At 35.6% G+C, this 72089-nt stretch overlaps 1 protein-coding gene across 1 annotated transcript; it reads right to left on the reverse strand.

Moving 5' to 3' along the window:
* Nucleotides 1-31466: 31466 nt before the first annotated feature.
* Nucleotides 31467-32286, reverse strand: LOC131036784 (pathogenesis-related protein 1C). Its single transcript, XM_057968772.2, has one exon. The coding sequence runs from the start codon at nt 32253-32255 to the stop codon at nt 31779-31781; it is 477 nt and encodes a 158-aa protein (XP_057824755.1). The 5' UTR covers nt 32256-32286; the 3' UTR covers nt 31467-31778.
* Nucleotides 32287-72089: the final 39803 nt, after the last annotated feature.

The raw sequence follows: 72089 nt of genomic DNA on the forward strand, positions 1-72089 counted from the left end.
ATCATTAATCAATCAGCCTCAACATAACAGGAATAATCAGCCAATACTAACATACTCACAACACAGAAGAAACCCATCTTACTAACTATCATGACGACTTGCACCAAGACATTGACGACTCATAGTGAACAACTTAGATCTAGAGTATGTGAGCGGAAATTGTGCCAACTCTAAACCACATACCATTAGGATTTAAAGACACGCTCAGACCTATGGAGACAAGCGGAGTCGATGTCTGGTACCTGCAAATCCTGCATCCACAAAGCAACGATACGACATATGCATATATATTATAACAGACAAGGGTTAGAGAATCGCAATGACACATCCTGCTCGCAATGAGTGATTTGGAATTGTCTCTATCCCGAAGAAAGTAATACAACAATCAAACACACCATAAGATCAACTTATCATAGATAATAATTAAATATGGTTAGTACATAAAAACATCATCAAGTGTATGATTAGTATAATTCACGATTATAGTACGACATGTAAAATCCATCAACAATTATGTTCATCAAATCACATGATCAATATAATCTTTCGATAGTCAATCACATAATAAGCATATAGTGTCTAATAAAACACACAATCATTAATGATAGTATCAACATCCTATAAATCATCTGAAATAGCCTATGCCCAATAGTGTCTATCACACATGAATTAAAGGTCAACTCTAGTCAAACAAGTCAAGTCAGGGGTGGACCCTACAAAAAACCACATTATAACACTTCCATTTAAGGATATCAAGGTCTCAAATTAAACTCCACACATTCCATTTACAATCCATCTTAAACATTCTAATTATCTTATAGGTTCACCTCATCGACATAGGGGTTAGAATTAGTACTCAGTAACAATTTATTTTTTTCTATATGGTCATCTTATGATAATTGTACAACTCTTACCACTTATATTATCAAAGTTATTTTTCATTTAATTCCTGATACTAATTTAAAATTTATTCCATTGGGAAGAATTATAATCCATAATCTAAGAAAACATGACCATGAAACCCACAACACTCTCTCAAGAATCAAAATAACTAACTTCAACTATCATCATAGTTACTTACACTATGTTCAATTTCTATATAGCATAACATTATTCTCTCTGTCATGTATAGTAATTTTACACCACAAAAGAGTTATGATATCTTGTAAAAGAAAAAATAGGCAATAAATTAAACTCATCAACTAAATAGGTTTGTGTCAAATATTGAAAGTAGAACTTATTTTCAAAGCATAATAAGATGTCAAATTATCAACATGATGTCAAATTCAACATGACATATATTTTGACATTTGTAACATGAAATATATGTTTACATTTGTAACATATACCATCAAGGGTTTTAATAAGTAAATGACAGCAGAAAAATTATTAATCATTTACCCTTTATTATAATTATGGAGGTCGTTAACTTTTAACTGTACATGGGGTGGCTAAAGGAAATCCTGGGTCGGCTGGGTGTAGGGGAGTGGCTAGGAATCACTCTGGTTTGCTGGTTTCTGTGGTGGCACTCCCCCTAGACACCTAGACTAACCATTATGCGGAAGCCAGTGCTGCCCACATTGGGCTACACATGGCTAAAAGAGAGGGGTTTACTAAAGTGTGACTGGAGTCCGACTCGCTAAACACTCTCAACTACTTGAGTGGCCGCATGGATCCTACCTAGACAATTGCTCACTTGATCAAGGACTGCCGAAATATAATCAATGATCTGACAGATTTCAAAATCTCACACATATATTGGGAAGGCAATAAGGCGGCAGATCTACTAGCCAATCTTGCGGTAGGATACATGGCAGCCAACTAGTGGAGTAGAAGGGATGCTTTCCTCGAAAATCTATGCATTCTAGCATGTAATGATTATTGCATTAATTAATGATCCCTCATCATGACATGACTGAGTTGATAAAGAAATGACTCTTTCTAGTTTTCCCTAATCTCAATCCTACAAACTTCCTTGGTGATTGGTTTTCCTCTCTCATTGTGTGGCTTTTCTGCTACTATTTTAATATCCTTTGGGTGTGGCTCATTTTCTGCGTCTTGTTGGCGATAGTGATCTCCTACTATCTAGTGACCCGGAGCATAATGGGAGGGGATAAGAATAGACAAGAGCCCTCTACCTGTGAGAAGTGGAAAAAGAGCAAAGATGTTTGGCAAGAAGTGGTCGATGGTGGTCTCATCCCCTCGCTGGACCAGCTTCATGGCCCCTCTCCTCTTATTGTGGAGGCCTTTGTTAAGGGATGGCAAAAAGAGAGTCTCAGGGCCTATGGTGTCGAATATCAAATAGATGAAACTTTGGTGGCAACGGTCACTAGTCTGGCTATGATTGGTAGAAGGATTTACAGCGATAGAAAAATTGAGGAGGAGGACTTGTCGAGCTTCTTTGACAAAGACAATGAGCACTCCAGAGTCACCAAGATGGCTGATGGCGACTATAATAGAAAAGACCTCATGGCCCCGTATGCAAGTATCTTCTCCTACCATTTCACTACTTTAAATCATTTCTTCCATGGAAAAAGTATCTTTGTTGCCTACTATCTTGCCTCCTCCCTTGAGAATAGCCAAGAAAGGCACTTTGAAAACCATAGCAACCTTGTTCTTCATGAGGGACTTATTGTTCTTATCATGGAGCACACCAAATCCATTGAAATTGTGCCCCTGCTTGCCAAGATTGGTCTCTAGATAGAGGCCCATGACATCTCTGATTCAGAGATGGACCTGGATGATAGTGGGGTTCCTACTGATGACCGTGAATACAAATAGACTGAGGAAAAAGACAAGATAGTCACTCCTGAGACACTCGGCAGCAAGAACCCTCCCAGATGGGTAGCCAGTAAATACAAAACCACCAACAAGTTGATCTCCAAGGCCGAACCCCTCACCAAAAATAAAAAGCTGGCGATGAAGGATCACAACCCAAAGATTATGGACCAAGGGATTAAACTGGACATCCCTATCAATGTCCAGAAAGACAATCGGGGGAAAGATGGTAGTCTAATGAATCTTGTCATGGAAGCCACTAGAATCTAGGAGCGTTGCTGGAAGTGGGTCGAGCATGAAATCGACACCCTCAAGATGAGGGGTAAATAAATAATCAACATTTTCACCACTTCCCCTGAACCCAGCAAGCCAGAAAAACTCATCATCATGACTCAAAAACTCTCTTAGAATGTTGAGGTTATGAAATGTAACCATGAGCAAAGGATTGATAAAGTGGAACAATCCATGGCTGAGATTAAGAAAAATCTCAAGAATCTGGTCGACATTAGTAAAGAAGCCATGAACAACAACATTGAGGGGCTGGAAAAGATTAACGAGATGTTTATTGATTATAGATCCTTCCACAGTGACCTGGTGAAAGATCTTGGTGGAGATGATATGGCTGCTGGAGACACCAAAACCACGAGACCCAGTTCCAGAACTAGGAGCAAAAGCAACAACAAGGGTACCTCCAAATTCATCATTGAGGAGCTTGAGGAAATGAATAGGATTTCCATCCACAAGAATAAGGACTTGGTGCCCTCAGTTAACTAAGAGATTTTTTGCTTCGGCTTGTTTGTCTGTGTTTATTTTGTTTTTTGTCTCTGTTCGGGGTTTCTCCCCTATTTTTCTATTGTTTCTTTCCGGTTTGGCTTTTGGCCAGGTGATGTAAAACTTTAGGTTTTGGGTCCTTGTAAAACCCGTTTATCCTTATCAAAAACTTTTAACTTTATATGATTTTTCTAATAAATCTTGGAATTAAGATTTTTAAAGTTTCATTGTTTTCATATTCTATTAACAACAATGTATTACCTTTTAAGTAATATACTTTAAGCTCCTTATTTATATAACCCTATTAACTTAGCTGACTATGTGAATTACAACTTTCCTATTAAGTTAATATTGTCGAAAAAATCCTAACTATACTTCAAATTATATTTCAATTTTTATTTATTTCGGGGGTCCCTAATTATGTACTATCCCTTTATTTGATTACTTCAATCTATGTGTTGAAAACCTTGTCGAACCACTCACTTAGGATAAATTATTCTTGATTTTGGGAAAATGAAGTTGATTTATTGTTTATTGATTGCTTTTCATTACATGAGAATAGTTTACAATTATAAGGAGAAATTGTAGCTAAATGAGTGCATCCAAGCTATAGTATTAAAAAGCCTAATATTTAAAAAAAAAAAGAAAACTTATTATAGTAAATTATATTATTGAATGTGCTTTCATGAATTAAGAAATAAATAGTGCACAAGTTTATATTATTATTCTTATAGGAATTGTGAGTACTTTACAATCATAGTGCTTATTTATTGTAATAAATATATTTTGATTAGTATCTTTTTATAGATTATGTGATTAAATTTGAAATTAAAAAAACATAGACATTGAGTGCTCAAATAAGGGTCGATTTAGAATTTGAGGAAAGAAAAAATACATACATTTTATTTTCCTCTTCATGCTAATTTCCCCTATGTAAATTAAAGAACATATTGTAACTTAGTAATATACATTCAATTATTATCTACTATTGTATATGACTATATAATTTTGGAGCTCCCCTCAAACTTGTGTATTACTTTCAAATTTCTCTATTATCTTGCCAACCAAAGAGGTTGACCCTCTACATTGTATCCTTTTTAAAAAAAATTCTCATGTATTTTCTTGTATTTTTTCCTTACTATGATTCGATGAGAAATTCTACTCTCATTTTCCTCCACTCCTTCTCCCCCTCATGCAATAGTATACATTACTATTGGCAAGATAAATAAAAAGTTCTGTAAAATTATAGATGTCATGGTCATTTAAAGTCTATCTTATGTGCCATTTTCTTCTCATTACATACACTTCTCCTTAAAAAAGAAGGCACAACATACCTTCATAATAGAATTGATATCCTTCTTATACATCATGCAACCTTTCTATATATTGTGTCCCTTATTTTTATCGATGTTTGTCTCCTCACCTATATTGTTTTTATTTTTTTTCCAGTTGTCAAGGTCACTATGGCATAATTGAGTATGTAAGTTTCTATGGTACCCAAGACATAATCCGATACATATGGGAGCTAGTTATAAATTTATTATCATTATATAGTTAATTACATTCTTATTGGATGCATTTTAATGTTTTATCTCAAAGAGCCTAGCTACTATCTATTAGTATCAATTTTTTGTGACATATTTAATGCTATACATTTCCCTTGTGCAAGTTATTATATTCTAGTCCGTATTCAATGTAACATTTGATTTTATTATTTTACCAAAATTCTAAAAAAAATCTATATTTCCTATTATGTGTTTAGTACACTCCAAATCTAAAAGTTCTACCTTTATAAACTAATTTTACAACATTAGATACTAAAACATACTTGTTATTTTTCATTAGTAATGGTTGATGTTGGAATCAAATTCTTTTTTGGTTGATTAGTTTTAATCATAACCCTACCTTTTGAAATAACAAAATTAAACTTGACCTTTTCCACACATTTGTCATTGAGAATGATTTTGACTTAATCCTCTACCTCTATGTAAAATTTGTTTCTCTACCTATAAAGTTAAATCATTTCTCATATCTAACATGACTAGTGGAAAATTTTCATAGGAAAGCATTCTAAACAAATAAGTTTAGAATTCCAAATTGCGGCCTACATTGGGCTCCAAATAGTTATACTTGGAGGGTACTAAAAAGTCTAGTTGGAAAGTGATTCGCTAAACATCATTATCTGCTTGATTAAAAATACCTCCACTAGCTAGACTATTAAACATCTGATCTAGGAATGCTTTGACATGATTACCAAGCTAGACAAATTTCAAATTTCCCATATTTTTAGGGAGGGCAATATGCTGACAGACCACATGGCTAGCTCATAAGGACACTGATAACATCTCTCTGATTGAGTATTAGTTATGTCATATTTTCACATGTGTAAAGGCAATCCTAGAAAGAAGTGGAACTGTCCTTCCAAACTGTTCCTTTGGGTTTGGTTTTTTAGCTTTTGGTTCAAGCCTAGTTTTAGCTTGAATATCAAAATTTGCAGTGGTAATAGTCATATGGGGGGAGACAAGAATAGAATGGAACCATTGTCGTGTGCTTTATGGGGAAAAAACAAAGAGCTTTGGATGAAAGTTGTGGATGGTCACTAATACATTTGGACTAGATTTCTGACTGAGGTTTCTGACGGAGAAGGTATATTGTGGCTAAATTTGATTTTTTTTTTTAAAATGCCCGCATTCATCGTAATTCTGACAAAAATTTCCCATTTGGTTTCGATGAAGAAGGCATTAGCAATGAGAATTTTCTTTTTTTCCAAAATATTGCTCGAGTTCATCGTAATTCCGATGACAACGGCCATTACTTAAAAAAAAAGAAGAGGGGAATTCATTTGTATTGCAAATTTCCCGCGTAGGCATCCGTGGCAACTGAAACCCCCAAGAACATCAAACCCGCGTCGAAGGCATTTGTGGCATTGCTTGCAATCCTGCGCAGGAGGTAGATTCAAATTGCCCTAGTTTTTAATTTCATGTTGCAAAAAATATACATGTGGTGGTTAATTGCCCTAATTTAATCTCGTAAAACCATAGAACTGTGATTGAGGAGTGAGCGTTCAATTTTGTAGCAGCAATCCCTTCCTCCTGTATACGCGTGTGTTGATTGTTCACACGAGATCACATCTCTTTGTGGCGTCGTATCAAACAATTCATGAGCCTTGTCCATGTTTCCACATTTTGCATTCATGTCAAGAAGGGCATTTGCAAGTACAACACCTAACAAAATTCCTCTATCTGTTATGCTTTGATGGATGTCCATACCCTGTTCCAAAGCTCCCATTTTTGCACATGTAGGGAGGATGCTGGCAAAGGTTGTGGAATTTGTCTTTATGCCTTCCAATTTCATTTTCTTGAAAGTGTCTAAATCCTTTTTGACAAATCCATTTTGTGCATATCCAGCAATCGTTGCAGTCCACGGGACAACATTTCTTTCAGGCATTCTATCAAACAGTTCACTTGCCTTGTCTATGCTTCCACATTTTGCATACATGTCTACCAGGGCAGTTGCAACTACAACATCTGACAAAATTCCTCTATCCTTTATGCTTCAATGAATGTCCATACCCTATTCCAAATCTCTCGTTTTGGCACAGGAAGGAAGGATAGTAGCAATAGTCATGGAATTTGGCTTTACACTTGCCGATTGCATTTGATTGAAAGTTTATAAAGCCTTCTCAAAAAATCTATTTTGTGCATTTCTGGCAATCATTACAGTCTAGGAAACCACATTTCTTTGAGACAATCCGTCAAAAAGTTCCCATGCCTTGTCTATGCTTCCACATTTTGAATACATGCTAACAGAGCAGTTGCAACTACATCTGACAAAATTCCTCTATCTTTTATGCTTTGATGGATGTCCATACCCTGTTCCAAAGCTCCCATTTTGGCACAGGCTAGGAGTACGCTAGCAAACGTAACTAAAGAAATGCAATGATCAGCTCCAAAGACATCAAACCACTACTAACAAAACCAAGAGTCTAAAATATGATAGGGAATAGTGTGAGCTATCCTGAAATAAAATATTTTGTTTTCAATTTCAACTAAAACATAGTTAGTCAGCCATTTAATGTTATTAATAAGTGTTTAATTTATGAAAGAGATAATTGGTTGGCCACAAGTACATGAGTTACTAAATGCACACAAATAAGTGAATTTGATATTCAAAACTATCTACAATGAATTCAATTCTTGTCCATTAGTCATTTATGTTTGCAATAAGCATCTTTCTTTGTTTTTCTTAATCTTTATTCATAGTTATGTGCATACTTCACATTCTATAATTAGGATATCAATTGCCATGGCTGAACACTAGCATGATGTTTGTGTTGTGGTATAGATGCGTGGAAACATAATTATGGGATTGTTATATTATAGAGATCATAAATCTAGATATCGCATATTAGTTCTAGCTCTTCTTGGATTGATTCTAAAGTTGACATACAGTCATAAAGCCATTATTAGTAGATCTATCCATTTCTAGTAAAGACAATTGAGAAAGTCATTTTGATATTGAGAGTTTCTTATCTGTTTACCCATTGATTATTATTAAGCCATAATATTTAGGTCTATTTATCTCTCTTGAAAAACCTCTGTAAGTGTCCTAGATTGTCCCTACTACTCACTCTTCAATGAAATAGTGGAGTTCTAAATATTTGTGGAACAAGATGGTGTTGAACGTATCAACAAGGCTAGCATGGAGGGCATGTTCAAGCTTCCACTTGTACAACTTACAACAAATGATTTGTTGATAGAAGAAATTCTTGAAATACGAATACAATCGAAAGACAAGTAAGTACATACAAACCTCCTCAGTTGAAAGTAAAATATGTGTATAAAAAGAGTACATTGAATCCCAATCCATAAACACAATAGAGATACCGATGGAGACTTAATTGGATTTATCATGTCGCACCAAAGTTGTTAGAGTATGCTAAGCTAGTACATAATGTTTCCTAAAGCCACATTAGTATTTTACCCAGATCATTAACTACCAAAACTAACTATAGTAATCCTTTTGAGGATTCATTTCATGGTGCTAGATCTTCATTTAGTTCCACTTCTTGTTGGAGAAAAGAACAGTTATTTCTTGAGGTAGATGAATATCCCATCAACAAAGGACAAGACCCTTTCTAGAATATAACAAATTCTACTCCAGCAAAAGATCATGGGGGTTTCACTAGAGATATTGAATAAGAGATAGACTTCTATTGCTGCATTAAAAGCATTGGCATGTTCTTCATTTATTGATGTAAACTCTCTGCAATGCCACCACAACCAACAAAGGTGTAAAAAGTTGTTTGCCAATGCATGGATTTTTAGGATTGTCCTTTGAGAAAATAGAATTAAAGTATGGAAGCAGGATCTGCCAACTCCTGAGGGAATCTTGATGAAAAATAAGTGAAAATTATTTTGGTGAGCTTATATCCAAAAACTCATGCTTCCTAATGGATTTATGTTCAGGAATAAGCACAAATTAAGTGGTAAAGGGGATTTTGGAAAAAAGAGGGACAAAGAGGTAGTGGAAGTGAAAACTTCTGGTGTTGTGTCTACTCCATCTCAGAATGGGAATGGCAAAGGTGCTGTAAGAGGAGCTGAGAAGGGTGTTGGAAGAAGCGGGGGTGTTTACATTCCCCCATTTAAGGTGGCTCAAATGATGAAAGATGTGGAAGAAAAGAGCAGTGTGGAATACCAACGCATTACATGGGATGCCCTTCAGAAGAGTATCAATGGGTTAGTAAACAAGGTAAATGCATCTAACATCAAGAACATCATTCTAGAGTTGTTTACAGAGAATCTCATCCATGGGAGGGGTCTATTTTGTAGGTCTTGTATGAAAACCCAAATGGCATCCCCTGGATTTATGGATGTTATTGCTACGTTGGTTGCTGTGGTAAATACAAAATTTCCTAAAGTTGGAAATATTCTTTTGCGAAGAATTATTTTGCATCTTAAGAGGGCATACAAACGCAATGACAAGCATATGTTGATAGCAACAACCAAATTCATAGCTCATTTAGTGAATCAACAAGTTGCACATTAGATCATTTCCTTGGAACTTCTCACCTGTTTACTAGAGAACCCCACAGATGACAATGTAGAGGTTGCCATATATATCATGAAAGAATGTGGTTCTTTGTTGCAAGACCTTTCACCCAAAGGTCTCTATGGGATTTTTGAAAGATTTAGAGGTATTCTCCATGAGGGGGAAATTGACAAATCAGTACAGTTTTTTATTGAAGGCCTTTTTGCATTTCGCAAAGCTAAGTTCGAGGGTCATCCAGCTGTGCGTCCAGATCAGTTAGCACATGAAGATTCCCTAGGAGATGAACTTGATCAAGAAGCTGGTTTGGATGTTTTCAAGACAGATCCTGATTTCTTAGAGCATGAGGCAACCTATGAAAAACTAAAAAAAGATATCCTTGGAGATGCTTCTTCAAATGAAGCAGAAGGGGAGAATGATTCAGATGATGATGATGATGATGATGAAGAGGAAGGTGAGGAAGCACTGAGAATATAGGATGAGATAGAGACAAACTTGGTCAATTTAAGACATACAATTTATTTGACAATCATGTCAAGTGTTGATTTTGAGGAAGCTATTCATAAGCTACTAAAGATCAAGCTTGAACCTGGACAAGAGAGAACATACCTTCGTTATTATGGTCTTCTTGGGCGAAGATTATGTATGATCAATAAAATTTATGAGAAATTTTTTGATAAGTGTTTTGTACAACAGTATTCTATGATACACGGACTGGAAATAAATAAATTGCATAATGTTGCATAGTTTTTTGCCCACTTACTTGGCACATATGCTCTTCCATGGCATTGTCTTGCTTATATACATGAGATAGAGAAATATACTACTTCCTCTTCCCGTATTTTTATAAATATTCTCTTGCAGGAGCTGGCAGAGCAGCTTGGTATATTGTTGCTTACTGAAAGGTTGAATGATCCAACAATGCAGGAGTCTTTTGATTCCATTTCTCTATTTGCTATCAATTTCTTTACTTCTATTGGTCTTGGTGGTATCACTGAGAGTTTACGTGAGTATTTGAAGAATATGCCAAGGCTTGTAATGCAGCAACAAAAGTCTATTCCTGAGTCAGATGAATCTACCTCTAATGACAATTCTTCTAGTTCATCAGGTTCATCAGATTTTGATACATCAGACTCAGATTCTAAGAGTGAAACTGACAGTAAGAGTAGTAAGGAGTCACCAAGAAAGAAAAATAATTCAAAGCATGATAATGAGTATGAAAAAACAAGAAGAAAGAAAAGGGTGAGGGCATCTGACTCGGAGGATGGAAGTGACAGTGAAAAAGTCAGAAGGAAAAAGAAAAGGAGTTAAAAATCTTTCTAGTCAGTTATTCAAGGCTCTAGTAGAAATCATTTTCCTGGACTATGACAAACAAAAGAATCACTCCCAAGTGCTTTGGTTTTATAACAGATGATTATAAGATGCTGCAATGTTGTCTTATGTATTTTAATAGCCATGGGTTATAGAGTTTTGTACTTGTCAGGTAATGGATAAACAGTGTTAGGAGGAGAAAATATTGAAGGCCAAATGCGGATTGTGATAATACTAGATCAATGAATCATGTTATTTATTGAGTATTTCTTATTTTCCATGTTGTGTGATGTACCATAAGTAAACTAGAAATCTAAATTCAATAAGATGGTTTGTTCGATGATGATAATTTCTATTTTCTTGCCTATGAAGAAAGACCATGTCAGACAATATCAACGAACAACAAAATAAGGAGACAATGGCTAGATTGTGGTCTAACTTGAAAAGAAAAGGTGATGGAAAATTTTATTGTCCGTGCAAAATTTGTAAGGGGTTAAAGACTAGAAAACTTCTAATCAAAACAATAAAGAAACATTGTAGGTTGCATGGTCACATTGAAGGTGGACATGATATTAATCCATTGGTAAGTTTCTCATTATATCATTTTGACAATTTATATACATAATAAATCATGTGATGATGAGATCATGATCACGGTTTATTTATGTTTATCAATTTTATATAGCACAAGAACCCCAGAGCACATGGTATGGATCAACACAATTGAAGATGATGGTACAAATACATTGATCCATGACTCATTTAGTACTCGGGTAGCTGATCATGATGATGAAGATGACCTTGATGTTTTTCATGATGTCCCTCTACTTGAGAAGGCATCTGAGGCCCTTTATGAAGGCTCACAGGCAACTCTTGTCTCTGTTGTATTGTTGTTGGTGAACTTGAAGGTTATGAATGGTTTATCCAACATAACAATGTCACGTATGTTAAGGTATGTCATATATGTCATAATAAACTATGAATCGTGATGTACCATTAATATTCTTTATTATAACAAATTATATTTTTTCGCTGTAGATTGATAGGTGAGTTTTTGTTACCACCATCAAATATTCTACCTCGCTCATACCAAGAATTATCTGTTGTTATGAAAGATATTGCAATGGAGTATCAAGCAATAGATGCTTGTCCCAATGATCATATTATATATCACAAACAACATGAATTTCAAACTAAATGCCCTGAATGTCATATCAGTAGATATCGAACAAATCAAATAACAAAAAGGGTTCCTTGCAAGGTTCTTCGCTATATTCCCATTATTCCACGTATGCAACGATTATTCAAGTGCACTAGCTTGGCACAATTTATGGATTACCATGCACGCAATAGAATTTGAGATGACATTATTCGAATGCCTGTGGATGGTTCAACATTTATGGACATTGAGGAAAAGTGGCCACACTTTAAAGAAGAACCTCGTAATCTCAGGGTTTCATTCGCAGCAGACGGTGTCAATCCATTTGGAGAGATGAGATCTATTTACTCAATGTGGCCTGTTTTTGTTATCAATGCTAACATTCCTCCATGGATGTCAATAAAGAGGGAGCACATAATGTTGGCAATGATTGTTCCAGGTATTTTATCATTTAAATATAGCCATCTAAATTTAATTATAAATATTGCAGTAAAATGGTCATAATAATTATGTAATGTTTTTGTTCATTTGATTAGGTAAGTACCAAGTTAAAGATATGAATGTATATATCGAGCCTCTTATTGACGAGTTGTTGGAGTTATGGAATGGTGTCATTATGTATGACGTCTCTAGATCAATAGGACAAAGACAATTTCAATTCCATGTGATGCTTCTATGGACAATACATGATGCCATGGGGCTAACACATTTTTGTGGTATGTTATAGTGTTTAAGTTGTGCATGAACATTATAATTCAAAAAATATCATATTTAATCCAATTATACATTATCTTGTAGGTCTTCAAACAAAGGGAATATTTGCATGTCTTGTTTGTGGTCCAAAGATGAAATCTCATCATTCAAAAAGTTTACGAAAGAAGGTGTTTGATGAGTATAGGTACTTTCTCCACAAAAATCATAAGTATCGAAATACTGAAAAACATCTTTTCAATGGGAAAGAAGAGAATACATCAAAGCCACGAAGAATGACACTTCACCTGTGGAAGTTGGAATATAATAGAATTAATCATCAAGGTAATGCCATTCCATCTATTGGTTTGTCATAAAACATCTTTTCTATTTTGTTTTGTTTACTGATGATGTGATTGATGATCATGAAGGTCGTGAAGGCATAAATGACCACCTTCCTAAGGGAATAAAAAGTTATCCCTGACAATTTTGTAGGTTGCCCTACTACGAGCAATTACAAATTGTTCATTTGTTTGATAGTATGCATATTGGAAAGAATATAACAGAGACAGTATGGAAAACATTGGATGGAAGGTGTGACAAAGAAAGAATTGTCAAAATATGTAGTGACATTCAGGATTCCAATCATGCAATGATAAATGTCATTCAATCAAATAGCCATGGAGACCAAATTAATATAAGTGAGCTTCCTTGGTTATTAGCGGACCAACAAAGCAATGCTATAAAAGAAGTCATACAAAAAATTCAATTTCCCACAGGATTTGCTGCACACACAAACAATCTCATATCAAAGAAAAGTGAATTTGGGCTAGGGATGAAAATGCATGATTGGCATACCTTCATTAAGGTAATTCATGTTCTTGTGTTTTTAGTATATATTTAAGTACTGCGCGTACGTGTACTTTTCATTATGTTACAAGAAAATGAAAAGATAATCTTATAATTGCTACAGTACGTTCTACCTCTATCTCTCCTAGACAACTTTGATAATAATGTCAAGCAAGTCATATATGATCTTGGAAAATACATGAGGTAAGTAGTGATATTTGTTTAGTTTGTTGTATAGATATTATATTTGCGATTTGTTTTACTTCTTATGTAATATTATTTTTTGCGTCTTGAATACCTCATAGGTGGTTGTCATGTAAAGAAATCCATAAAGATGATATAAAATATTGGAAGAGAAAAATTCCTCATTTAATGTGTGAAATGCAAAAGTGTCTACCTCCAGCTTTTTTCAATGCACAAGAACACTACCTCATACACCAAGTTGAGGAGATTGAATTGTGTGGACCTGTACACACTAGGTCAATGTGGATGGTTGAGAGGCACTTGAAATTTTTGAAGGCTTTGGTTCAACAAAGAGAACATCCTGAGGGTTCTATGGTGGAGGGATATATGGTATACCAGACTATGGTGTACATTTATGAATATCTTCCTAAGTTTGCAGCAAAGATCCACATGGATCACATTTGGGATCCCAACACCATTAACAAATTCGAGGGGGAGTACTTGACGGGGAAAGGTAGATTGAGGAAAGTGAGAGGTAATTATAAGATGTTATTGTAGTTAATTAATTCTTAATCTTCAAAATAAATCGATTGTAAGACGTCTATTTATTTTTTGTACAGTTGGTCGAGAGTGGGATGCACTACATTTGTATATTGGAAACAATCTTGATTGGATGACGGTATGGATTAAACGTTGTCAACATTTTGGACGCACGTTAACATGGGAAGGTGTGGCTTCATTGGTTAAAGAAGCACATCGTAATGGAGATTCCAATGTTACGCAAAGGAAAATTGATTTAGCATATGGCTTAAGAGATAAACAGGTACATATAAATTTATTAATCACCCATATGCTTATCAACTGACAATGCAATAAATTTTACATCTTTGACATATCGTAAGTCAAACACCACAATGCTATGTGCTGCAATGGTCATAAATTTTGCATAAAAAAGTTGGATGACAAAAAGAAAACTTGTGATTCTGGCATCATTGCAGTCTTTGAGGTGACACATATTTCATCAAGAAATGACATTCATCCTCAATAGTCTCAAAATCGATACTATGGCATTTTGGATGATATACTTGAGTGTGACTTTAATTCCTTCAAATTAGTTTTGTTCGTCGTCAAATGGTACAGGCTACGATTGAATAAAAATGATCCTGATAGAACTGTTATTGAACATGATAATGGTTTTATAATGCTAATTACAAGGTCATTTGAACCAGTTGGGGATGAGCCCTATGTTCTTCCAAGCCAATGTGAGGAAGTATTTTACTCAGAGGCTCCACATAAACCGGGTTGGTCATTTGTTGTTAGACATGATCCAAGAGGAAGTCTGATAAAGTATAATGTGATGGAAGAAGAAGATACCGAAGAAGTAGAAGATGAAGTGGATGATGATCACGATCGAGAGTTTGTCAATGACGATGAAGAAGAACAAGAAGAAGAAGAAGATGATGATGATGATGATGATGATGATGACGGTGATGGTGATGGTGATGGTGATGGTGATGGTGATGGTGATGGTGATGGTGATGGTGATGGTGATGGTGATGGTGATGATGGTGATGATGATGGCGAAGACGTTGATGATGATGATGATGATGATGATGATGATGATGATGATGATGATGATGATGATGATGATGATGATGATGATGATGTTGGTGATGATGACCTTGATGTTCATGATGATAAAGAATGAAATGTATGAGGTATGCGATTAGTATATTATCTATTTAATATTGACTTCTTGATAGAATTTTTTTTACATAATTAATTCATTATGTTTTGAATTCTAATGCCATTACATAATTAATTCATGATGCACCTTTTAATATGGAGATGGAGATAGGGAGAGCGACTATTTATGTGACAATTTTTAAACTGTGTTTATTTATGGAAATTGGATTTTTATTAGCTATGTGATGGATGTTGATTTAAAATACATATTTGATGGATCACATGTTTATGATGATGCATGTGACATTTGTTGAACTTTGTGTTTATTTATAGAACGTGGATTGTTTATTACCTATGTGATGGATGGTGATTTATGATACATATGTGATGGATTACATGTTTATGATGACACATGATATGTGATGCTAATTGTGATGCTCAATTACATATATGATGACACATCATGTGATGCTTCTGATGCTTATGATATGTATGTATTTATTGTTTATCAACTTACAAATGTAGTAATGCTTATGATGCTCAATTGATGCTGTTGATTTTAGGTATAGTCCCTATGTGATGTTGTCACCCTTGGTGGGAACAGGTCGTTGACTACCGACATCGTCAACCATTTAGTTGAGGATCCTGCATAGTCTACATAAAGTAAAGGTAAGGAATTAAAAAATTTACAATGATTTTGATGACATCTTTTTATTATTTAATACTATTTTTGTCTACAAAGTTCATGTTGTTCATGTTGTGTACTATGTAATTTTGGTAACATTTTTTATATTTTTTCTTTTTCATAGGCCGACATGGATCCATCACATATTGAAGATAGAGATGTAGCTTGCGACACTTCTACCGAGCAAGTAAACCTCATTGTACTTGTACAAATTAGATAGAAGCAAAATGTTACCTTATTATGTTCTTTTTTTTAGTGATTTATACTAATTTTGTAATTGTTAATGATATTCTTGACACAGATGGATGTTCGAAGAAAGGGAAAGGGAGTTGTAGTACCTGAGCACCTTTCTATGGATGTGGAATCATTAGGGTTAAGCAATGATGACCCTAAAGATCCCATAGACCGTGTGAAATTCTTTAAAATGTCTCTTATACAAATTAGAAAAGAGATTATTCCTTTGGCAGCCGTGCATCCTACCACTGATGAGATACGACAAAGGGTGGAATTATTGTTTAAGATAGCAAAAAACTTGCAAGTAAGCAGTAATGAAAGCTTTAATTATAAGAAAAGTTCAATAATGGTTTATATTTTATTCTCTTTTATGTCATTAACTAAAATATGTACGTATTGTTTTTACAGCAATTTATCCGCCCTCATGAAAGTCGTTCCCATGATTAGGGTGTTGCAGGATCTTTAGGTGATGGCGATTTTCTTGTATTATCACTTGCTTGGCTTATCACTCTGAGTACCCAAAACACATAATACTTGATACTGTCAATTTTCAAAATAAAGGTTCATCCTTGTTTACAATTCTTGCACTTTTCATATATTTAATGTTTGATATATTTAATGTACTATTCTTTAGGTGTTGTCAATGTTACTGTGCAAATGCTGCTGCCACCTCATTAAAGGTCACCCTCACCTGTATTGCCAGTTGCAATATTGGCAACACGTAGCATGCAGACATCCTCTAGTGCACCTCATATTGGCCCGCCCACTGTTGGTAGATCCCTCTTTTGCTCTATCTTTTGTCATGTGTTTATTTCCCTTCAAGCGTTCTTTCTTGAATTCTAATGCCATTTTATAGTGGATTCATTTTTTGCAAGAGGAGATGCACATGAGGATGTGCCAGAGGCGACTACTACTGATAACATATCATCATTTCTTGGATCTTCTCGAATTGCTAGTATGGGAATGTTGCAGGCCACATTGGTGGTAAGCAACGAAGAAATGCTTCCCTTAAAGATACAAAAGGTTCCAGTTACTTTAAAATTATTATTATATATACTCTGATTATAATTTACTTTATGATCACTCATTTTGGACTAATGATCCCATGAACTTTTTGCAGGCAATGATATTTTCTATAAACATCTTAGTGACATTGCATTGCAGATATTTGGGCCCACCATACGTAAAAGGTGGTACATCATATATGAACTAACCCTTATCCACTTTTGATTTCATATCATTGCTAGAATAGTTTTTCTTTGATCCATTTCTTGAAGTGTAATAAATGTAGCTTCACTTCATTTCTGAATCTAACAGGTTTGTTTTTGCTTTAAAAGGTGGAATGACCAAGAAAAAAGGTTAAAAGATGAATTGACAAACCAAATGGTTGAGTGGTTTGGAAATGACACCTTTGACAAATACAAGCTCCTTCAAAAAGCTGGCACATATCTAAAGTATGTGAGGGACCAATACAAGACCCATTTGGAGAGGAACCTAAAGTACGAGCATCCCCCCATGATTCCAGAGAGGGAGTGGAAGGACCTGATTTTGGATGCCAAGGAGAGAATTGAAAGGAAAAAAAGAAATACACCACTAGATGCCAGAAGAAGGTACGGGATACTATTAAGAATGTAATTATGTACTAATTAATTACTCTTTATATTTATATAATCTAACATATTTCAAACTTTTTATAGACTTAGTGACACGTCAAAGGCAACCAAGGCAAGGCAAGAAAAGCATGGGAAACACAAACTCGGCTCTGGTGGTTACATGAAACTTGCTGCACGAATTGTAAGTATCTCATGTAAATGAAATATTGCATCAAAATATTAATAAATTACAAACATTTTTTTTTATCAAACAATGCAAGCAAAATTCACAGTACCAAGCAAAAATGCAGGGCTCTGAAATCAATAGAGCGCCCACAGAAGATGACGAGAGAATTTCCTACTAGCAAGGCTATTCAACCATGGCTGATCGGCTACGAGAATTGAGTGGGCATACACACCATTCGAGTGCATCTGTCACACAGGTAAATATGCTAAATGGAAGTTGTTTCAAATTGAATACTTTACCAATAATCTAATTGATGTTGATTTCCAACATAAAGTGACTATATTTGTTTTAAATAAGCAAGCAATGATAACAATGTGCATGTCATTGGAATGCAGCCTGCTAATTTTGAAACACCACCTACACATGAAGGTCCAGATGTGCATCCCAGTAGTGGAGGTATTTATTTTCTATTCAAATTTATTTATTTAGCTATTAATACAACTAAACATCTTAATTTGTAATTAGAGTAATAATTAATGTAACCTTTTTTGTTAATATTTTAGAGCATGTAGTTGGTGGTGAGGAAGTGGAGCATGATATGGGTACACAACCTCAAGAATGTGATGTTCCCCACTCAGGTAAAGAGGACCACTGTTATTGCTTTAAACATATATAATTGCAATTGGTGCTCAACATTAATGTAACCTTTAGTATTTCAACTCTAGATGATTTAGAGGGTGTTCAGCATGTTGAGGTTGAGGCTACACAAAATGATGTGACCCCATCAGGTAAAGAGCACAACAATTATGTTCTCTAAATTAATGAGATACTTGTAACAATAATAATAATTTTTTTTGAATTTAACCCATTTCTTGTTATTGTAGAGGACCCCCCTTCGCTTCAGTGTGCTCGTCCTCAGTATAGGACTAGGCATACATTGAGATCATGAGCAATTGGTGGAACATCTATAGAGGGGGGAAATGATGAAGAAACTGATGTTCCACTTAGTCTTTTCATAGCTTCAAAGAAGAAACAAAGAAAGAAATGATTGTAATCTAACTTATTTGATAATGACTGATTTTTATGTGTTAGTGAATGTAATTATGTGCTAATTAATGGTTATGGATGATACGTGTTAATTAATATTGATGAATGTTGCATGCTAATTAATGTTAATCAATGTTATGTGTTAATGAACATTATGTGATATTAATGAATGAATGCTATATTTTATTAATGGTGTTAAGAATTAATGAATGAATGTTATAAGATGTTAACGGGGAATTTAGAGTGATGTTAGCGGGGGGGGGGGGGGGCAAATGAGCTTCCACCTTCACGTGGTTGGCCCTGTTAAGTAGAGAATATTAAACTATTCTCGAAACCAAGCAAAGCTCAACAAGGTAACACACTTTTCAATATTTCATTATGTTGCACAATTAATCTTATTGAATAATTTATATTGAATCTTAATTGCAGGGTCCAACAGAGCCAACATGAACAACAACACCACAAGTTGTTGGGTATAATGAACTCCCATATTGTGTTGTCTATACACGAACAATATGAGTTGCTTCTAGTGTTGATATCCAAGCTAGGACTGCAAAAGTTATGAATATGCCTCATCCTTGTAAGTTTTTATATTACTTGTAAGTCATGAATATTTCTCTTTAGTTGATTAAAATTAAATGAAAATATTTAATGAATACACAAAACTATATACATATGTAGGCACACCATGGTTGAGATGGTCCAACTCCCTAGTCTCACTCTACGAGACACAATTGGGCACAATCAGCAAGAGAATGGTAAAAAGTGTGTTTGTCCTTATGACTTATGACTGTACCTATCTTTTTCCTATCTTTGTAAGCTTCCTCTTTTAATTGTGGTTGTACCTTTGATAATACCTTTTTAATGTTGCACTATTTGTAAGGAGGACAACTCCTAATGCATTTTGCAAATTGTGTTCTAGTGACTGAGACTAACCTAATGCATCTCAGAATGGCATAAATTACCAGGATGGAGATATAGCAGATGAGTTCAAGATTGTTGTTGTAGAAATTATTCAATTTTTGTGCTTGAAATTTATGTATATACACTATTTATAGTCTACTCTATATTTCCTACTCAGCTACTCCTATTGCTTTAAAATGAAATATGAATTGATGAATTGTATTCTATAGATGACCAGTGCCTTTCTTTGTTGTTTGGGCTACTGAGTCTTTATATTTCTTTACGACTTATTGTGTAAACTTATGAGACAATTTTTAAACCCACCACCTTTCGATGAGTCTGTTAGTTACTATTTCTTATGAGCTCTACTTCAATGTCTATATTGTAAACCACTTGAATGAATTTAACCCTAGCTTTTAAGAGACCATCCAAGGAAGAAATACCAGGAATAATTACAATTCGCTAGTAAATATTTTTCATCCAAATCTACAATATGAAACACAGAATTTCACTGGAAGAACACGAATAATCTTATCTCCTTTAGATAATATCATAAGCAACTGCCTGTAGGAAATGCAATAATCCACAACATAAACGCAAAGGAAAATGATTGATCCTATTATGTATATTTGCCAAAATAGTACAATGGTAAGCCCGAGGCTATAATCTATTCCTTCTCTAATTCTCTTTCAAGTTACATAAGCTCCCCCCTTTATATGAGAGTATACATTATTACTAAGTGTTGTGGCTTTTCGGCATATAACCAGTAACCAACATTTTTTGTTTAACAAACTGGAAGATAAACAAATTGAGTATTGTCGGCTCCTCACCGATATCTATCTGGTATCCATCGGTCCCTTTTTATGTCGAAGAAACCCTGGGCTTCGGTGACTTCCTTTAGTTTTCCATCAAAATGCTTTCTCCATTCATATCACTATGCTCCTTCGATGAATGGGTCTGTTGTCTCACCGAAGCCCCTTTTATCCTCTCTTTGTCATCTTCCACCAATAAAGTTGTATCGATGAAACCATGTGTATCAGACACATACCTTTTAGTCTCCTTGAAACTCATATTCTCATTGAAATCTTTTTGTTGTCCGCCAGGTTTCATGTCAAAGAGACTTTGGACTTCGGTGACTTCTTTTTTCCTCCCGTTGAAACTCATATCCTTATCGATATCATTCATCAATGTAGTTTTCTTTTATTTTATCGATATCACTTTTTCGATGAGAATGCTACTTTTGGTGAATCTTCTTTGTCTTGCATCGATGATATTGTTTCTTCAAAAGCCTTTTCTCATCGATGGGGGCCACCTCTTCTTTCTTCGATACCTTTTGTTGGTGGGACCATCTCTTTCGGTGAGTCTTTTTGCACTGATAGTTTTATATCCTCGAAGACCTTTTATTGTCGATGAGAACCATCTCCACTTTCCTCGATATCTTTTATCGATGGAGTTACTATCTTCGATGAGTCCTTTCTGGAGTTGGTTGACGTTTGCTTTCTTCGATGCTCCTTTTATATCGATGAGACATCGCTGGGTCTCATCGATACTATTTGAATCTTAGATACTTCAATAGAATGCTTTTAGACTTGTTCGATAAGTTATGGGTTATTACGGTATCAATGAAAATGATGATTTCTTACAAAGAGAGATGGCTTCTATGATTTAACTTCTCAAATCAAGATATTTTACTTTATTCAGATTTGATGCTCAACAGAATGACTACACTATCACCAATCTATCTTGAAGATTTGACTACTATTTAGATTGTGATAATGACTGTCATGATATTTCATGAGACTGCTCTATCCCCTTATGAATCCCTTTGTTCCCACAAATTAATGCTTTGAACTTAACTGCAATTTTATAGTGATCATTGTCTTTGTATGGTAAGCTTGCTACTTTCTCAACTTTTGATATATTGGAGGCTCCAGGGATGGTTTGTATCTTATAGTCACAATACCTTGCTATAATTTGTAGCTATTCTATGTTTATTTGTTTTCCACTCTTAACTCATAGTTCAACCGAATATGGTTCATCTTGGAATCAATGCACATCGGTTATAATCAGATGTATTAATTTACCTAAATAAGGGAACCAATGTTGTATTAGTTTTAATTCCATGATGATAGTTGAAGCTTGTTAGAGATAGGGGATTTGTAGCAGTTGGCTTGTTAGGTTATGTCACAATCCCATGAAGGTCCTTGTAAACCATTAATGTCAGTAGACATGAGACTGTTATGTAACGAATTGGATCAGCTAAACCTAGAAGTTCTATAACCAATGAATCAACTGACTCAAGTGTATGTTAATTATCTTATGATGGTCATTTATGACCATTATTCTTAGTAGACATTAATAAGTTCGCTAGATAGTTGGTTAGTAAACCAGTGAGTTAGTTGGCTCAAGTGTATGCTATTTATCATATGATGGTTGTTAATAACCATTATTATTAGTACACATTAAGTAGATGGCTTGTTTAGATTGTTGGTAACTAGTGAGTTTGTTGAGCTCAAGAATTGGATGTACAAGTCGATCAAGGGAGGTGAACACTAACAACGCATTGGTGCTTGCAATGTTAAAACCTTGGCCAAGATGGTGATGAAACTAGCCATTTGAATTCCTTTCTCATATTGATTAGCTTAATAATATTTGTTCATTTTTTTTTATCGTTAAAAGATTACCTTCCTTTTAGATAAATTAGTTAGATTCTTATTATGTTGAAGAACATTTAGTTAGTTTTCTCCTTCAACTGAAGTAGTTATGTTTTATTTTTAAATGCTCAATTTTTTATCTTAATATAGATCACAATTTATTTTCTTTAAGTATAGAATTAATAGAATATTACATATGGTATCAGAGCAACCAAGTTCGACATTGAACCTCAGGATTTCCACCTATAAACAAAACTATATACATATGCAGGTGCACCATGGTTGAGGCGCACTATATACAAAACTATATTCACAAGTAAATCTTTTATTAAAATCCACAATATGAAACACAGAGTTTTACTGAGAGAACACAAGTAACCTTATCTCCTTTAGATAATATCACAAGCAACTGCCTACAGAAAGATGTAGTAATCCACAAAATATACACAAAGGAAAGACGACTGATTATATTATGTATGTTCGCAAAATGGTACAATAGTAACCCTGAGGCTATATTCTACTTCTTCTCTAATGATCCTTATATTTACAAAAGTTACCTCATTTATATGAGGGTGTACATTGTCACCAAGCATCGTGGCTTTTCAACACATAACTATTAATTAGCACTTTTGTTAACAAACTGGAAGATAAACAAGTTCAACATTCCTACGTGTTGAATGTACTTATCATCTTTATACATTAGAACGTCATTGTTTAGTGTCCTCGTGTCACTTTCTATCTGGAAATGATTGGATAGAATATGGTTAACACAAAGTGACAATTCTTTGTCCCGATCCAACTCTGCTACTGCTTGATTCTTCTCATCAATGAACTCTTGTTTCCATTGTTCGAACGATACTAACTCACCATTACTATAAAAAGAGGGTACCCTAGGGGTATTCCCATCATCCAGCCTCTAAAGCTCTTTTCTTAATTGATTTGCCAATTCATCATGGGACTTCAAGTAAGCCTCGACTTCAATTTTCTCACCTGGATTAATCAGACTATTGTCATTCATCATGTCTTCCAACCGAGACCTGAGCCTTTCATGCTCTTTCAAAGCTCTAACTATTCTAGTGTATGTTTTCCAATAGATTTCTGCAACTTGCATCATACTTCTGAACCTATGTTCAATGATCTCTAGAATCAACTTATCCATCTTTTGATGTACCTTTTGTACTTGCCGAGATGTCTTTTCAGCCCTGTTCCTCCAATACATAGCGTCTGTCAAGGCATCTATGGCATCTCTGTCAACATCGTATGCCATCCCTGTTTGACTGGTACCTATATCAATCTGAAGCAATCTTGCTTGCAACCTCTATTTTTCTTCATCAGTTTTCTCATATAGGCTTTTGTATGTAGAATTTTCTTGGACCACAAACTCTATCTGATCTTGGTTCATTTTAGCGAAATCCAAATTTAGTTTGGCAGTTGTTCTAGGGTCAGTCTTTCCAACCTACTGCACCATCAAATGTCCAAAAGATTCTTCTATATCAACCAATATAGGTATTTTATCTTTGGGATAGATAGCCCACTGTAGAAGAGCCTTCTGATTTGGATCATTTCCTGATCCTCTAAAGAGTTTATCAATCTCTTTTGGCATCATTTGCTTTCTTGGGTCCTATTTCTTGAGGAATCCATCAAACAACAAGGCAGAGTTCATGTCCCATCCAGAGTATAATAGCACACCAGATTCCTTAAGCAACTGTCTTCCCTTCTCAGGTGTCATTTATCTCATCACAAGATCCATCTCCTCTTGTAACTTTTGAAGCTGCTGCTCTTCTTCACTATTTCTCATGTTATTCCTAATTTGAGATCCTTTATGTTGATAGAGGAATGTGGTGAACTTCTTGGAAGAAATGAAGTCACTATCAGCACTGAAATCCTTATGCTCTAGGAATCTAGTGTTAGCCACTTCTCAAACATTTAGTTGTCCTATTTCCAAGTCTATCGGTGTATCCTTTGCATAACCAGGGGGTAATCCTCTCAAGGAGTGAATGGAATGATGCCAGATGTGGAAGCAGGAGACATATGAGCCAAAGGCTTTTTATTCCTAATAGTATCAATGTAATCCCTAAAAACATGAGGTAGGATTCGCTCAAGTATTTCCAATTCATGCTCCATAAGTTTGTTGGCCAACTCCAAGGGGTCTTTAATATTTTGTAGCACATTCTCATCCATTTTCCTTCTAAAAAGCTTCCATTTATAAGCTTGCATTGCTTTCTCAAACTTTATTCGCTTCACTCTGGCCTCTTCTCTGCCAATGTTCTTAATGAGGTTATCCGATAGGTAAGATTTATGCTCTCCAGCCTTCAGCTTTTGTGATGAACGGGCTATCCTTATGTATCCTTCAGGATCAAAATTGGGCCTTGGATCCCCCATAGCCATGCCATAATAATCCAATTTTGTCTGCAGTAGGCCATAACTCTTTGAACTTTTCACAATAAAATCTGAAAATACTAACAACCCAGGTACAATGATTGTTTCCCATGACTTGTCAGATGTTCTGTACTCACTATTGATAGTTGCCTCACAATTTCCAGACAAGCCACTCTATTAGGGACTCTAAGTGGTAGTAAGTAAGGTCTCCCTTTGAACCCATATACCCTGACTTGTGTGCAGTCTGAAAAACAATACCAATCTCCCCAATTGTGTTCAATTGAGGGATCTTCAGCGAAATCTTTTGGTCTTAGGAATCTTTGAACCTCTAGTGCAAGGATATGATCGCACAGGCATCCCAATAGTCTATAGAAAGGCTTGACAAAGAACTCCTCAAAATGCCAATATTGATTATTCACATACCTCTGGTCCCATGAAGAAACCCACAGTTGCACTGGTTTTCTCATCCCAGCATTGTCATATGTCCTGACACATAACTCTTCTAGCCATAACCCTTCATCTTGGCCCACATACAATAGCATATGCATAAGTAAGGAATAATGCTTGAAATGAACATTGATGACATCTCCCTTTAACTTTTCTAACCCATGATTCAAAACCTCAACCAAATAAGCAGAAAAATCAAAGAAGCGGGGGTCCTTAGACTACAAATCGGCACAAATGACCATGGCTGCAATATCCATCAAAGGATGGGCTTTTATCCCTAGCACTTGGGCAACACAGTAATAGGTATACTTGAAATATGGATGGAAAGAGTTGAAATCATAGGGAGCTTTGTCATCTTGACCTAGTGGCACTAAGGACCCTGCATTCCTAAGTCTATGTATAGGGAGTCTCCACATTTTCTAAATGTGATATAGGTTAAAATATTCACTTGTTAACTTCTTGAGGTCAATCAATTCTTCAAATCCCCAATCCAACTCGAACATGGTGTCAATAACCTCCTTTCTCATTGCAAGAATTGCTTACCCATGTAGTTATATATGGTCCTAGTTTTAGGGTCATAATTGTTTGCCAATGCCTTCATGAGCTCTACATTCACGAATACATTAGCCACAACTAACCTTCCTAAGTTCAGTCACCATAAATTGTTGATAGGTTGAGGGAAAACTCTTCTGTTGTACCCATATAAGAATAATTCATACCCTCTCAATTCTCTCCATATGTCTCCAAGATCCTCAAACCAGTCCTCCAGGCCTTCCTCATCATCTCTTATCTTCTTGGACCTCAAAATGGATCATGGGCACTAGTCAATTAGGTCCTAGGCCAAAGAACGCCCTTCCCTTTTCTATCTTTTAGGTTTTTCTTCTGCAATGATAGGTTCTTTTCCCTTTCTAGAATTATTAGTTTTAGATGATGATTCCATTTGAATTTTAAAAAAGAGGTATTGTGCAAACAACTTACTTGGAATTACTGAGCTTTATCTGTGAATTCGCCCAATTCCTGCTTTCAGTTTGTCACCTGTGAATTCCTTAATGTTGTTTCCTTTGATGTTGATCCACTACTTATGGCATATTTAATCAGTTAGTAATGGCCATTTTGGACAACAATCACTCGGGCACACGTTCAAATTTAATGGCAATGTGAGCTTTCGTGGGATTTGTTTCTGATTTTTGCGACAATCAATAATCATTTCAATGAGGATATGTCTTTCGATCATTTTTTTCTTTAGTCCATCGATCTCTTTGTTTCTATCGACAATACTTTTGTTTCGAATATTACTTCGATCAAGTATTTTTTCCCTTCATCGAAATAATGTATTCGATCAGTATGGTTGTCTCCTCATCGAAACATATCTGATATCCATCAGGTCTTATGTCAAAGAAACCTTGGGCTTCGGTGTCCTCCTTTATTTTTCCATTGAAATACTTCTTTCATCAATATCACTATGCCCCGTTGATGAATGAGTCTATTTTCTGACCAAAGCTTTTCTTTATTTTCCCTTATCATTCTTCACCGATAAAGTTACATCGGCAAAACCATGCATATCGAGAACATGCCTTTTAACCTCCTCGAAACCTATATCCTCGTCGATATCTTTTATCGATGTAGCTTCCTTTTGTTTGATTTATTTTATTCTTTCAATGAAAATGCTCCTTTCGGTGGGTCCTTTTTATGTTGCATCAATAGTATTATTTCCTTGAGAACTTTTCCCATCGATGAAGACCCTCTTTGCTTTCTTCAATATCTTTTGTCGATGAAGTTATTATCTTCGGTGAGTCTTTTCTCAAATTCATCGGCGTTTCCTTCCTTCGATGCCTCTTTTATATCGATGAGACATCGCTGGGTCTCATCGATAGCTTTTATCGATGTAGCTTCCTTTTGTCCGATCGATATTATTCTTTTGATGAAAACACTCCTTTCGGTGGGTCCTTTTTATGTTGCACCAATAGTATTATTTCCTCGATAACTTTTCCTGTCGATGAAGACCCTCTCTACTTTCTTTGATATCTTTTTTCGATGAAGTTATTATCTTCGGTGAGTCCTGTCTGCAATTCATCGGCATTTCCTTCCTTCGATGGCTCTTTTATATCGATGAGACCTCGCTGGGTCTCATTGATATCTTTTTATCGATGTAGCTTCCTTTTATCTAATTGATATTATTCTTTCGATGAAAACGCATAATCAGTGATAATAATTATCTTCGGTGATAATAATTTTATTTTTTTGATAAAAATTATCATCGTCGGAATTATGATGAATACCAAGCTTTCGACCGATGACTTCTTTGACCATCGGCAGAGTCCATTGGTTGTCGAATTTCTGATGGGTATGGCATCGTCAACCAATCCAATGCTGATTTTTTGACGGTGGATTTCGTTGACACTCCGACAAAAATTCGTCGCAAATCCAACAAACTGCCATCGGAAATCAGCTCTGAATGTATTGGTGGGTGGCTTAGAACCTTATGTTAGAAAACTCCATGGTTAGGATCATGGTTTAATAGATAGGTTTGTGAAAGGTTGGAATAAAGGAGTTCTTAGTGTGTATGGGGTTGAATTCAAGATTGATGAGCCCATCTTTGCTGAGATTATATGGCTGAGTATGGAAGGAAGGAAGTTCTACAAAGAAAGAAAAAACTTAGAAGAAGCCCTCTCTATCTTCTATGATAAACAGAGTGAGAGAAGCGGAGTTAGAAAAAATCCAGATGGAGGCTACAATCGAAACAATCTTCTGACCATCTAGGAGGAGATGGCATAATTTATCATGAGGTACATAACCCTCGATGGTCGCTATGCAAGTATATTTTCCTATCATTTTACGATCTTAAATCACTTTAGGCATGACAACAAAATTTAGTTGTCATTTTATTTAGTCTCTTATCTTGAGCATTGTATTAAGAATCATGTTAAACATAATGAAAACCCTATCTTGCATGAGGGTTTAATCCTCCTCATCATGAAGTATGCGAAAGTGCACAATGTTAAACCCTCCCTTATCCTGAGAAAACCTAAACCCTTAGATAGCCAGGATGTGCATGTGGTCTCACATACTAAATTTGATGAGAATGAGGAGGGTGGAATGTTCATGGATTGGAATGGCATCCATGTGTCAGATGATTTAGATTATAGGCTCTCGGAGGATGAGGTTCCCTCTCAGAAGCTCATTCCCAGCTCTACTAGCAATAGGAAAAGCAAATAGCTACCTAAATGGGCAGCAAAAAAGATGAAATCCCCAATTCCCCATTCCTAGAATTTGGGCCCTCAGAATCTTAAAAAGTAAAAAACCGAGAAAAAGGTGAAGACCCAAACAAAAGGGGGTGAAGAAATAAAATTGGATATTCCCCTAATTGTGGACCCGAAGGAATGTAAAAAGAAAGAGATGGATATTGATAGGCTCCTGGTTAACTCGACTTCCAACTAGGAGAAATGCTTTTGTTGAGTTATCAGTGAAATTGACCTCATGGAACAAGGCATCAAGGACATCATTAACACATTTACTGAGAACCCAAAGCCTGATAAAATTGGATATCTTTCAAAGTTGACTCAAAAAATAACCAAGGATATCAAGATTATGAAAACAAAGCACGAGTCTAGGATTGCACACCTGGAAAAAGGCATTGAGGATTTGATGGGAAAACTCAGGGGATTGGTCGAGATCAGCTAAGAAGTTATGCTTAGCAGTGCAAAGGGTCTCAAAAAGGTCAACAAAAAAAATTGCAATATAGAAAGCCCTGCCTGCCAGCTCAGATCCGTCTTCAACAACCATTTTGGACAAGAAACACAATGCAATGCAGACCTCCATGGAGCCCTCTACTATGACCAGAAGCAAAAACTAGGAAAAAGGGAGTTCCACATTTATTATGGAGGAACTCGAAGAGATTAGCAATAGTATGGTTTAGAAAAATGCTGAGCTCAAGCTCTTACTTTATGGTTTCTATTTTTTTTACTGAAGGCTAGTTTAATTTTGTTTGGTCTGATGGGGAGTTTCCCCTATTTTTGTTTCTGTTTAGCATTTGTTTAGACTTTTCTATTCTTCTGGTTCCTTTTTTGTTGGATTTGGGTTTCAGTTCCTTGTAAAACCCATTTATCTCAATCAAAAACAAATAAGTTTGATGATTGGATTAGCCTATACTTCTTAGAAATAAGAAATGAATGAGGCTCCCCTATATGGAATTGTAATTTTTTTATCATCTAAAACTAGAATCAAATGACAATCTCCTACACTCCTACTTAGGCAAATTCAAACACTTTCTTCACATTATGTGTTGCTTATGGTAATTTTTTTGTTGTATGAGTGCAACCTCATTGTGGACCTCATCACTAGATTATTTTCAGCTATTCTCCTATCTTGAAGAGTCTCACCATAAGATCTAATCTGATTATCTAATCTAATAAGTGAAAAAATATTCTAACTATTCAAAATCCTTCATATACATTGTTTCAAAATATCTTATTTATATTTTTAACTTAACGTCTCTTACATTGAACATCACTTTTATATTGTTTCGAGGATTTTTTTATATTTGTTTTAATTTTGTTACTAGTACAACCCTTAGCAAAATATTCTCATGCATTGCTTGAAAGACATAAAAGAAAGCTTTACAATCCCCCTTTTTATTAACATAAAGTAAATGAGATAGATCATCATGTTTTATTATTAAATATCTAAAAACACCATTCACTACAAACTCCCCATGTCTTGAAAACAAAAACAAAGTTTTATTATGATTGACCAATAATAATAATTTTAAGCATTGAATTAAGTAATTTGATAAATTTTTAAACAAAGCTACTAGCATAATATTTCCATAAGATCTTCAAATCAAATATTTTTTCCCAAACAGGGAGTCCTCTTTCTTTTCTTACAGAAAATTACCCACACCAATAACTACTGAACAACTATGTTAATTCTATATGAACACATCAGATATTAATGTTTTATAGGACTCTCTAGAACTAAGGACAACAAATGAATTTAAATCCCATCCATGAGAAGCTGGACAGCTTTGGAGGACAGCGATCCCTTCCAAAGCAAACGGAAAATAGAAGAGAAACTGGAGAATGAATCAGAGATTTTCTTTGTTAAGGTGGTACGAAGCAGGGAAAATATAACACAAAATAATTGCTAGAATAAGTCATAACCGAACTTGTGTATGTGGCAAAATAAGTTGAGGATGTAGATTCTAGCTTTCAGTTCGTTGTCGTTAGTATTCAATTTGTTTTCAAAATCCTCCAGTTCGCTGTTCATCATCTCTAGTTACCTGTCAATTTTCACCAGTTCGCTGTCAAAATGTTTAGTAGGTTTACAGGGAACATTCTTGAGTTGTTTTGTAACTCTAAATATGGATTGTTGTTTACACTTGAGCAATAGGAGATACCAGGGAGTTCTTCTGTTCTCTGTGTTTATTCCTGCCCTTTCATATATCTGTTTATGTTGACTAGAGTTGTCTTTGTGATTAAATAATCCAATAATCTGAATGGAACATTCCTCCCACAGTGACATCCATATTCTTCAACAGTTAAGCACATGATCGACTTCAGAAACCTCTAACCGAAAACAAGAAAATAATAATAATTAATGAAATTTCAAAAAACTCCTAATCACCGAGAGCCTATTGCTCCCGTGGATCAGAAAAGTGTTCTCTCTTTATTAAAATAATTTCAGCAGAACCCATGGAGTACGCAAAATAAATATTGGCATTCACTACAGGTACCAGGGATGAGCCAAAATCATATCCAGTTACAAAAAAATAATAGGTGCATCAAACATCATGTTTAGTAAATTATAATTTATGATCTGTGCACTTTACAAACAAATATGAAAATTGCACAACAAACAGAGCATCTAAAATTGGATCTCACGGGTCTTTCATAACTATTTGAATAGCGATTAGTTTCAGCTGTGGCGGCAGAAATTCAACCCTATAATTGTTAAATGAGATATATAATAATTAAGAAAAACACACTGCCTGATATTTTAAGCCAGTAAGAAATTTGGACACGGACAAACCTCTTTCAGTGACCTCGCGTAAGAGGTCAATGTGACTAATTATTTAGAGAGGAATACTAGATGGAAGAGAAACACAACACAGAGACGCACGATATAATGGAGGCACAATTTAATGGAATACAACATGAATGGAATGGAAGTCGTGGAATCAGTATGGCTTCTGGCCAACGTAATTCCCAGGCGGATCATAATTGCAGGTGATGAAAATACCGCCATCATTACATTTAACACGAGCACAGCCAAGCTTCTGCGAATTTTTCCACACCACTTGAGTATAATGTCCGCACTCTTCTCCTTGAGCACATGAATTGGAATTATAATCATAATATTGCTCTTCACTAACCCATGAATTCACGGCATCTGCGGGCGAGAACTCTGCACCTTGTCCCCAGAAAATGTTTTCTCCATACTGTCCACCCGAATGCTGCAAAGCACAGTCCGCCATGCGTTGATTAGCATAGTTTTGCGCATAGGCAGCCACAGTATCATCCCACACAAGAGGGCCAACGCCCACTTGAGACCTGGCATCGTTGTGAGGACTTAAAAACTGTGTTTGCAAGTCTTGTCCTGCGCACAATTGCAGGAAGAACACTACAAAAACCAGGCACATAAAAGAATTCTTCATCTTCTCTCAGAGATACTCTTTTTTTTGAGAATATCTAAACCAATGTTGATATTTATAGCGGACCAAAGCGATGTTTTGATCGTAAATTTTACCAAGGAATTTAACTAATCAAACTATTCATTGAGCTAATTTTTCGTAATCCTTGGTAGACCAGGGTAAAGTCTTTTATAGATGTTTGCATGATATGCTTTTCCATTGTCAAGAATATGTTGGAGGATTAAAGGTACTTTGCCACGGAAGTTTGTGGAAATTTAAAAAATGGTACAAATTGCTTTCCTTCCACGAAAATTTGTGGAAAAATCATCCCCACAATCTTCTCTTTCTTCGAATATTAGATAAAACATATTGAGTCAGTCCGTGATTGCCGCGTTTAATTTCCAACATGACCCATTGCCGTACAATTATTTTATAAAAAGAATCACTAGTATGAAACAGTCAGATTGTGATCTGTATCGTTTTAATATGTTGTATATTTTTTTTATTAAAGAAATAATCAGAAATATTACGAAATAATTAGTGAGTGATGAATCAAATTTTTAGTGTCTTTTATTTTTTATTTTTTTCAAATACAATAGAATGAATCATGGATAGTATTATAATTTTTAATATGTTGTGTATCCTTTTTTATATTATAGATTTTTAGGGTGTCTAATTTATAATATCTTGTGTATTATTTTTCACAAAACAAAATCAATTTCAGATATTATAAAACAATCAGTTTCTCACGTAGCCAATTTTCAATATACAAAAAATTTTGTGATAAAAGAAAATGAATCGCAAATACTATGAAGCTATGGGGAAAATATCATAATATATGGTGCATCTTTTTTTTCAAAAATAAAATGAATAAAAAGGTGGCTATCCAATTTGCAATGTGAAGTTCATTTTTTCTTTTGAAAAAAGTGTTAAAAGTGTAAATTAATTATACATTAGCAGAATCCAAATGACGTAGCCACCTCATGCCATCTCTAACCACATAACGCCGCCTACAACCATCCACGCTACTACTCTCACATATGTCTAATAAATTACCAAGATAACTCTTTGATACAATAGTTGTAGAATGTATTGTGTATTTATCTATAAATTGAATACATGACCATGTACTCTCAACATTTCAATTTGTATAGTACTAATCTGTTGATTTGAAGATTGTAGGAGGTAGTGATCAATGTATCAATAGATAAAGCTATTAGTTTCTGAAAAAATATTATTGCAGCCAACAAACAAGAGGAATTTCTTGTTCAATATAAACATTCCTGTGTTGCTACCAAGAACAACAAGTTTGTAGTATTTTAAAGGTCCTTGTTTTATTAAATCACCAAAGTAAGAAAATGTAAGCTATTGTCCATATTAAATTTTCCCAATTAAAAGAAATAGGTCACAACCTTTAAAGAATTCTTAGCAAACATCGCAACAAAAAACAACATTTCTCAATCAACGTAAAGTATAAACAACAACTAAGGCACCTACTACTACCCACACATAGGTGCTAACATAATATTGGAATAGTACGTAATCTCCATTAAGTATTTTTTTCCATTTTTTTTAGTTGTTTATTTGTTCTATCAATAATGGTATTTAAAGCTTACAATAATTACCATTGATAAAATAAATTAATTCAATGAAATATTAATCTGAAATAAAAAATAGTTATTCTTGTACCAATTCAAACAAATAATGTAGCTGTTCTATGGATTTCAATGTCATTTTATGATTAGAAAAAATATTCATTGAATAATAACGCCTACTTCAAAACATGTTCTACACTTAAAAATTCTCACACCTTTCTATTTTTAAAAATTAAGTGAACACCTTACCGAAAAGAAGGGTACTGAATACGAACAATGCATATTTTAACATACGTTAATACTTGAAATGAGTTTCCTTATTTTCATTGACCATCTATCTAGATAGATTTCTTATTAGGAGTGACATTGAAATATCTTCCTCCAGTAACAAAATCATGTCACTAGATGATGCTCATAAAAAAGGAATTTCATAATTAAGAGAGTATCTTTTCTATTCAATTCAAATAAACACTTAGCAAGTTTAGGCACACACATAAGGTGTACATGTGTACCTAGAATCTAGGAGGCTTTTGTAAGTCTATGTTTCCAACTTAGAAATATCCAAATACTATTACAAGATCCCACTAAACCATGGTAAACTCTTTCATAAATGTTTCGGCTGGTCAAGCACTTTTGTCAACATCTGCTTTCGATTGTCAAGAATATGTTGACAATTAAATTAGCTTTACCTGTGCCGTGCATTTTTTTTCCACAATTATTATGAAGAAGCCAGTGCTGTGCAGGACGGGTCTGATTTTAAGCTTTTACTTTAATATTCTTGCGCCATTTTGTTGTGTTACTGTCATCTCACGAGATGGGGATGTAATACATTTAGAACTGGTTTGAGAAAAAGGAAAGAGAGGGTGGATTTGCATAAATATAGAAGAATATATGTGCGTGTGAACCAAGTCTGAATTCATCTAGTGTGTGAGATAACAAATTATATGTCACTAAAATATTATATGCCAGGTCATTGTATTTAGAACATGCTTACAAAATGGTGTACAGCAAGAAGAAAAATAAAATGGCTTCTTAAAATTAGAAGCATAATAGTTGGTGTAACAATTACAAATATGCAATGACTAGTAAAATAAGATTAAGATAAAAGATAAAAGATTTTATCATTATGTTAGAATAATTATAAATGAATGGAAGTTAGAAAATGAAATAATAACTTTATCTATATTTGACAAAATAAAAAATAAATATTACCAATTATTATTGTTAGCAATATTACATTTATTGTGCTAAAAGATCCTTACTTTAATTTGATGTAGTCTTTTATCTCCATGTTCTATTGACAATGCAATTTTTATTCTTTTTATTGTTCTTTCTCCTCTTTAATTTAATTTCATATATTTTTATTATTTTTTTGTTCATTTTTTCTCTTTTTCTATCTACTTTCTTTTTATTTTTCTTTTATTGCTCTACTTTTTATTTTAGAACTTTTATTTTTATCATTTCTTTTGGTCTCATTTCTTTTAGTTGTTTCCCTTGCCTATTGTGTTTCACTTGTCTATTGTGTTTCTATTTCTTTCCATAATCATTTGTTTGTTTCCTTATTTTCTCTTGTTTACCAAATAAATATATTTTCCCTTTCATATGAGTTGATGGGGACTCATTCACTTATTTGCTTCATTAGATAACCTTAATTAATATTTTTTATTTTGTTATTTATACTTAATTATTTAAATTCTCGGTAGGTTTATTTAAATTTTGTATGCTTGGGGATAGATTCCTTACTACTATCTTCTCAAATGCCTCTTGTTTATGTGCCCTCCTTATTTCTTGTGCTTATTATCTAAAACTTCATTTTCTTTAACTCCTAGTCATTCTCTTCTAGTAGAACGTGATTTTTTTTTCATTTTACTTAAAAGGATATTGTTACTCATATGGACGTGAATAAAGATTCAATTATTCCATGTTTTTTTTTCTTGGTGAAGCTATTATATCTCTAAGTTAGTACAATAACTAACCCACCTTCAATATAAATATTTGTGAGAAATATATGAAATAGGTTCTTGTATTATAATATTATTAGATATGGATTTTGTGGCGTTGCAAAATTACAACTCACTCTCAAAATAAAATATGAATTAATCTTAAATTTTATTTTTCAATGAGTATATTTTCAAAAGATATGGTTCAATTATATTTTTTAATAATATTTAATAGTTGGCTAGGAGGGCATATAATTATTGACAACTGTGATGGCATATAATTATCAACCACTTTGAACCTTTGAAACTTCAAATACAAAAAATACTAAGGAAAAAATAAGAAAAACCTTGGACTTAAAGATTTTTCATGATTATTGAATAAATCATTAATAGAGGTGGGTAAGGTCAAATCTACAACATGAAAGAAAAACTGAGAAAATATGTGTAGCATCCAAAGTTGTACTCACCTAAAATTTTGTGCTCACTTAGGCCTCACTTAGGCATTTCGTCCTCGAAGACTTGATTGCAACACTAATTCTACTAACATCATTCATTTATGTCAAATTTTTACCTTATTTCTAGCTTGACCCCTTGTTTGGAGTCCTAATTTGCAGGACTATGACATACCATGCCTTTGGTCCCAAATTAGGACTAGAATGTACCACATCATTGTCCTAAATCAGGACCAAGGAATATATGCCATGGGCCTCTTAATCAGGCAAAAAATTAGCCCCTTTTATGGTCACCTTTTATGAGTGAGAAATCTAGCCCCATGTTGACCCATTATAGAAATTCAATTGGATTTTTTATAAGAAAGTATAAAAGGATGTCTACCCCTCTTATTTCAAACCTAATTTGAATTCATAATCAACTCAAGAGAGAAATATTGTGATCCTATATTCAAGTGAGCAAGCAATCAATCTTCTATCAGACATTGGAGCAAAAGTGAAATCAAGATTCAAGAATTGGAGATGAAATTGATGTTCTTTGTTTTATTAAGATAGTTGACATGAAACCCTAATTCCTTAGCCAAGACCAAAAAAATTCAATAAAGGCATATAATTAGTGTTTCATTCATTCTCAGTCTTTCCGTCAAATGGAAAGTATTTTACGATAGCCTTTCATTTATATTTTTAATTAAATTTAATGGTTTTTTGAAAAAACGGGGTTTAACCTAAGGCAAACCCATATTCCCAACATATTTATTCTTTTCACTATAAGAAAGAGTAGGTATAGAACTGCATTCAAGAGGATAAACAAGATTCACGGAGATAAACAAGTTCAACTTTCGATGAAGAGAAATTTAGAGGAGCGTGGCAAATTGATACTACATGGTCTCGAAAAATTAGGCTAAACTTCTAGGAATAGATTCAAATAATCTTCTTTGTCTCAGATCCAGTTTGGTGTCTCCATACGACATCTCTAGCTCACTATTTATATCAAAATGCTTAAGAAAATTACTATTTTCTCCTGATCTTCAATTATTCAATTGAATTCAATTTAAGGAGGATACAACCCTATTAAAGGAGCCTGAAATCTAATCAAAATCTTGGTCTATCAAGGCTAGATCTATTAGATTCCTCTCCTCAATATGTTGGTTAATTAGGTCATTTAGTGGTTTTATTATTTTAATTTAATCCTAACTCTAATTTTACACCAATACATTTTGGTGTACGTGACTTCTTGCAACTTAATTTATGATCTGTGATGTTAGATTTAATTGTTTAAGCATTTTCAAATTCAAATTTGTGTTCATATTTTTTATTTTTGAATTACATATATATAGAGGTTAAATTCACAAAAACCCTAATTTATAATTCTAAATTCAGTTGTGGGTTGCATAATTTTTCAAGTCTATTTTCAAATCTGACCTTTGTGACATGATATGCTATGATTTAGAGGAATTTATCTTTCAAATTCACAAATCCAATTTCCTAGTCAATGACTTTTACAACAAATTACATTTTTTTTCACAATCTTTAATTCATACATTTAAATTTCCCTCCTTTGTGTATGACTTTTTTTACCATTAGTCCTACCTACAATATTCCCGTAAGAAGAAGTAGAATTAAGGCTTCCCAAGGTAAAATTACTAAGGATATGGAGCCCAAATTGGATAACTTATTTCATGAGAATGTTGGTTCTTCCTCCAACCCAACAAATGATGTCATTTATCCCCATTCTCTTCACAATTATCATGATGAGGATGAATCACTAACTAGAGTTACCATTGACCAATTGGAGAAGATTGACAATGAATCTGAAAATATCCAACAATGGAAGAGTTAACAATACCTGAATATTAAGGAAATTCCATTGATTGAAGTAATAAAAATAATAGTGTAAAGTGATAAAATTGGTGTTGATTTGTTGCGTGGCCTTGCTCATATTGTTTTTGATTAAGTGTAAAGAAGGTTTTGAAGGTGCATCGAAACCCTTTACATTAGATTATAAAATAGATAAAGCATTCAAAGCCCAGCTAGATAGAACAAAACACAAAAAGGAAATAGCTGGCGGAGATGAAAAGCCAGCAAAAGCGCCAAAAGAAACAAAAGGACAACACATAAACACATAAGGGATAGATAAGAACAAAGAAAAAGAGAGCTAAGAGATATTTTTTAGAAGCTCCAAAACTTTTTGCTCCAGTTGGACAATAGAGGCAACAACACTCTTCAGATCCTCTAGCTCCTCGGCTTGCTGAGCCATCTTCCACATACTTGCTCGGGTTCTCTTCCCATGTCCAGTATCCCCTCCTTTAAGGGTCAGAACCTTATCCTCAGTAATATCTATTGTGTTCTTTTCTTGTTGGACTTGTTCTAGTTTGCTAATAATCATAGTGAAGCTATCGAGAGAGGATTTCATAATTTTATGGCTTTGTTCGCCAATTTTCTTCAGAGTTTTCTCATGGTTGAGAACCCTCTTCTCCATTTCATTGAACCTAGCCTACAAAGCCTTGAATTGAGAGTCATACGCTCCATTGATAGCCTTCGCATTGCTGATGGCTTTAGTTAATTCATTCAGGTAATTTGGCAAGGAACAAAGATTACATGTCCCAACAGCTTCTAAAGTATCCACTTTTCTAGAAGATTTCGCTTGTTTGGTCTTCAAGCTATCCATCTCCAAATAGAGCCATTCAATAACCTTGTAAAACTCCTATTGGCCATTTGGTGGAATTGATTATGTATTGCATTGATTTTTTGTCATTGATGTCAACACTAGATGATTGGATGCTTTATCGGCACCCTTCTGGTCCCAGTTGGTTGAGTAGTTTTTGGTTAACTTGGATTCGACATAATCCGGTTGACTCTGGTATAATCTGGTGATGGAATTAGCTTATTCATGATGCTTATACTCATATTTGGTCAGTTGGTTTTGGTCTCGTGAATGGATGCTATCCTGCTTACTTAGAAGATTGGTTTCTGGTTCCGGCGAGGGTTTCACCGGTAGAGCTTTTGGTGGAGATCTTTGATGCATTGCATAATTGGTGTTGGTGCAACTTTTGATGGAGTTTTAGGATTCTATTGGTGATCATGTTCAATACTTGGCGTTTGGAGATCATTGATGAAGCATGTGGACCTATACTTGGTCCCAGTTGATCTAGATTTTGGACTGACATTAATGTAACGTGTGGATAGGACCTATTATTGTATTTTTGGGATATCTTATGTGTTGGATATTATTTATTTTGGTCTAAGATCAACATGGTTTGTAATTATGTAATTGGTTTATTGTCTGGTGGCCGACCTGATTGTTTATGGTCAAGAGTTTGTATAAATAAGATGTAAGATCTCATTGTAGATCATCATGATTATTGTAAGAGGTCATGGTTAAGGAATGTAATGTTTGAATAATGTAATATCATTCAGGAAGAGGACTTGGTCGATCATTGGAGATCAAATTGGGTTTGTGTCAGAGGATTTAGTCCTCCGATATTGAGCTTAACTGAAACTATACTCAAGCATAGGAGATGCTATCTTTTGCAGTTCAACACTTCTCCGGATTATAGTCTGGATTTGTATGTAGTCAGTGAGACTCCTTTTGTGATGAGGAGTGTGCTCTAGGTTGTTGGCCTTCCTACAAGTGCAGGCCCCTTCATTGTAAATTTACATACTTACTACAGAAGTATTATTTGGCCGTGGGTAGGCTTCCCAGCATGGTTTTTCCCTTTACTGGGTTTTCCACATACAAATCTTGTTGTTGTGTGGATGGTATTTATTCTATGTTTATTGTCTATACTTAATTGGATTAACTAATATTCTAGTATTATTGTTTTGGGTTCCGGTATTGTTGTTTTAAATTTCTAAAGCTTCCAATAATATGTGACAACTGATTCACCCCCCCCTCTCCCCCTCTCAGTTGTCTGTCAGTTATCTGAACTGCCTAACAATTGGTATCAGAGCTTTGGTCCTCTCTATAGAAAGCTTAACCGCTTGAGGAAGATCCTATGGTGAGTAACAGTTCAAGTTCATCCCGTTCTTCTAGAGCTATCTTTCGAAGGGATATACCAAGGCTTGAAGGAACAAATTATACAATATGAAAGATTCATATGGAGACTCATTTGAGATGTCTTGGCAAGGAGATTTGGGATATCACACCAAATGGTGTCACACCCTATAATCTGAGATCTTGCAATCCTCCTCCAGAAAACCTGGACAAGGAGCTTGAGAATGATTGTAGAGTAAGAGAAGCCCTCTTTTGTGCACTTTCTGATCAATAGATAATGGGACTAATAGAAAAATCATTTGGAAAGGCTATATGAGATAAGTTGCAGACTCTTAATGAAGGTGACCCTATAGTGAAGATTGCTAAACTTGATGGTTACCGGGTAAGATATGAAAACCTGAAGATGAAAAAAGATGAAAGAATTACTGCATTCATGGAAAGGGTAACTGAGATTGTTATGAGAATTCAATGTTGTGGTGGAACTCTAAGTGAAGATGAAATTGTTTCTAAAATCATAGGAGCCCTACCAGTGACTTACCAAATGAAGGCTACTACTATTAATGAGTTGAGAACAATGGCTAATACATCTATCAACATAGATACTTTGGTTGGGAAACTATTTGCTCTTGAGCTTGAGGAATTTGGATCTTTTGGAGCTATGAAGAATGAACTTGCTTTAAATGCAACTACATCTATAACCAGTATGCAAGATTGGAGAGATTTATATGCAAAAGAATTAGAAGATATGAAGAGAGAAGATGATGAGTTTAAGCAACTTGAAGCACTATTTGCTAGAAGAGTATCAAAAGGACCGGTAGGAAGTAAGTATGAAGGAAAATCACCTTTAAATTGTTTTTTATGTAATAAGGTTGGTCATTTTGCATCTAGATATCCTGAAAGAAATTCAAGATTTGAAGAAAGAGTTAAAAGATCATTTAAACCTAACCCTGTATATTAGAACAAGTGTAGATTCAAGAAAAATAGAGACAAATCATGCTACATAGCGGATGAGGAAGGTATTATAGATTTAGATGATGAACTAGTAGAAGACTCTGCTAGTGGATCTGGCAATAGAAAGGAATGGGTATTCCTAGCTATTAAGGAAGATGATCCGGCACTAGAAGGGAATGTACCTAAGGGGAAGGCACTTGCTGCTAAAATTGAGGATAAGGATGAATGGGTAATTGTTAGTGGTTGTTCACATCATATGGCTGGAGGTAAAGGGAAGTTTCTGTCTTTGCAAGAAATTGATGGTGGACTAGTTAGATTTGGAGATGACAAGGCATGTATGATTAAAGGAAAAGGAATTATATCATTAGATGGTAAGAAAAATACTGACAATGTTTATTATGTTGAAGGTTTGAAGCATAATCTTTTGAGTGTAGGACAATTGGTAGATAAGGGATTCCAATTTCAGTTCAAGGATGGAAAATGCAAAATCATAAACAGATCTTGCTTCGAGATTGCAACCGGTATACAGACAAAAGGTAACACATTTCATTTGAACACCGGTGAGAAGATATGTTTGATTACTCAAATTGATGAGAGTTGGTTATGGCATTAAAGGCTCTGTCATGTAAATTTTGATTGCATTGTGAAGATTAGTTCAACTAAGGTTGTTAGAGATATACCTAAGATTATGCAGCCCTATAATCCGGTATGTAAAGAATGTCAAATGGGTAAATAGGTCAGAACCTCTTTTACGAGCATACAAGATAAATCAAATGATGTTCTTGATCTTATTCATACTAATTTGTGTGGCCCTGCTAGAGTGAAAAGTTTTCATGGTGATATATATTTCATGCTAATCATTGATGATTATTCTAGGATGATGTGGGTCACTTTTTTGAGAGAAAAACCTGAAGCATTTGAAAAGTTTAAAATATTTAAGGCTAAAGTGGAAATTGAGACAAGATTGAAGATTAAAATGTTTGAGATCAAATCATGGTGGATAATTCACATCCATTGACTTTAATAACTTTTGTGACAAGCGTGGTATAAGAAGACAATTTTTTGCTCCCCGGACACCTCAGCAGAATGGAGTTGTGGAAAGAAAAAATAGAACTATCTTGGATGTTGCTAGAACAATGATGATGGAAGAAAGTCTACCTCATATCTATTAGAGAGAAGCAATTAGTACAACAATTTATACATTCAAGAGAGTACATATCAAAGGGGAAACTGATAAGACACCTTATGAATTATATTTTGGCAATAAATCTACAGTTAAGTATTTCAAAATTTTTGGTAGTAAATGTTATATCTTGAGAGATGAAAGTATTGAGAAATTTGATCATAGAAGTGATGAAGGCATATTTCTTGGTTATTCTAATGAAAGCAAAGCATATAGATGTTATAACAAGAGATTGCAGAGAATTGTGGAGAGTGCTAATGTTGAAGTAGATGAGCTAAGCAAAAATCAAATTAGAGTTTATGAGAAGGAATCAATAGTGGAAATGATTATATCTGAACTGGTAGCACTTTTACCAGAACAGAGAGTTGAACCAGTTACTCCGGCAACATCAGATAATTCTACAGTAACTGAAAAACGGGGAAGAGGAATAGAGAGTCAGAAGACTCCTAGGTATGTGACATTGAATCATTTTGAAGATCAAATCATTGGGGATAAGAGAAATGGAGTGATGACAAGAAGAAGATTGGCAACTAGTGAGGTATGTTTAATTTCACAAGTTGAACCGGTATCAATAACTGAGGCATGTAAAGATTAATTTTGGTTAAAACTTATGGAAGAAGAATTAGATCAAATTGAGAGAAATAACACATGGACTTTGGTTCCCTAGCTTAAAAATAAAAATGTTATTGGAACTAAATGGGTTTTTAGGAGTAAACTGAATGAGGATGGTCAAGTTATAAGGAATAAGGCTATATTGGTTTGTAAACAATATTCTGAGAAGGAAGGAATTGATTATGGAGAAACTTTTGCACCAGTAGCTAGGATTGAAGCTATAAGATTATTTCTTGCCGATGCTGCTTATAAAAACTACAAGGTTTATTAGATGGATGTTAAATGCGCATTCCTGAATGTGGATCTTGATGAGGAAGTTTATATTGAGAAACTTGATGGTTTTACACTATTAGATGATACTGATATGGTTTGTGGGGTAAGGAAACCTTTATATGGATTGAAACAAGCACTTAGAGCTTGGTATGCAAGGTTGGATAAATATCTTTTGAAGCTTGATTTTACTAAGGGCAGTGCTAACAGTAATTTATATTATAAAATCACTAACAATGATATACTAATTGTTGAAGTATTTGTTGATGAAATTGTTTTTGGAGGTGAAGATAAATTGTTCATAGAATTTTGTAAGAAGATAAAGAAATAATTTGAGATGTCTATGATTGGTGAGATGAAATTTTTCTTAGGGTTGCAGATTACTCAAACTGACAAAGTTATTTTTATCTATCAAAGTAAGTATGCTAAGGAATTGTTGAATAAATTTGGGATGGGAGATTCTAAACTAGTAAGTACACTTATGGTTACAAGTGAGAAATTGACAAGGAAAGATGTTTCTGCACCGATAAATCCTACAAGTTACAAATCTATGATTGGAGGTCTACTTTATTTGACTCAGAATAGGCCTGACATTATGAATGTTGTTTGTATTATTTCAATATTTTAGAGTGATCCTTAAAAAAATCATGAGATGGCGGTGAAAAGGATTTTTAGATACTTGCAAGGTACATTAGAATATGGTTTGTGGTATCCTAAGGATGATAACTTTACTTTATGTGCACATATAGATGTTGACGACCGGAAAAGTACTTCCGGTGGAGCTTTATTTCTTGGAAAGAAGTTGGTTTCATGGATCAGCAAGAAATAGTCATGTACTTCTTTATCTACTGTTGATGCTAAGTATGTTGTTGTTGCTACTAATTGTACACAAGTTTTATGGATGAAGCAAATGTTGAAGGATATAAAGGTGGATTGTGATGCACGGGTAGTTATTCATTGTGATAAATCTGCTGCTATTGATATATCAAAGAATCCAGTATTTCATTCTAAAGATAAAATACATATCTATCAAGTATAACTTTTTGAAGGAGAAGGTGGAAGAAAATGAAGTTAAACTAGTTTATGTGAACACTAAAGATCATATTGCATATATTTTCACTAAAACTTTATCCAAGGAATCATTTGAGTACTTGAGAGATAGATTGGGGGTTTCTTCCCCTCTGGCAGAGACTTGATTGATGCAGTTTGACATCAGTCCAATATGAATTATCAAAGATACTATTCATTCTGGCACTAATGAGGGATGTTACTGCTGAGGGGGAGTAGTCAGCTTAGAGATTCAGAGGCTTATATTTTTGCTTTGATATTTTTGTTATATTTATGGCATTGATGTCAAAGGGGGAGAGGTAGTGATGTGAAAAAGAAATTCAGAACTTTACAGAGATATTATTCAAATGGGGAGAGTCATTGATATTCAGAGCTACATGTAGGAGATTGTTGGCTATCTTCCATGGGGGGAGACTTGTTTGGCATTTCTTGGTACCTAGATGTTTTTCACATCTATTTTTGTCATCAATGCCAAAGGGGGAGATTGTTGGCCATTTGGTGGAATTGATTATGTGTTGCATTAATTTTTTATCATTGATGTCAACACTAGCTGATTGGATGATTTATCGACACCCTTTTGGTCTTGGTTGGTTGAGTTGTTCTTGGTTAACTTGGATCTGGCATGATCCAGTTGACTCTGGTATAATTTGGTGATGGAATTGGCTTGTTCATGATACTTATACTCATATTTGGTCAGTTGGTTTTGGTCTGGCGATTGGATGTTATCCTTCTTACTTAGAAGATTGGTTTCTCATTCTAGTGAGGGTTTCACCGGCAAAGATTTTGGTGGAGATATTTGATCCATTACATAATTGGTGTTGGTGCAGCTTCTGATTGAGTTTAAGGATGCTTTTGGTGATCATGTTCTTGACTTGGCATTTGGAGATAATTGCTGAAGCATGTGGACCTATACTTGGTCCCCATTGATCTAGGTTATGGATCGAAATTGATGTAACATGTGGATATGACCTATTGTTGTATTTCTAGGATGCCTTATGTGTTGGATATTATTTGTTTTGGTCTAGGGATGACATGGTTTGTAATTATGTAATTGGTTTATTGTCTGTTGGCTGACCTGATTGTTTATGGTCGAAGGTTTGTATAAATAAGATGTAAGATATCATTGTAGATCATCATGGTTATTGTAAGAGGTCATGGTCAAGGAATGTAATATACAAATAATGTAATATCATTCAAGAAGAGGAGTTGGTCGATGATTGGAGATTGAATTGGGTTTGTGTAAGAGGATTTAGTCCTCCGCTATTGAGCTTAATCGGAACTGTACTGAGGCATAGGAGATGCTATCTTTTGCAGTTCAACACTTCTTTGGATTGTAGTCTAGATTTGTATGTAGTCAGTGAGACTCCTTTTGTGATGAGCAGTGTGGTCTAGGATGTTGGCCTTCCTACAAGTGTAGGCCCCTTCAATTTAAATTCACATACTGTAAAAGTATTATCTGACTGTGGGTAGGCTTCCCACCGTGGTTTTTCCCTTTACCAGGTTTTCCAGGTATAAATCTTGGTGTTGTGTGGATGGTATTTACTTTGTGTTTACTGTATATACATTTGGATTAACTGATATTTCAGTATTATTATTTTGGGTTTCGGTATTGTTGTTTTAAATTGCTAAAGCTTCTGGTAATCTATGATAACTGTTTCACCCCCCCCCCCTCTCAGTTGTCTGTCGGTTATCTGTGTTGGAAATTAAAACTCATTGGACTCATTTTGTTGTCATTGATGGCAACAATATTTGATGGAAGTCATTAACTGACACTAGGAGGCATATACTAATAGATACCAGCTTTGGAGCATTCAGGGTTACACTGGCACCAACACTGACATCAATACTTCTTTGGAAGCCGACATCAAGGAAGATTTACTTAATAAATCATTTTGGAAATATTTTCAAGGGCGATATTGAATATCTTTGTAAATGTATTGTAAGCCGACATAAGGCATATCAGTTGTAGTAGGTATATAGGTCAGTCTCCTAGGTTATTTTTGATATGATGTGATAGATGATATGTGTGGATATAGGAGAATATAGCAGAACTATATAATGCGAAATATATGTATGAATATCATTTTCTATGCAAATTTTATATCATGCAATGATCTGTAGATAGCTTGGAAATCATTCTTGGAGGAGAAGAGATACCAGTAGTAGTTCAGATTTTATGAACCAGTACAGAGCAGAGATAGAACTGGAACTCTATTTGGCATAGCAGATGCATTCTTGAGTTCATTTTCGGTAATTTACTTTAGCAGAAAGCTTGTAGTCAGTGAGGCTCTTTAGTGATGAGTAGTATGCTCTAGGAAATGTGCCTTCTTATATGTGAAGGCCCCTATTATATGTAATATCTTTTCATATGGCCAGTGAACTGATATTGTGGGTCACAAATCCCACCGTGGTTTTTCCAAATTGAGGTTTTCCCCGTATAAATTTTGTGTGCTATGGTGTTCATTTATGTGGATGGTTTATTTGTTTACAGGTTTATATATGCATGGTATAAAAGGATAAAAATTGTTCATATCAACAGAACACCCATTCACTCCCCCTCTCAGTGTTCTTAGATCCCAACAATTGGTATCAAAGTCTGGTAGCTCGGAAGAATTTTAACAGCTTGAGGAAGATCATAAAATCACAATATTTGAGCATGGCTATGGAGAAGCAACTTGAGATGGCTCTTAAGCATTATGATGTTGAAAGGATGAAGAACTTGTAATTGCAAGAAGAATTGATTTCTACAAATGAATTCATTCTTATCCTGCAAGAAAGGTTATCATCTGCTCAAGCCAAGAGAAAAGAACTTTTACAGAAACCGGATGATGAGGAGAAGAATTATCCTAAGGAACAATGTCAGAAACTAAGTCAAGAAAAAATGCTCATGAAGAATGAAATGCAAGATCTGACTATGAGGTTATCAAAAGATATTGAGGATAGAAAGAAGAAGGAAGATAATCTTGTTACATCTCTGAAGAACAAATTTTATGAGTGTGGTAGATTAACTCATGAGAATAATCTTTTGAGAACTGATTTGGCACACTCTTGGAACAATGAACAAGAACTTGAAAGACAAATAACTACTCTGAGAGATGATCTTACTACTGCAAGTGATTATAATGAAAAGTTTAGGATCAGTGTTGCACAGTTGGATGACTTATTGAAAAGACAGAGATAGATTGATGATTCTAGAGGACTTGGATTTCTACAAGGTGAAAGCTCCGATACTACAAATGAAGATCAGACAATTGATATGCAGAACTCATCAGAATAGAGGAAACCAGTAAGGCAATATAATTCCTATAAATTCAATGGTAGATGTTTTGTTTCCAATAAATTTGGGCATATGGCTAAACAATGTAGAAGTAAAGCAAATCAAAACTACAATTTGGTTCCCAGTCAATGTACAAATTGCAAGAAATATGGTCATAGATCAGAAGATTGCAGAATGAATGTTAAATGTCATGCATGTGGAATGTTTGGACATTTTGCTAATTATTGTAGGTCAATAAATTATACCAAATATGTCAAAGCAAGTTAGAAGAGAAATGTTACATGTTATGCATGCAACAAAAAATGTCATATTGCTAAGTATTGCAGAAGCAAGACTCAACCGGCTAATAAAGATAAAGATAATGAGAAAGGAAAGAAGAAGGTAGATTAAATACAACAAGATCACACCAAGAGATGGGTTAGAAAATCTAAAGAACCAAGTGGAGATTGATCTACATTGGAAACTCCACCAGTAGAATAGGGTATTTCTCCACCGATAGGAAATTCCACCGGTAATTGAGGCATAAGCCTTAGGGGTTGGCAAAGTCATTTCTAAATTTTGCATATTACCTTGGAAGAGACTTAAGGAGATCTGAAAGAGATTTGGAGAGTTGTGCTCATCATCAATGAAGGTTCACCCAGCACATGACTGTGAAACTGACATCCATAGGGTTTTTGGTGAAGCATTTATTAGAAATTATTAGGGTTCTATTTGTTGTCAAAAGGGGGTAAGTGAATTCATTTTCACTTACTGAGCATTCAAGCATTCAGAGTGAAGTAAAGGCAAGTTAAGAGTGAGAAAAAGCATTGTCAAAGGATTTCGCGCAGTTATCTGAAGCACTCAATCTTCCACCGGCATTCACTTTCAGGTATTTTTTGAAATGGCATCTGGATCTTCAGCTCCTACTTTTATTGAAAATACCACCATTGTCAAAGTCAAGGATAGGTTAAGGCCAGTATTTAAGGAGTTTCCCAAAATTGCTAAAAAGGAAGACTCGGCAGGAGCATTTTCTAGGGTTCCTGATGACATAATGTATGTTGAAGATGTGAGGACATACAATCACTGCACCTTTGAGGATTTGGGCACAAAGGATATCAAAAGAATGTATCAATCCATGATATTGGGAGACTGCAGAATCATCAAACCCTAATACAAAGCAATTGAGGATCTAGGGTTAACTGGTATTCTATACATACTAGAATTCAAAGATGAGGTTATCAGATACGTTCTGAGCAGGGTTCACAACAAATTTATTTGGCTAGACATGCCTCACTTGATCATGAAGGAGGCTATTCAAGCTATCACTAGCTTACCCAAGGTTGGACAAGAACTTGACAAGAAAATTTCCAACACAAAGGTCGAGAAACTCACTAGTGCAACACCTGATAACAGATCAATGAGGATAAGCACAATCATCGACACAAATATAAAGTTTGCAAGCATGTTAATAGGTTACAAGGTAACTCAATCCAACCGATTGAATTTTGTTGCTAGTTCATGCATTCATGTTGTATATCAGATGCTAAGGAACAATGTGAAGTATGATTTATGTGAATGGATGAGCAGTGAGTTGATGTTAAACCTTGGTAAGATCAAAGGAATCAAGAAAGCCACTTTCAGAGATGGAAACTTGATTGTTTGTTTAATGATTTACTTCTTGAATGAGCTACCCAGTCTAGGAAAGAAGTGTTGGGCTCATGACATATCGGTAGATATACAGATCAAGAAAGCAATTACCAGTCTTGGTACCAACAGAGATGAGAAAATTTGGGGGTATTTTAAGACATTTCAAGAAAACATGAGGCAAAGGGAGATAATATCAAAGAACATTGTGGAGAAGTATTCCACTGATATCTGTTTCATGGTAAAAACTATTGAAAATCTTATGGAAGTAGTTGAACCTAGACAAATCTGGATTACTGAGCTTAGATATGAGGTGGATGATAGCATTTTTGAACTCTATGCAAATATGTTGTTAGATGTCCCATTAGATGATAAAACGGAGCATTTTGGTATAGCAGGAGAGAAGGCTCTTGAAGTGAAAACCAGTTTTAACATGAAGAGAAGAGAGAAGAAAATAGAAAAGATGTTTGCATATGTACAATATGTGATTTATAAGATAGACACTCAACTGGATTCAAAATCCAAACATGCTACTAAATTGGTAGAGGTTGGTTACTACAGAAGTGAAGAAGCCACAAGTTCACATTTCCCCTATCACTTTTGATTCTGATTTTGAGGATAATGAACCCCTGGCTTTTAGAAGGGTACAAATGAAGAATGTGGTAAAACCACTGATAGAGAAGAAGAGGGCAGAGCCTAGGAAGAGACCTGTAAGAAAGGCAACTAAGCCTATTGCACCTCCACCACCGGCAAGAAAGCCTATGCAAAAGAGGAAATCAATCACACAGGAAACCACAAGGAAAAAGAAGAAGGGTGATGATACTAGAACCGGTAAGACCACAATGACCTGTGCTGAGCTTATTGATGAAATTACAAAAGATGGAATATTGAAAAATATATCAAATTATTATAAATATTTAGAAGAGAATGAGAAAAATGAATTAGAAGAGGCTATTTTGTTGTATATAGACATTTATAAGAAAGCCTTAGTTGAAATTTTGAAGGAGATACCTTTATCCTTGTATAATAAACTTGAGGCTAGGAGACTTGATGTTGTCAAGAGATAGGGAGATCAAAAAAGTAGCACTTTTGGAATTGTGTGGTGCTGTAAATAATGAAGAAATGAAAAGATGTATAGATACTACAAATAGGAGAGTTTTCAGTAGTAAATCCCAGTAGATAAGCCTTATGATTGGGAGAGTAAATGAGGTGACAAATGAGACTAGTAAGGGATGGACAAAATTATTTCAGAAAAACCTAGACTTTCTCACATCTCAAGAAGAATTTGCAAAGGCAACAACTTCCACCATTTCTGAAAAATCAAAAGGGAAATGCATTCTGGGTAGTTCAACTCCAATTTTGACACAACAGGTAGTAACTATAGATATTCAGACATAATGGACAGCTAAGGAGAGTGTACAGTCTATACCGACATAGACCATTTTTGAGAAAGGCAATGCACAGGACACTAGAAATACTGTGGATAATACTCCACTAAAAGTAACCGACATTGCACCAAGTGGTGAAGCCACCAGTGCAAAAGAGGTTGAGATGGACAAGGTAAAAGCAATTGAGTCCATATCGGTGGGTAAAACTGATTCCCTGACTAAGGTATTAGCAATTGACACTTCCCAAGTTGAGAAGAAATCAGATTCTGAGTTGAGTCCAACTGAATTAATGATGATGGGTACTTAGAATTTACTGAAGGAAGGTACTACAAATAAAGGAATAATTGTTCAATCGGTCTTAGTATTATGTAGACTAATACCTGACTGTTAGATTGAAGATGGAGAAAGCCCTTTTGGCAAGCTCAAGACTCTAACAGAGCATATCTCTAACAATTTTCAATCTCTGAGGCAGATTGTAGACCGACAGGCTTTGGATAAATTCACAGTAGCAAAAAGAACAACGTTTGATCATATTATAGAAACAAAGAATAAAATTGAGGAAAAACTTATTCCTATTGAGGTTTCTTTAAAACAATGTACAAATATCTACAGAGTGTGTTGTAACATCGAAAGTCTTACAACTAATGTAGATAGCAGATTGAAGGAGTTATATGATAAGATGGCTAAAATTGTTAACTCTTTTGATGGATTGACTACACTGACGACATCTGTTGATGGAAAAATTTGGTCCTTGGAGAACCAAATTTTTTCTTTTGAGAAGGAGAGAGATAAAATCATGCGAAGAGCAAGAAATCTAAGAGTATTGGTAAGTCCTAGACTAGATTTATTGGGTGTTCACAAGAGAGAGTGCATGGACATGATAGCTAAACCCACATTGACAAATATCCAAGAGAAGGAAACACTTGCCCACTTACTAAGTGGACTAGCATCTATTTCGAATACTTTCAAATCCGGTTGGGATACATATCTTCAGTTATTGCAAAAGGCATACCCAGAAATCTTGAAGATGACTAATCTCTAGTGAAACTAACAGTATTGTTTTATTCTTTCAATTATTTCACTAGTATTTTGCATTAATGTCAAAGGGGGAGTATGCATATATGTGAAAAATATCAGAGAAACACATGGGAAGGATATCTGATAGAGTGTATTGCTCAGGGGGAGCATACTGATAGGGAATCCATTTTTCACATGAGTGTTGCTATCAATGCCAAAGGGGGAGATTGTTGGCAATTGACACTCATTGGATTCATTTTGTTGTCATTGATGGTAACAAGATCTGATGGAAGTCATAAACCGGCACTAGGAGGCATATACCAACAGATACCAGCTTTGGAGCATTCAGGGCTACACCGGCACCGACACCGGCATCAATACTTTTTTGGAAGCCGACATCAAGGAGGATTTACTTAATAAATCATTTTGTAAATATTGTTAAGGCTGACATTGAATATATTTGTAAATGTATTGTAAGCCGACATAAGGCATATCAGTTGTAATAGGTATCTAGGTCAGTCTGCTAGGTTATTTTTTATATGATGTCATAGATGATATGTGTGGATAGAGGAGAATATAGAAGAACTCTATAATGTGAAATATATGTATGAAGATCATTTTGTATGCAAATGTTATATCATGCAATGATCTGTAGATAGCTTGGAAAGCATTCTTAGAGGAGAATAGATACCGGTCGTAGTTCAGAGTTTATGAACTGGTACAGAGCAGAGACAGAACCAGAACTCTATTTGGTGTAACAGATGTATTCTTGAGTTCATTTTCAGTAATTTACTTTAGAAAAAAGCTTGTAGTCAGTGAGATGCTTCAGTGATGAGCAGTATGCTCTAGGAAGTGTGCCTTCCTGCATGTGTAGACCCCTATTATATGCAATATCTTTTCATATGGCCAGTGAAATGATATTGTAGGTCACAAATCCCACCGTGGTTTTTCCTCATTGAGGTTTTCCACGTATAAATTATGTGTTACTGTGTTCATTTATGTGGATGGTTTATTTTCTTCTTGTTATATGCTTATTTGTTTACCGGTTTATATATGCATGGTATAAAAGGATAAAAACTGTTCATATCGGCAGAACACTGATTCACCCCCCTCTTAGTGTTCTTGGATCCCAACAATCTGAACTGTCTAACAACTCCATCATCCCATTCTTCGCAGTATGAGGCATGGTCATAGAAGAATTGTGACTACCTTTGTTGAGCTCTGGATAGACATCAATATTATCCGGGGTGTCCACATTAGCAACAATAGCTTTGTCATTGGAAGGTAGAGTTTCACCTTCAATCACCATCTTCCCTTCTTTCTCAACATCACAAGAATATTTCTCAGGGTCCAGAGGAGTATAATGCATCTTAGCGGTACCGTCCTCCTTCTCCGGGAAGATATCAGTAATGAAAAGGCTCCTCTTAGTTTTCTTCTTGGGGGGTGGGGTAACATTTTCACTATCAGTCTCCATCCCCTCATCATCCTCATCATCTTCTTCAAACCAGGTGTCCTCCTCCTATATCTTACTCCTATTTCTCTTAACCCCTTTTCCAACTTTCTTTTTTCCCGACCTAGAAGCCATATATTTATCCTTCCCCTTTCCACTTCCTTTAGCAGAGGTAACCCTACTGAAATCATCTTCCAATTCTGTATCGGGCCCCTCATCTTCACTGTCATCTGAGTTTTTCAGACTCACCTTCAGAATCTGAAAGCGCAGTGATAGAATGCTGCACAGAGAAGGACATGACATGGTTGTATAATAGCAACATTAACCCTTCATGCATGGGAGGATTTCTATCTAAGTTAGCCCTAAAACCCTTTATGCTAGTATTCAAGGAGCTAAAAAGGTAGAAGGGAATGGACACCAAATCTTTATGGTGGAAGTGATTCAAGAGCACAAAATGATATCCATAAACATGAAAATATCTACCATCAAGAGTCACATATGCATCACAGCAAACATAACCCATCTCCATACATTTTTAATCACCTTCAGTGAGTAGTAGGCCTTGGTGGATTTCACCAATTTGGCTTTCTCAGATTCTTCCTTCGGGAATCGCTTAATAGATGCCTCAGTGATATTTCTTTACCTGTCGAATTTTCTGCCCTCCATGGGCATCCCAGTGACTTCAGCAATCATCCCTTCATCAATTTCCACCTTTCTTCCACCTATCGTTATTTTGCCCTCCTTCCAATTCTTCTTGTATAATTTGGTAATGGTAGGATTTTTACCCAGGAGTCGCTCCATATACCTTGTCATCTTAGCAGTCTCCAAAATAGTCTATGCTTTTGGCTTCTTCTTCCATTCATCACAAGAAAGAAGCTCAATATTTTTCCTATTGCCTCCCATAGCATCAATAGTAGAATTTATCCCTTCCTTCACAGTCCAGAATAGGGAAAAAATAGAGTCCAAAGTGCATAGAAGGGAAACCCTTGAGATATAAATGGGTACCGAGAAAGCGTGCAGAGTCCTATCCTCATTAAATGCCAACTCAAGCTTCGAGTGCCATTATTTCTGATTTATTATGGCAAATTTCATTGATAAGTATGTTGTAATCATCACTTATCACTCCTTTTCCATGCAGACAATCATAAATGAGGATGGCACGAGCCTCATGAGGAAGATCGAGCTCACCTCGCCATCTGATCATTTGTTTAGCATGGACAACCATGTTGGCAGCCCAACCAGTCATAGTATTTGTCTCTCTATAATTGTGAGAGATAACACATTGCTCGAAGGACTTAATTATCTCCTTGGCCTGAGATATAATGTGTTTAATGGTCCATGATAGGGAGGATAGATCATTTAGGCATTTAACAATGTTGTTAGAATCTCCCTCAGGCCAAACTTTATTATATCCCAAATACTTAGCAAGGGAAAGGGCTTGATAAGCTTCCATGGCTTCAGCTAAGTGGTTGGTTTGGGATCCCATGGGGAGCGCCACCACTGCAATACAATATCCTGCTTCATTTCTTATCTCCCCCAAACCTAGTCGGCACCAAGTTTCCCTTGGCCGCCCCAGCAAAATTAGCTTTAATCCAACTAATTGGAGGAAAAGACCATTTACTATTTTCTCTCTTTTCCATCTTATCACCCTTATTTTTAGAAGCAGAAACATTCCAATTATTGAACAAATCCAATTCATCCTTGCTCTAGAAAAGAAGAGGCTTACCATCAGCTTTTAGATTTTCCACAATGGCCCACTTAATTTTAGAGAACACCACTTCAGGAGAGGAGAAGGAGTCTCTTAATATTTTATTGTTCCTTTCTTTCCAAATTCCCCAAACTACATGAGGTAGAATGAGGTCCCAAAGTTGTTTAATGGAATTGTTCGTAGAGAGGCATCTCCAACCAATGAAATACTCTTGAATTGAATCAAGAAAAACCTAATTCATATTTCGTAGATGCAAAATATAAGACCAAATAGCATGAGAGAAGGAATAGTGAAGAGCGATATGGTTAACATTTTCTTCCTCACTAAGGAAAAGGTAATACCTATTAGGAAAGAAGAAGCCTCTTTTGCTGAGATTATTAGTGGTAAGGATTTTATTTTGTAAACGGATCCAAAAAAAGATATTGATCTTGGGAATAACACCATGAATCTAAGCTTTAGACCAACAAGGGGAAGTCTCAAGAGAGTGGGACAACAAAAGGATAGCCTAAGCCACCTAATAACTACCAGAAGAAGTTCCAACCCAAATCATCCTATCCTCAAGAAAAGGGTCCACCGAAATATAATTAAGCAGGACCATGACAGGGTTAAGGGATGGGTGTATGGAATTCAAATTCACCCATTGTTTGTCCTTCCAATAATTAGCAACTTTAGTTCCAAATCTATCCTTGCACACATAGATAAAGGGAGAAAAAAAATCCTTTCTTGAGAGGGGGATCTCCAATAGCTAACTATCATCCCAAAAATTGACTTTTCTACCATTTCCAATAGTCCATCTTTTACCTATTCTAGAAACAATTTTAGATTGAGAAACATTATTCCAAATCATAGAACTAGAAGGGGCTTCAAAGGAATTACGAAACTCTGCAAGATACATCTTAGGCTACATGTATTTATCTTTCTAGATTGAATTCCATTCACTAGTTTTCTCAAACAATCTCTAGATTTGTTTAGCAAGAAGGGCTTTATTAATGGTTTTAATGTTGCGCAAACCAAGGCCACCCATTTTTTTAGGTCTACAAAAATTTTCCCAAGTGATCAGAGAAATCCTTTTCCTCTCCTCAACCCCTCACCAAAGGAAACACTTTTGAATCTTATCAATAGCATCAACAAACTTGGTCAAGATTCTAAACAAACTTAAAGCATACATAGGTAAACTCTGGAGGGAGGATTTTAATAAAAAAATCTTCCCAGCTTCACTCAGAAGGGCACCTTTCTAGCCTGCTTTGTTTTTGTGGAATCTATCCACCAAGCTACTCCAAAACATTTCAAGCGGCTTTCTGCACAGACGGAGACCCAAGTAGATAGAGGGGAGTAAACTAATATAACAATCCATAATTCTAGCAATTCTCCCTTTCCTATCTTCTAGTGTGTTAAGGAAGAAGAGTGATCTTTTCATCTAGTTTATCAGTTGTCCTGATACATGGCAATATTTATTTAGAGCCGATTTTAGGGTTCTAGCTTCCTTGATAGTCGATGCACCCAACAACACCATGTCATCAATGAATCATTGATGAGGGAAAACCCTCTCAGCCGACAATGATCTGAGACCTTTCAAATGACCTTCAGAGACAAGTTTGTTGATATATCTACCCAAACTTTCAGCCAAAATGAAGAACAAAATATGGGATATTGGATCCCATTGTCTAAGGGTCATAGAAGACTTGAAGAAAGGGGTAGGAGAACCATTGATAATGACCAACAAAGAGGGAGTAGAAATCAGTTGGGAAATCAGCTAAATCACCCTCTCACCAAAACCAAAATCTTCAAGGATTCTAAAAACAAAATACCAATCTACCCGATCATAAACCTTTGAAAAATCAAGTTTCATCAGTAAACCTTGATTTTTGGAAACCTCCAAAGAGTGAATATTCTCATGGACTGAGATGATGGAGTCCAGAATCTATCTTTCAAGGATGAAACTAGTCTATTGAGAAGAAATAATATTGGGAAGAAAAGAAAGTAGCATTGAAGTGAGAACCTTAGATATAATCTTATAAAAGGAGTTTCAAAGACTAATAGGTGTGAAAATACCCATAGCATCAACACCCAAAATATTAGGGATAACGACCAAAAAAGTGGCATTGATCTCTTTTAAAATTTGCTTGGATCCAAAAAATTCTTTAACACCCTTAACAATGTCCCGACTTAGAATGTGCCAAAATGACTAAAAGAAGAACATCGAGAAGCCATCCAGACCTAGGGATTTTTCACCTTCAAAGGAAAAGACCGCCATCTTGATCTCAGCTTCAGAAGAAATAGCAAAGAGAAAATGATTTTGGTCTCGTCCGATCATGTTTGGGATAGCATCCAAGAGTAAGTCTAGGGCCCTTTTATCCAAATTGCAGTCATCCATCAGTAGCGACAAGAAATAAGATCTAGATTCCTTTCTTATTTCCTCTTCCTCAAAGGACAAGGTCCCCCTTTTAGATATTTTTTAGTTTCTATTGGCCGCCTTATGTTTCATGGCAGTCATATGAAAGAATCTAGTATTCTTATCTCCCTCCTTAAGCCACAAAGATTGGGAGAGTTGTTTCAATAATACCTCTTCTTTTTTAATGATATCATGATATTTGGATAAAATCTCATTCTCAGAGGTAATAGAGACCTCATCATACCCATTATCTTGGATTTTACCTTAAATATCCTTGAGATCAAGATGGATCGTAGATTTAGAGGAAAAAATATTACCATAGACTTCCTTATTCCATCTCTTCACCTTATCCTTCACATGCCTTAGGTTTTTAGCCACATGGAACATGGCAAAGCCCTCCATTGAGATATTCCACTATCTTTAATAGCCTCCTCAAACTTAGGGTGGCAAATTCACATTTTCTCAAATCTAAAGAGGAAATTTCTCCTCCCAGAGATAGGGTCTACCACAAAAGAGATCAGATAGTGATCCAAACCAAAATGGTAAATAGAATTTAAGGAACATATGTAATTATTGAACCAATCATTAGAGATGAGGGCCCACTCTATCCAAGGACTTCTATCTCTACTAAGGGGATTTAAAAAAGTGTCATATGCCTTTTTTAAGTCCCTATCTTCCTAGTACATTTCCTTCAAGTTATCAAATCCCAATATATACTCACTTGAGATTCCTGCAAGATCAAACTCCTTCTGCTCAAAGCATCTACAACTTTCTTAGATTGACAACTCTTGTGCTTGATGAAAAACGTAAAAATTTGCAAAAATTGAAAACTCATTTGACAATTATGTGAAGATTGCTAAGTTGCAGATCTTAAAAGGAAAGTATGAGATGTTGAGGATAGGAAAAGATGTGAACATTACTTCTTTTATGTAGAAAATTAATGAACTTGTGTGCAATATCAGATGTGTTGGTGGAAACTTGGAAGAATCGGAGATTGTTGCTAAAGTGCTAAGATCCTTACCTGCATCCTACCAACACAAAGTTGTTGCTATTGAGGAGATCTAGACCATGACTAATGTGACCAGAGACATGTTGATTGGTAAGCTATCAGCCTTTGAATTAAGTTAGTTTGGTGACTCCCTTCCTAGGGTAGAATCTACATTCAAAGCCACTGTTTCTAGAAAGGATAAGAAGAAATATGATGAGGGAGAAAGTTCTTAGAGGAGGATGTCAAGATATGAGAAATAGATGAACGATATGGAAGAAGAAGAGTGAGAGCTTAAGGAGTTTGAAGAACTCATTTCTAGGAGATTACTTAAAGGAGTTGGTAAGTATGAAGGAAAATTGCCTCTTAAATGTTTTTCATGTAATAAGATAGATCATTTTGCCTCAAGATGTTTAGAAAGAGTTCCTAAGAAAACTTACAAGCCTAAATTTCAAAAGAGATGCTTTTGATTAAGGAAAATCGGGCTTTAAGGGACTCGAAACCTGCTTACAAAATGAAAAGATAAGAAAAAGAGAAACTAGAGAAAATAGAACAAAGAGAGAAAGGCTACAAAAGAACAACATAAAGGACAACAGCCAAAGTAAAGAACACCAAAAGGCCAGTGAGAGACTTGCACACCTAAAATAAAATTATATTTCAGGTGAAAATATTTATAGTCTCTTCCGCATCCTTCACCAGCATCATCATCACATTAGCTGCCTCTTTCAGGTCTTTATTTTCCTGCATCTATTGATTGCCTTTGGTCTTCAACTCTAGCTCACTTGCATTTTGCCTGGTTCTGCGTCTAGAGGAGTATTGAACAGAACTAGAAGCTGACTCGTCATCAATAATCACAATTTCTTTATTTTGCTTATCCTTCTCCAGGCAAGCAACCAACACATTCATGTTTTGAGAGGACATCTTCAACACAACCAAACTATGCTCCATGAATTTCTTCAAAGCACTCTTAGTTTTTTGAATCCGATTGTTTATCAGACAATTATCAGACTCACCCTTTTCTTTGAGAATCTTCACCACATCCTCTAGGTGCTTCAAATCTCCCTTTATAATCTCACTTTCTGGCCAATCCATAATTTCTTTTTCATCCTCTGCAACACTAGTATCCTCTGCATTATCCTCTTTACCTTTAATGTTGATATCCTTAATCAATTTTTCAATTTTAAAATCCAGCTCTCTCTATTTTTCTTGAATGCTAGTGATGCTATCAATCACACACTTCTAGAAATTGAACATTTCTAGGGTGTTGTTTCTAGCAGCATTCAGAATGGACTCTGCATTCTCCATATATGGGGAAGATTCCTCAGACCTAGGGTTTCCCTCCTCCATGTTATGCTAAACATCATCCCTATTATCCAAAACATAGGGATTATCCTTCGCCTCTGACTCTTCAACATCCTCTTCTCTCTGTTCATCCCCTTCCTCACCCTCAAAATCCTTCTCCTGCTCATTCTCCACCTCTTCTTCCACCTCCTTCTCCTGCTCCTCCTCAAAACTAGCATTCTCTTCAATGTCTTCTTTAGCTTTTTCACTAACCCTCAATTTTTTTTTCAAAGGAAGATTAGAAGAATCCTCATCAGAATCAGAGCCATCATAATCCTCAGAAATATGGCATTCTCCATAAAGGGATCATCCCTATTAGCCTTAGCTTTACCCTTCAGATGCTCATATATTAACAAATTAAGGCCTTGGTGAGAAATGGGGTAGGAATTAGGTTTCTTGGCATCGCCAGCCAGACTATCATTAAGGGAGGAGGTCAAGTAGAAGGGCAGGGATATCTTAGATCCATGGCAAAAATGGTTAAGGATAACAAAATGGTAATTATAGACTTTCAAAAACCTACCATCAACCATAAGGTAGTCCATTAAAACATTCAAGATTTTTTGCCAGAAAGATTTTACCTGGTTAGGCAGATAATAGGAAGCATTATCCTTTTTGGCAAGACGAGCCCTTTCTTCTTCATTTTTGGGGAAATTCTTGATGACTTCCACTGAGAACTTGCAGTCTTTGTAAAACTTGATGCCATCCTTCTGCAAACTGGTTACCTCAGCCACAAAATCTTCATCCACTTTCTAGGACTGGCCGAACAGAGTAACTTTATTATTTTTCCATCCCTTGACAAAACCATGGGAAATAGAACTCTTGTCCCCATGCAATTTCTCCATGTAATTGGTGAAGCCATATCTGTGCAACCGTCTCCAAATTCCTTTCACCTTTCCAGCTATCACAGCTGGTAGGCTCTTTGCGGTTGATATTTCCTCCCATAATGTGATCGTTGTTCAAGTCAAAACCCTCAAAGGTGCGCAAACTGACCAAATGTTGAAGAACAAAGACGCTGGAATCGAAAACCAAGGTGATTTTCTTGTTTTTCAAGTAGTCTTTTAAAAAATTCAATTTAACCCAGTACTTAATATGATAAGGCCCTTCACATCGATACTCATTATCACGATGCTTGAGACAAGTAATCAACTGACAATCTGCCTCACTCTAAAATCTATCTTTGAAGTCATGACCCAGAAAGGTAATAATGAAATTAATATGTACCATGGTCTCTATCATAAAATAATTGCCCTCAGACTCTGTTCTTACATGATGATTCTCTAATATAATTAGCATCCTCCGCTAAAACGACCCCCTCATTGGCTAACAAATCTGCTACCCTGTTACCTTCCCTAAAGGTATGGGTAATAATCACACTATCATAGGTGTCTAACAAATTTTTTGCATTATCAATGATATTTTGGATGTTCCAAGAAGGGGAACTAATACCTTTAATAGCTTGAATTATATTAAGGGAATCCCCCTCGAGCCAAATTCTTTTAAAATTAAATCTTTGAGAAAGATGAAGGCATTTTAACATTGCCAAAAGTTTCTGCCACATGGTTGTTTTGAACTCCAAAGGGAGAGGCAATCACAACAACACAAAAGCGATAAGAGTTTCTAATGACCCCTCCCCCTCCAGAATTCCCAGGATTTCCTTTAGTTGCACCATCAAAGTTCCCCTTAACCCAATCATGAGGAGGGAACCTCCACATAACATTATCTCTTCTGCTCTTCATATCAAATTTCCAGACTTTGTGTATCAAATTCATTCAGTGAGAATGATTTTCTCATTATCAGTCATGTCAATATAACTATACTGCTTGTTACTTTTGTGAATGGTATTGATGTTTTCTTTAATAGCCCTACAAATCTTTTCAAAAACCCCCTGAGAAGAACACTTAGTCTCCCTAAAAATTCTATTGTTTCACTCCTTCCAAATATGCAAACAGTTCATAGGAAGGACAAAGAACCAGAGGGTCTTAATAATGGGAAGCTTGGTGGGGAAAATCCATTGCCAAAGGACTTCCTTAAAACTATTCTGCATTACCCAGTCAACTTTCCATTGCATCCACACTTTACCCCAGATCTCCCAGGTAAACGAACAATGAATGAACAAATGATCCATAGACTCAGCCTCTTTCTGACATAACTCACACCTATTAGGAATCATGAATCCTCTTTGAACTAGGTTATCAATGGTAAGCATCTTGTTGTGAGTTGCAAGCCAAAAAAACATATTAACTTTAGGAATGAGGAATCTATTCCAAACTTTAGTCCATATATGGTTGCAGGCCTGAGTCACAATTTTTTTATAAGCAGAGGCAAGAATAAAATTATCCCTAGGATTACTCTTCCATAAGAAAACATCATCAGAATCTTTGTTGACATAAAAAGATAGCAAATCATGCTAGAGCAAAGAAAATCGAGCATAAACTACATCAAGTATAACCCATTTATTCTCCTCCCAATAATTACAGACCATAGAACCAAACCTCCTTTTACAGTCTTCAATAAAATGGCTGCAATCCTAGTTATAAAGAGGCTCATCTTTGATCCAGACATCCTCCCAAAATCTAATTTTGTTTCCTTTGCCAAGGACCCATCCAGCTCTAGCTTTAGCAACTTTAATAGATTCGATCATACTATTCCATATAAAAGATCCAATAGGGATATCTTCATAATAGAGAAGAGAATGAATGGGCTAATCATGTATGTATTTTTCAAACCATACCCTACTCCAATCTGTCTTAATACCATATGCCCTCCACATTTGTTTGGCTAACAAAGCTTTGTTGAAAGGTTTAAGAGATTTAATACCTAACCGCCCATTGCTTTAGGACAATAGACTTTATCCCAGGAAACCAAAGCAATCCTTTTCTTATCTTCCACACCAGATCAAAGAAGTATTTTTTGAATTCTTTCTAAAGCTTCTGCAAATTTGACCGATATATTAAACAAACTAAGAGCATAAACATGTAGATTTTGAAGAGTGGCTTGAAGAAGATGAAGCTTACCAGCCTATGATAACATAGAGCCTTTCCAACTAGCCAATTTTTTGTTGAACTTATCAATTAAAGAATTCCAGAAATAGTTTAGAGGAGCCAAACCAAGAGGGAGACCCAAATAAGTAGAGGGGAGCAGCTCAACCTTACAACCAATTATGTTAGCAATCCTATGTTTCCTCAACAAGGGGGTGTTGATGAAGTAAATAGCAGATTTCTCCCAATTAACCTGTTGTTCAGTAGCAAGGGAATAAGATCTAAAAGCACCTTTGAAGGAAGAAGCTTCGCTAATAGAAGAATATCCTAACAATATTGTATCATCAACAAACTATTGATGTGTGCAGAAGAAATTAGTAGAAGAGGGTTGCAACCCTTTGATGGTCCTATTCTCTTTCAAGTTTTGAATCAATCTGATCAAACATTCTGCCAAAATAGTGAAAAGAATAGGCAAGATAGGATCTCCTTTCCTGAGTCCCCTTGAAGATTTAAAAAATCTAGATGGAGATCCATTAATAAGAATAGAAAAATTTGGTGTAGATATCAATTCTCTAGTGATTTTAATAACCTTCTCATCAAATCCAAAGGCCTCCATGATCCTAAAAAGAAACTACCATTCAACCCTATCATAGGCTTTTGTCAAATCCATCTTGATGAGAAATCCCTTTTTGTTTGCAGCATTAAGAGAGTGGATATTCTCATGCACAAGAATTATAGAATCCAAAATCTGCTTTCCTGGGACAAATCCTTTTTACTCCTCAGAGATAACAAGGGGAAGAACAACCAACAATCTAGAAGTCAAGACTTTGGAAATTATATTGTAAAAAGAATTACAAAGACTTATTGGCCTAAACTTGCCCATAGAATCAGCTCCAACCACCTTAGGAATTAGAGCAATGAAAGTAGAGTTGATTTCTTTAAGAATTGTTCTGGATCCAAAGAATTATTTGACAACATTGGTTGTATCAGCCCTAACAATGTGCCAATATTCCTGAGAAAAACATGGGGAAGCCATCTGGGCCCAGTGCCTTATCCCCTTGAAAGGAGAAAATAACTTTTTTAATTTCATCAGCTAAAGGGATGGCAGATAATATCTTATTCCGATTAGGTCCAATAATCTTAAGAATATTATCAACCAAATCTTGCTGCTTAACAATGCAAATTTCCTTGCTGCTTGTCAGGAAGTTAGAGAAGAACCTAATAGCTTCATCACCTATGTCATCATCTTTGACAAGAATTTTGTCATCAACAATTAATCTGGAAATTCTACTTGCTTCTTTATGCTACATTGATGTCATATGAAAGAATTTAGTATTTTTATCAGCAGCTTCTAACCAAATAGCCCTAGATCACTACCTCCAGTAAATTTCTTCTCTTGAAATAGTGTTGTGTAATTTGGCTAGAACCTAATCTTCTTTAGCCTTGGGGAGCTTCTTATAACCATCTTCCTGAATAGAGTTTTGAATCTATTCTAACTCCTCCTTAAGCTTCCTCTTGGATTCAAAAATATCTCCAAAAACCTTTTAGTTCCAAATCAAAATTGTTGTCTTTGATATTTCTTAATTTTTTAGCAACTTTGAACATGGCAGAACCATCCAGAGTAATATTCCACCATTTGGCAATGGAAGCTTCCAAAGAAGGGTGTGCAATCCACATTTTTTCAAATCAGAATGGAAAACAACGTTTTCCCTTAATAGAATCAACAACAAAAGAAATGGGATAATGGTCCGATCCTATTCTATTAATAATAGACAGATAACATCTATACTTAAGGAACCAATCAGGAGTGATAAGGGATCTATCTACCCTTACCTGAATAAGATCTCCTCCATCCCTTCAATTAGACCAAGTGTAGGAGGCTCTAGAAAGTTCATCATCAATAAGGGTATTAGCATTGATGAAGTCCATAAGATCAATCTTTCTATCCAGTTGAGCTTGAGTTCCTCCAAATTTATCAATCTCCTGCAGAGGGGTGTTGAAATCGCCCATCAATAGCCAACTATCTTGGGAAAAAACCCTCTTTTCTGCTGGATTTTGTCCCAAAACTTACTCCTAGCAGCTTTAGAGTTTGGAGCATAAATGTTGGTGACCACCCATTCTTGTCCTTCAGCAATGCATTTCACTCTCATAGAAATGATATTACCATCTTCATCAATCAGATCTCCATCAATAGTTCTCTTATTCCAAAATATGGCAACCCCACAAGACGCTCCATTAGAACTACTACCACAAATACCCCCTTCTTTAATGAATTTTAATTTTTCAACTTTTTCCTTACTCATTTTAGTTTCCTGAACTAGGATAATGTCCAACTTATGATCTCTAATAAATTTCCTTAGCACATCCTGTTTATGGAGACCATTTAGGCCACATATGTTTGAGGATATTACCTTCATTTGGAAACGTGGGAGTAGGATTCTTGAATGGTTCACTACCTTCCATCAGCTATATTTTGTTTTCTCTCCTGGTCCCTATGCCACTTCATAGTTTTATGTCATTGTGGGGATTTGGAAAGACCAATATCCGCCTTAGATCTGGTTCTAGTTTTAACCCCATTAGAACAACTTGTTCTCTTGTTTTTCTTTTTTCCCACTCCTATTATCTCTTCATCTTCTTCGTCTTTATATGCAGATTGCTTACTATTCCAAGGTTCTCCTTTTCTCTGAGAAGAGGTGGGCGAATCAGTTCCAAAAGTCTGGAATAGAGAGTTAAGGTTAACCTGGGGCAATTTGAATTGGGTCTTTTTTTTAATGATAATGTAGCGTCCTAAAATTGTGACACTTGCAATTTCGACTGCATTTCGGTCTTCATGATGGCGACGCAACACGGAACCTGAATGGAGACCCTGAAACTTGTCCACGACACCAAAAACTGCATTTTCAAGCACCCTGGCCTGAACCTCCTTTGCACCCTGCTGTCCCGGGAGGTGGGACTAGAGCGCCCAGTGCCCTGGTCCCCCAGGACCAGGGCGCCCAGCGCCCTACTCCCTGACCCTATTTTGGGCCCGGTCTCCTATGGGACTTCGGGTCTTTTTAGTTTGCAAATTGGAAATTATCTTTCCTGGTCGGCCTAAGGTCGGGAAAATCAGTCTTTTAACCCTAATTGGCAAGTATATAAACTACATTTTCCTCTCCCATTTGGGTAAGGAGGTCATATGTGTACAAGCGTGGAAACTATACTCAAGCATTCAAGCATTCAAGCATTCCTTCAAGCAATTGATCATTTCAAGTCTCCATTCAAGGCTAAGTGTTGCATTCAAGACAAGGATTCAACCATTGAAGAGGAGATCACTTACAACATACAACATCTATACCTTCGCACATAAGGATACAAACATCCTTACAACAAGGTATTAGTACTTGTTTTACATTACATACATTGACATTTACAGTAATTTCTCATTTCTTGGTTAATTCCAAAACTGGGGTTTGACCTAAAGGCAAACCCCTAATCCCTAACCCCCCAATCATCTCCGCTTTTCTGTGTGTAGGTTGTAGGTACGCGGTTGAAATTGAAGATCTGGAATCCTTGTGCAGAGACGAACAGATCCCCCTTCGTTTCGCGGATTTTTCGGAGGACCGTGGCACCGGGCGCCATCGTCCTGACAACTTTTGCTCAAATTTGCTGGACAGCGCCGTATCGACATTTTACTGCTAATTCCAGGTCCGCAGCTTCATCCTATATCCCTATCTCAGTTTATAAGCGAATCTTTGTCACTTTCTATGCATTCCTAGCTTAATTCTTCTATCAACATTCTTTACAAAAGAGGGTAGCCTTGCTTTCTTAACCCTTGAAACACATTTAGCATCCAATCTTGCATTGTGTGGGATTGGATCTTGTGGGTTTCAACCCCTCTTTTGAATGTAAAGTCTCTCCCTTAAGTGAAAACCATCAACCCTAGTGAACCTCCCTTCTCTCTCCGTGGAGTTGGAAGAGGGGAGAGCAACTAGGGTTCAATCGCGATTTTTCGCTTTACATTTTTGGTGAACCTGACGTGAACATCCTTTCTGATTATTCATGGTTAGATCTAAAAATTGGATTCCTTGATTACATTTCCATGTTTGATCTTTTGCAAATTTTAGAGGTTGATTGCATAAAAACCCTAAATTTTCTTTTTAGTAATTGAACTTGTGAAATGTCTAAATGTTAATGCTTGTTTCAAATCTGCCCTTCTATTACAAATTATCAATTCATATCTATGCTTTAATTTTGAAAATTAAGTGGTTAAGTGTCAAAACCCTAATTTTTAAAACCCTCTTGATTCAACCTTTGTCCGACAATTTCACTAATCAAAACATCTCCAAATCAGCTGTAACTTTGGATTCCACAATAAAATCACAATATCTTTCATCCCTGAAAATTTGGAAAAAAGTTGTGAGGACCGTGTGCACTCCGAGCGCCATCGTCCCCGACATTTTTTCCGAAATTTCGGGAGCTAGATCTTACTGTATTTTCCTGCTAAAATCCAGAATTTTGGCTGATTTTATCAAATCTAACACTTTCAAAATTACAGTCAAAGTTGGTCTTGTGATTGCTTGGATTAAGGCTTCTAAACATTCAAAAATCATTGAAATTGAAATTTTGTGTCAAAATTGTGTTCTTACTGTCCTAAATCTGAAAAGTGTGTTTGCATTCATTCAAAATTTCAGTGCTTTATTCAAATTCTTACAATTTGTGACTTTTGAAATTAAGTGCTTAATTACAACAACTTTAATTTCCGCTTTCAAGATTGAATTTTGCGTGAAATTGAGTCAATTTTTAAATTTCAAAATTTGCATTGCTCTTGACATTCCCTCTAAAATCATAAAATTCAAAATTTCAGTTTCCCTCTCTTTTTCAAAATTCAAATTTTTGCATTTTTTGACAATCTTGGTAGGGTTCAATTTTGAAATTGCAACTTTAATTTGGCCTATCTACAGATCGTAAAATCACTCAATTTTTTCAGATTAGCTCTAAAATCATCATAACTTTCATCCCTGCAAATTTCGAAAAAAGTTGCCGAGACCGTGTGCACTCCAAAGCGCCACGGTCCCTGACATTTTTTCTGAAATTTCGGGAGATTGTCCTGATTGTATTTAACAGCTTAAATCCAGAAGATTGGCTGATTTTACTAAAAATTGCTACCTCTAAAATCAAAATTTTCTCTCCCTCTCTAGTGCATGAGTTTTACAACAATAAGCCCTACTTACACTATTCCCGCTAGATGAAGCCGTAGAATTAAGTCTTTCCGAGGTTTAATTACCGAGGAGATGGAACCTAATTTGATTGGCCTTTTTAACGAGGACATGGGTAATTCCTCTAATCCTCTTAATGATGAAGAAGCTCTCCATGAGGTTTCTGTAGAACAACTTTCAAAATTGGATAACCAATTTGATGATTTTCGACAATGGATGTCTCAAGAATACCCCGATAGTCAAGCTCTTCCTTTAATTGAGGGTCTAAAACGTATGCTTCAAAGTGATAAGAATGGAATTGATATTTTGCATGGTATTGCACACATTGTGGATTCGAATGTGATGCCTATGAAGGGTTGTGCCAAAACTTTAAGTTATACACAACCTCCTACTCAAGACAATCATTCTATTCCTTTGATGACTCCTATTGCTAGCATACCTACCTTTACATCAAACATAATGGCTACTTCTACACAGGACATTCCTCCTGTGATCACCAGTTAGGGGGGCAATCCTTCCTCTTCAATTAACCCTCTTCCTTCATTCAATCCGATTTCTTCATTCACTCCTTCAATGAGTGTCCCTATTATATCTCCACAAATGAACATGACGCAAGGGGGCAATTCATTCAATCATTCCATTCGTCCTTGTAGTGTTCCTCGTATCCAATCATCTCCTATGACTAATTATCATAGGGTCCCACCACCTTACTCTTTACCTTCTTTCAATAACATAACACCTCCATCTCAATCTAACACATCTAATATGAACTCTTCGACTGAAGCGACCATTAACAATCTTGCACAAACTGTCTCTTCTTTACAGCAACAAATTGCCTCTATGAATCAATCTAAGTTTAGTGTGCCCACATTTGATGTTGCGAGCCCACTTTCTCTTGACATTGTTCGAGCTATTCCCCCTAAACATGTTGAAATTCCGCATTTGGAGCTTTATAATGGTAAAGGAGATCCTCTAACACATGTTAAGACTTTTCAAACAATTTGTACCGATTTTGCTTATGACCAAAGGTTGCTTGCAAAATTGTTTACTAGAACATTAAGAGACAAAGCCCTACAATGGTATTGCTCGTTGCCTTCCTATTCTATTACTTCTTTCGAACAACTTGCAAATGCTTTCATTCAACAATTTCAAAACAATATAAGTCCTAAAGTTACTTTGATTGATTTAATGCATTGTAAACAAGGTGTTAAAGAAAAAGTGACTGATTTCATTGGTAGATATAAGCATTTGTATGCTCAAATTTCCTTTCCAGTGCCTGACAATGATATTCAAAGAATCTTTATTTCTAATTTACAAAAAGACATTAGAGAAAAACTCCTGTTTTCTGAGTTTACTTCTTTCCAACTGTTGTGCGCAACTCTTCACAATTATCAACTAACTGTGAGTCAAATGGAACAATCACATCCTATGACTCCGAGTGATAAGGGTGATAGTAGTCAACAACCATTTGGGAAGTTTAAACCGAACAGAGAGTCCATTAAATTCAATGAAAACATCATCAACAACAATGTGAATGCAGCGTCAGGTGTGTCTCCTATTTCTAAATTTTTCAAGAAAGAAAGAAAGTATACTCCTTTGAATGAATCATTGCATAGTATTATGAATAAGTTATTGGAACAAAATGTGCTTACTCTTCCTCCTATAAGACAAATTGATCCTGCAAAGATTACTTCACCTTATTTTGATAACAAATCTTTTTGTCAATTTCATCGTCAACCTAGGCATGATACTTAAAAATGTTTTGCTTTAAAGGGTAAAATTCAAGATTTGATTGATAATAATACTATCTCTGTTTCTGGAGTGAATGATAAAGGTAACACATCTGTAGCTCCTCCTAACCAAAATCTACAGATTTTTACTGATCCATTACCTTCTCATACTTCTAATGCGATTAAGGCTAATGATTCCTCTCTCTCATCTGATGGTCTTGTGTCTATGACTCCGAATGTGATTAACTTTGTAGAGCAGCAAGAAATCCCTAAAGAACCTTCCATCACATTTGATTCTAGTGAAACCATTAGGGTACCTGATGGTCCTTTATACATAGTTGCAAAAGTCAAGAATACACCTTGCCGTGGAGTGCTTATTGATCCTTCGTGCATGGTTAATGTTATTACTGAAGAATTTCCTTTTACTTTGCAATTGAATCAAGTGATATATAACAAAACAGATGTGATTGTGAAACTATTTGATGCATTTTCTTCTCCTGCAATTGGTTCTATTACATTGCCTATTGAGGTCCATAACAAATCCCTTGATATGAACTTTGCTATTATTCCATCTTCCGAACAATTTCGTGTGAAGCTTGGCTATCCTTGGCTATCTTCCATGAAAGCTATTGCTTCTCCTATTCACAAGTGTTTGAAATTTCCCCATAATGGTGAAGTTGTTACTGTCAATCATAGTCTCTTTAAACCAGCTGAAAGAACTTCTAGCGTTCCTATTGATTACTTTTGGTCTAAACAATTCCAATCTCTTCCTCCGTGAAGTGAACATCTTTTCAAATCTTATCAAAAGTGGAAAACAGATATGATCCTATCTCTAAGTGAACCTAGAACACCCAAACTTGATATTCCTATCATTCTTGAGAAGGAAGTTCTTCCTTTGAAAGATAAAACTAATGTCTTTCCTCAAGAAGATTCCCAACCCGTTCCCATGGATGTGATTATGTCTATGCCTAATAAACTTCCTAAAAGTAGACCTATACCTCCTCGTCATGATGGACTTGGTCTCCTTCCTAAACCAAAAATTCCTCCTTTATATGGAGCAGTTCCTCCTCCTTCCTTTTATAGAGAGAAGAGACCTTCTTCTTCTCCTATTATCCAGCCTAAGAGACCACAACCTAAACACCCAAGTGATAAGGATGAGAACATTCCTCCTCCTCAATCTTCTCCACTTCCTACTAAGACTAGACGAAATTGTTCTGCACGTGAACGCCGATGAAAGCGTCGTCTTAGAGCTCAAGCAACTGCTTCTCAAACTTTGCAATCTCCAAAAACACCTTCAACAAGCATTATTCCATTTTCTCCAAAATCTCCTAAACATAAGATGCATGATGGTCTTGATCCTGTGCAAATTAAAGACCCTATTTTTATAAATCTTGATGATGCTATAGATGAAAATGTTATTCATGATGAAAATGTTGCTTCTCTTGATTCTGATAGTGAATATGAACTTGTTGATATTGATAACCATTTATCTAATAAATTTTCTAAAGCACTTATCCTAGCTCCTAGACAAGAACAACGTGGCTTGGAACATGAACATAGCCCTTGTTTGGATCTTGTGATAGCTCCATCTGCTATGTTGAATGTTCCTCCTCTAGCGTGTTCCCTGCCTTCCCGAAACATTGATCAGCAAGATCGGGGGGTAGATGACGTGCTAGACTAGTTACATTAGCATAGCAGATTCTCTCCTCCTCTCTTGTGTTACTTCTTCTATACGTTACTCTCATTCTTCTATTTGTTGTCCTTAGTGTTGTCTACTTGAGAATGATGCAAAGCATTGAGATCTCTCGATCTCTCTCATGTTGACTCAAAAGACACATGTGTTCCCTTCTTCTAGGTGACCTTCCTTGATTGGGGAATGAAGAACAATTATGCATACATACATATGATATATATACATGAATTATCATACAGCATACTGACCCCGAGGAAAGTGAAGTCACCTCGTGCTTTGTGTTTTGTGTCTATTATCCTTGGGTTTATCTCACACTTGGGGGCTAAATCCTTGCGATAACGTGCTCCTTTCCTTTCTCATTTCTTATGTGTATCACTACATTAAAACAATCACCCCTGTTGAGGCGTGTGCGATCGCTTTAACTTAGGGGGGCATACACCCTGTCTATCCCTTTAGGATACATGAAAATTTCTTGGAGAACTCAGCTTTGCCATGAAAATTTTTGGTATTTCTCTTGCATGACTCATAGTGAGGGAACCTTACTACTGACAGTCATGGTTCTCCCTCATGATCTTCCCTTTTACTTTGTCAATCGAAGTCGTAAGATCCTTAGTCCACTGGGGGCTTGGTGTGTCTTGCCTCCTTGACGTGGTGAAAGTCTTTCAATATTGTTTCCTTGTACTTTACCGGAAGTATGAGCATACATACTCCCGCTAAAGTGGGGGCTAAATGTAGCGTCCTAAACTTGCGACACTTGCAATTTCGACTGCATTTCGGTCTTCACGATGGCGACGCAACACGGAACCTGAATGGAGACCCCGAAACTTGTCCACAACACCAAAAACTGCATTTTCAAGCACCCTGGCCTGAACCTCCTTTGCACCCTGCTGTCCCGGGAGGTGGGACCAGAGCGCCCAGCACCCTGGTCCTTCAGGACCAGGGCCCCCAGTGCCCTGGTCCCCCAGGACCATCGCGCCCAGCGCCCTGGTCCCTGGCCCTATTTTGGGCCCGGTCTCCTA

This window comes from Cryptomeria japonica, chromosome 5 (genome assembly GCF_030272615.1).
Source record: "Cryptomeria japonica chromosome 5, Sugi_1.0, whole genome shotgun sequence".
Taxonomy (NCBI): Eukaryota; Viridiplantae; Streptophyta; class Pinopsida; order Cupressales; family Cupressaceae; genus Cryptomeria; species Cryptomeria japonica.

What these genes read in the sequence shown, in the direction of transcription:
- LOC131036784 (XM_057968772.2), bottom strand. Translation starts at nt 32,255, where the DNA reads ATGAAGAATTCTTTTATGTGCCTGGTTTTTGTAGTGTTCTTCCTGCAA.